At 55.7% G+C, this 69,851-nt stretch overlaps 2 protein-coding genes and 1 long non-coding RNA gene across 9 annotated transcripts in view; 1 reads left to right on the forward strand and 2 right to left on the reverse strand.

The window, feature by feature from the left end:
• TMED3 (transmembrane p24 trafficking protein 3) overlaps positions 1–130 on the reverse strand; it is a 7,940-nt gene extending 7,810 nt beyond the window's left edge. The window contains exon 1 of the mRNA XM_047846819.1: positions 1–130. This exon is cut by the window's left edge and continues 127 nt beyond it. Within this exon, the coding sequence (XP_047702775.1) occupies positions 1–59 (59 nt within the window). The 5' untranslated portion in view covers positions 60–130.
• A 4,638-nt stretch (positions 131–4,768) lies between these two features.
• Positions 4,769–34,793, reverse strand: ANKRD34C (ankyrin repeat domain 34C). Of its 7 annotated transcripts, none has more exons than XM_047846726.1 (6): positions 34,720–34,793; positions 33,784–33,994; positions 32,620–32,805; positions 17,923–18,078; positions 10,005–10,211; positions 4,769–9,693 (listed from the first exon to the last, which is right to left on the reverse strand). In XM_047846726.1, exon 6 carries the CDS (start codon positions 9,649–9,651, stop codon positions 8,071–8,073), a length of 1,581 nt encoding a protein of 526 aa, XP_047702682.1. In that variant the 5' UTR covers positions 9,652–9,693; positions 10,005–10,211; positions 17,923–18,078; positions 32,620–32,805; positions 33,784–33,994; positions 34,720–34,793; the 3' UTR covers positions 4,769–8,070. The 7 variants fall into 7 exon arrangements, with proteins under 7 accessions (XP_047702682.1, XP_047702678.1, XP_047702681.1 ...); XM_047846722.1 differs by having other exon boundaries at positions 17,816–18,078; XM_047846725.1 differs by lacking the exon at positions 32,620–32,805 and having other exon boundaries at positions 17,816–18,078.
• On the forward strand, positions 18,625–23,113 carry LOC125159001 (uncharacterized). Its single transcript, XR_007149637.1, has 3 exons — positions 18,625–18,770; positions 19,084–19,417; positions 22,566–23,113. It is a non-coding gene; the product is annotated as an uncharacterized LOC125159001 (long non-coding RNA).
• Positions 34,794–69,851: the final 35,058 nt, after the last annotated feature.

The following is a 69,851-nucleotide window of genomic DNA, read 5'->3' on the forward strand; positions in this document are numbered from 1 at the left end:
AGCAGCAGCAGCAGCGGTGGCGACGGCGGGGAGCCGGGACGCGCGCCCGCGGGGCCCATGGCGCTCCGGTCCGGTCCCGGCCGGGGCGGCGGCTGCCGGGCGCTGGGCGCGGACGTGGCGCCCAGGCGGCGCTTCCGGGGAAGGCGCCCCGCCCCTTCCCTGCTGCGCGTGCGCGCTGGCTCCGCCGGGAAGGCCACGCCCCCTCCCCCGGCGGCGCCCCGCTTGGCTGGAGGGCTGGGGGCGGGGCAGGCGGGCGCGCTCCGCGGGAGCCCCGCACCCTGGGGCCACTGAGGCTGCGCTCAGCCACTCAGATGTCTGGGCTATCAGGACAAGGCGAAGGTTCTCCTGGGATAAAACGCTCTTTCTTTCTTTCCTTTGCCTTCTCAAAACCACGAAAGCGGGGAAATTGACTTACTGCCTTATCCATTACCATTGGCCTAAGAAGATATCTTGCATAATCGCTACTACAGGGTTTTGATATTCTAAGAGCAGGTAAAACAGAAAAGACACCGACTGTGGTCTGGCTACTCAGTAAAGAATTTTTCGGGACAGCGTTATCACATGTGTATCCTGATTTCCGCAAAGAATCGTACAGCCCATATAGACCCCCACGTGGACGACAGGGAAGTGTACCGCCGCGGGGCACATCTGGCCGTGAATTAACGTGCGAAGCTCCGTCAAAGCAATAAGAACGGGTAATGTCATATTTGATGACTCTGTACCAGGCTCAGAGAAGGTATGTTGTGGTGTGCCTTGAGGCTCTTTCCCTGGTTCTGTCCTGTGGCACTTTAATTTTTAGTAACTGATATGTGTGTGTGTGTGTGTGTGTGTGTGTGTGTGTGTATACATACATATACATATATATACACACATATATATGTATATATATATCGATATCAATATATGCATATATATCGATACATATGTATATGGAAAAAACATGTAAGAAATAATCATTTCATCTAGATGCACCGAGGGAAGAAGCAAATGACAGATGTAAGAAGACTAAGATGACCTTGGCCAGCTGCGGTGCTAAGATTCACAAGAAATTTTGCCAGGTTAAATGTTAAGTCCTGTGTTTAAGTTCCAAGAAAACACCTGCATAAGCTCAGAGGCGGGAAGCCTGACACGGCCATAGCTCAGGCCACGGCATTCGAAGCCTGAGCCTCAACAACACTTAGCTGAGGGTAAGAGTGGAAATGCACCAACTGAGCAAGGAGGCCTGACTCGCCCCCTGGGGGTTAATGAAGGAACAGAACTGTCACAGCACCTACGGGGTGGAAGGCAGTAACTGTCACACTGTCTCAGGCACTGATCAGAGCACATCTGTGTTACTACCTTGGGAGGGACATGAATAAAACAGGGGAATACGTCACAGCGAGGTAGTTAGGAGGGGACCAGTCTAGCAAGCTGCCAGGAAGGCTGCTCAAACAAAGTGAAGTCAAAGGAAACAGGATATAACCTTGAAGAATAAAATCTAAGGATGAAGAAAGTGTTAACTTTAAAAAGTTTGCATAACAGCAATCTTTACAGCTACCATTCAGCACCTACAAGGTGCCGGCCTGCAGTGTTAGCTGCTCACACACTTCATGTATTTTGCATTAATTAATCTGCACGAGCGGCCATGCAAAAACAAACAAAAAAAAGTGTTATTATTCCCCCTTTGACAAAGAAGAAACAGAAGCTCAGGAGGTTTAATTAAACAGCATTGGTTTCGGTCGGCCTTGGCCGTGTGAGTCAGTGACTTAAACCAACAAAGACGCACAATTTCTCGTGATTTCGTGGTTGGCTGGGTGGTGCTTCAGCCGCTTTTGCTTGGGCTTATTCACACAGCCGCCTTCGGCCAAGGGTCCTCGGGGCTGGAGGTCCAAGATGGTCCCACTGAAGAGGCGGCCGGCTGACGTAGGCTGCTGGCTAGAGCAGCTCAGTTTTGCATGCATCGTCTCCCTCTTGTGGTCTACATGATTTCTTCATATGGCAGGCTCAGGGCAGCATCCCACGAGGGCCAGGACAGAAACAGCAAGGCCCCCCCACAAAGAACTACACTCCAATATCACTTTTGTCACTTTCTGTTTGCCGAAGCAAGTCCAAGGCCAGACCAGGTTCGAGGTGAAAAAATGGACTCCATCTCTGGAGGGAGGAGGCCTAAGTCACGTTCAGAGGAGAAGTATGTTGGGTGGCAGGAATCTGTGGCCACTAAACAAGCTGCCAGGGTCCCCAAACTCAGCTTGTTAATAGCTAAGCTAGGGGCGCCTGGGGGGCTCAGTTGGTTAAGCGTCCAATTCTTGGTTTTGGCTCAGGTCATGATCTCTCGGTTCGTGGGTTTGAGCCACGCATCTGACAGCACAGAGCCTGCGTGGGATTCTCTCTCTCCCTCTCTCTCTCTTTCAACATAAATAAATAAACTTTAAAGAAAAAATCATCAAGCAGAAACTGGGTAAACAAACAATTCACATGTTGTCCCCAGTGAATGAAAACACAACTCTAACTAGATTAAATGATACAAGAATATCTTAGTTCATGTAACAGGAAGTTCAGAGGTAATGCAGCCTGCAGGCGGAGCATGATCAAGGCTCCAGTCTGTCTCTCTACCAGCTCTGCCCTCCTCTGCACGTTGGTTTATCCTCTGACTCCATTCTCTCATTGTCAAAAGAGGGCTGTCAAACCAAACAAACAAACAAATAAGCTTCGGAACAACATGTTTATTTGGTCATATCTAGTAGGAGGTAGAGAAAATCTGTCAACCAGGGGATGTATGTCCTTGGTTCAGCCCAGGTGGTCCAGTCAGGCCATGTCTCCTCTGGATCTAAGGCACTGAGAAGGGAAGGCCGTGTGGTGATTGGCTTAGGCTGGATCCTTCAGCCAATCACTGATGAGGAGAATGGACTTGTCCTGATTAACTCAGACCAATCAGGACTTCCCTTGGAGGGAGCTGGGGAGGGAGCAGTGTGGCTTTAGTCAAAAGAGAGGCCAGGATATGGGGTGACCACGTGAACAAAAGCAGGCCCGAACGGAAAGGAGAAAGGAGGAATCAGACCAGCTAGGCAAGCAACAGTGCCCACCGTGGCAAGGAAAGGATTAATACTTCTTAAATTCTAATGGGATCGTTACAAAATTAACGTAGACCCTTACCTCTCACCGTATGAGAAATTCTTTTTGCTCTGGATCAGGGATGTCTATGATTCTGGGTCCGTCATCCCGGATGAGGCAGAGGATCCAGAACGGAGGTCCGGGGCGGGGGAGGGGGGGTGTCGTGTTCCGCGGGCTGTTTCTTTGGGCTGGTCCACACCTGCAGGGCCTGTGTGCCACCTTCTGTCCCCCCATCACCTCTCCCCCCTCCCATCCTCCTCCTCCCCAGTCCTGACACACCACGCTCACCCTGTTCTGTGAACCGCATTACGTTTTTTACTCTGTGATGTCAAAACCCCCTGTCCACGATCAGTCCACGGAAATTGGATCACAGAACCACCTTCAGCTGAGGATGCCCGGTGAGAAGCGTCCGACACTTTTCCCTGCGTTGACCTGCTCTGGTATCATCATAGCTGTAAAGCATTACCCCCTTTCATTCCTTGTGGTCTGTTGCTTACCCCTGACGACCTCCCCGGGGGCAAATGCCATGGGTGACGCTTCTGTCCTTTGCACAGTGCATGCCGTGGGCTCTAGAACACCCTTGGGTGTGAGAAACGTCTCACTCCTTTACTCTTCTAAATCTAGTTAAGAGTGATCTGCTCCCCTCCCCCCCACTTAACAAAGACGGTAAGAGTGCCCATGTCGTCCCGGGGGAGCTCCCCGCACCCGTCTCCTGTAGGTCTTCATTGTTGCACGGAGTTCTGGTCCCCGGGCTCTGTCATCCACAGGCTCACTGGCCACGTGGATACATGTGCTGTCTGAGCTGCAGGGTTCCTGCAGGGCCAGTGGCTCAGATGCCCCCTGCCCAGCCTGACCCCCACCCGGCCCCCGCCCGGCCTCGCAGGACGCACCATGGACCACTCCCCTCTACCATTTTGTTCTGGAAGGGGGCGAGGTCCGCTCAAGGGACCCCAAACTTCCAAGCCTTTTATCAATCCTGGGACTGCGCCTCCCCCGCTCCAGGTGGGCCCCTGTGGCCTTATCCCCCATCACTTCTCCTCCCCCCACAGGGCCCCTCGTAATCTCTCCTCAAAGGATTCGGAAACTCGTGGGCCTGCTTCTCCTGAAGATAGAAGTGGGGAAGGGACATCCTGAAGCCAGTCCGTTTTTGTATTTTTGTTGGCACAATTTCTTTCAACCGTCTAGGGGAGGCCCCAGAGGTAAGGTTGGAGCTGTCCGGAGAGTCAGGGAGTGTGGATGAAATTTGAATCACAGAACCCTGGACTCTAAGAGACAAGGGCTAGTCCATTGGATTCTTACGCTCCGCCCCGGAGCGGGACCTTGTGTAACACTCGCCGACAGGCCAGCCCAGCGACTGCTAAGTCCCCACAGGTGGCGTGTGTCAGACAGCCCCGGGGGAGGCCCGAGCAGTGAGGCCAGAGGAAGGAAGCCCAGCTCTCCCAGGGGAAATGCCCCTCTCATCCATTGCCCCTTTCTAACTGAGAGCGAAACTCCCACACTTCACTTACACTTTTGTGTAAGCAAAAATTAATTTTCAAAATGATGAGTGTGTAAAATATTGGGTGTCTGCTAAGGTAGACGTTATGGGGCAGTCACGTCAACCCCGTCGTCAGGAAGAGGTAATATTTATCGCTGAGATTTCACTACAGAAAAACGGAGAATGCTATCGAAAGGATTGCAGAGTATCTTTTATTGACATGTTAGAAATGCCTAACAGTTCCGATACATGGATTTTGATACATCTTCGAGCACGTCGTCGGCTTGAGGCTAGAGTAGAATGCCGTAGAGAACGAGCTCAAGCAACAGGGAGACGTCCAAAGCACCAACACAGAGGCAGACGTTCAGACACAGCCTGCGTTTTGCAGGATACCGTTCACGGGATGAAATTCTAAGAGAATTGACAATGATTCAAACAAACAAGTGAAACAAAAACCGGCTTTGGAGTGTCTAGAAATTAAACCGAAGTCCCAGACTTTAAACTTTAGACTCGTGTCCCATATTTTGATGAACGTTCCGGAAGGTCTCAAGTGGATGGGTTGTTAAAACCACAGATGGCAGCGAAATTCTGTAGTGACGCCAGGATCCCGAAAAGAAAAGCTAATCTCCGACCTACGAAGCACATTTGAATCTAAAATACGCTTTTAAGAAGCATCGTTGTGAGGTTTGTTAACCTGGACAAAATCGCCTGCTTACGCACAAACCAGGATAAAGCGTTGTGGTGGGCACACTAGGTTGGAACGGCCTAATTCAGCTACTGAATCGTCAAACAGGGATGAGACAGGGACGATCCGGTGACTGTCTGGAGGAAGGCCAAGGGGAGGGGCACAAGTGACCGATGCAGGCGGGGAGTGCCGTGACAGCGCCTGCCACAGGCATCCGGGGACGGACAGGTCACTCCGGCTGAGTAGCTACCCCGTTTCGCGTTTCACCTGAGCTCATCGCTATGGATGTGCCGTGCTCGCTACCGGGATGAATCAGGCTTTCCGGTCTTGGCTGAAGGTTCAGACAAATGCTCGTGTGCAGCGCTGCTCCCCCACAGTTAGATGCAGGGCTTTCACCAGCACGAACGATGCTTGGAGAGCACTGGCCACACGTGCGTGTGCACACACGTGTGTGCGTGCGTGATGTGCTGACAACAGCGGTTGTCTGTACGGTTCTCTCTGTAATGCTTCGGAGGGTGTTTCTCTGCCGCTCATCGTGTGCCTTTGGTAGGAACCATTCGAGACTAAAGGGCCCTGGAAAGAACACGGATTGTCCACACTAAACCAAGTCCGCGAGCCCTCGGTTTGCGCGAGTTTACGAGCTTTTCTTCCCTCCCTGCAAGGAACACAGGGCCACCGGCACTTCCGTTTGTGTTTGCCGGGAATCCTGAGAGCCCGACCACAGTCGTCCTACAGAAGCACAGTTCGAACGGCTTCAAGTGAGGGGCAGGGCCGAGCCAGCCAGACCGCGTGCGGCTTCGTGGGTCTTGACTTGTTCTGGCACCGCCTTCTCCTGGAGCGGCGGTGATCAGCCGAGGTGATGGCGCCCCCCAGCGGCCTGACCTTGTCTGGAGCCGTTTTTGGTTGTCGCAATTCGGGGGAGGATGCTGCCGGCACCTAGCGGGTGGACCAGGACAGCCCCCACGGCACAGAACGACCCAGCGTAAAGTGTCAGTGGTGCCCCCGCCCGGGAGGAAGCATCAAAAAATGAACATTTGGCTTATCTGTGAGCATCGTTGGCCGTCAGCACTTTTGTTCGGGATGCCCCGATAAGGGTCTAGCAAGTGTCGTCACAGAGACGCTATCGTTATGAGAAGCGGATGTGGCAGAATTTACTTTATGAATGTACTTGGGGCTCAGGACTACGGAACCACGGAGGAGCTCAAGGAGACACGTGAACTTTTCAGCTGGACTTGACTGCGTTCTGTGTGGGATATTATGTATAACTTGTAGATTCTGAAGCCTCAGAGGCCTGGAGATGTGCGGGAGACTGGGCGACCCCTCCTCACCCCGGGTGCGGAACAGGCCCGTTCTGGCACCGGCCCCCACGCCCTTTCCAGGTGAAGCACTGCCAGCCCATTTTGCAGACAACCGAGTGGAGGCTCAGAAAAGCCGAAGGCCCCAAGCTGGGAAACGACGGAACAGAGTTGCAAACCCAGACCTCAGAGCCTCTCCTCCTTCCTCCACGGGAGGCGACCCCCAGGGACCACATTCTTCCAACCACAGAGCACACGAATCTGAGCAGCAGGAGGGAAAAATGAACGGGAAAACGACCAGGCCCGTCACCTGAAATGTGGCCCCGTCACACCAAGCGTGCTAAGTCTCTGCTTCCCTTCCTGGGTTTGTGCAACGGCTGGAAAGCGTCACCCGGGTTATCTCTACAAACCTCCCACTGCGTAGACACTTCAGATAATTCACAGAAACCGGATTTCTCTGGAGTTACCTGGACAAGAGCAGGGGAGACGCCAGTCTGCACCCCCGGAAGTTTTCGGGCTACAACACCCGATCCACTCCCCGCCACTCCCTCCAGCCTGAGAACCTCCCACTTGTGCTTTCCACGTGTGCGCGGCCCAGCGCTACGTATTGTTCTGGCTTTGCGGGGGGTGGGGGGTGTCACCGACTTTTCAGAAGAACAGGCAAGAAACAGGTCTATTCTGGAAACCGTATCACATTTACCTCCAAATTAATTACCAGACCCTGGCTGTGTTTTCCCAAGATTTTGGCACGGCTCATGTCAGGGCAGGCGGATGAGGCCGATTTCACATCTGACGCACCGATGACAACGGCACATCGGAATTTGGGGGACATGTAGTTGTATCTGGGGACTCATAGCACATCCAGATGAGCACGTGAACACAGTGTGATACGGGGGTTTGGGAAGACCGTGACCGTGCCGAGCAGGACACTGCCCCATGACCCGGTGACAGGCAGCCAGAGCCCCTGTGATGGGGGGGCCCTCCCTGCCTTCCCCGCCTTCTGATGCTTCTGATGGGGGCTCTGTCCCCCCCTTCTCCACCTTGGGCTGACACATAACATGCAGCTTGCCAGATCTCAGGGGCCAGTTTCGAGCTTTTGCACACATGACAAATTCTAAAGCCTCATTTCCTTTGTAGGCACTTTATAGATTTAGTACTAAGGGCATGCTTTCACTGCCGTCCTGGGATCTAAATTCTAGTTTGTCTAGTGGAAAGGAACTGATGTCAGGGGCCTAGATCACCGTACCAGCTGCATTACTCTCAAACCCCAAATGTTTTCTTCCTTCGGAGAAATTTATTCTCGGTAACCTCATCCCCAGAACCCAGTCACCCTGAGCCCTTTTCAAGCAAACCCGTAACAACCCACGATCATTTCAGAAGGGAAGCGGGGCCCTGTTCCGTACCCTGTGAGGCGGCCCGCACAGCAGCACGGGGGGACGGGCGGGAGGAAGAGGGCCCACACGGCTGTGTTGGTCCGGATTATGATGCCTGTCGTCGGGTACGTGGAGACCCTCTGGAAGTGTCTAGGCCATGATCTCCTCAAAGCCAGACAGCTGTTTCACATGCTCGACCTGCATGGAGTGCCTCCGGAGTAGTTTCTTTTGACTCCTCGAGTCAGCTCTCTTCGGTGAGCTGGGAGCCACGGGCAGCATGGATTTTAGGCCGCTGGCAAGTGGAGAAGAAGGTTTGCCGCCGGGCCTAATATCTGGGATGGGTGGGTTCAGATTTACGTTTAAAGGCGGAAGGAAGCCGGGCCTGGTGTGCGAGATGCGGTCCAGCAGCAGAGTCCCAGAACCTCGCCTTTCCAGAAGAGGCGGTGGCCTGGGGCGCGCCGAGCTGGGGGAGGTGCTGGGCGCTGCGTCCAGGGACTCGCGGGAACCATGGAAGAGAGCCACGTGGGAGCCGTTCAGCCTCTTCCTCTCGAGGGGCCCTTTGCCCGACTCCAGGGGGACGGGATTGAGCTGGTCAGCCCCTGGCTGCAGATCGAAATCGTATGGGTCATTTTCCAGCCACTTGCGGGACACTGATGGACTGACTCCAGCCTTCTCCTGCTCCACAGGGAGAGTCCCTCTTCTGGCCACACGAGGGTGGGACGCCTGGCCCTTGTCATAGGCGGCCTTCCAGGATGCGGGTGCCGGCGAGGCTGGGATCTTCAGAATCTGCTCTGTGAATGTGGGGAACAGGGCGGGGTCTTTGCCGTCGATACTGCTGGCTCTGGAGAGCGGCCCCCTTTTGGGGAAGGACACGTCGCTAATGCTCTTGATGACCTCACTGTCTGTGCCCGCGCCGTGGGCGTCGTCCTGACGCACGTTAGCAGCCAGCACGGACGGCGCAATCAGGCCCCAGGGTTCGGACTGGAGCCTCTTCAGCTGGGGCAAGCGGGCTCTCTTGAGGTTCCCAACTTTCCTGGTGGGTGACCCAGGCTCGTTGAGAGCCTTGGCGGTGTGGCAACCACTCGGATGCCCCGTTTGGACGCTGAAGAAGTCGTCCTCCCGCTCGCTGGGCAGAGCGCCCAGGCCCGGAGCCTTCAGTTCGACGTCCGAGGGAGACGCGCACAGTGGAGGTGACTGTCTGTCTTCCACTTTGGGTGACGGAGGGACGTTAAGGTACTGTTTGGCGGTTTGGGCGCCCGCTGATGATTTATCTGTTGTGATGATAATCACCTCCTTCCCTTTGGCTTTGCAGGCGTCGAGGAGATGTCTCAGGGCGTCTTTGTCATCCGCGTGTATCGCGTAAACCAGAGCCGAAGCCCCCGTGCGGTCCTCGAGGCTGGGGTCCGCGCCGTTCTCCAGGAGCAGGGAGACCACCTCTCCTCCGGCCCTCCTGATGCAGGCGTGGATGAGGGCCGTCTTGCCAGACTTGTCCTGGATATTGGGGTCCGCCCTGTTGTCCAGCAGGTACTTGACCATCTTGGACTTGCTGATGCTCTGCTGGTCCACGTGCTTGGTGATGCAGGCCACCATGAGAGCCGTCTCGCCTTTGTCATTGCTCTCGTTGATGTAAGCGCCCCCTTCCAGGAGGAGTCTGGTCAGCCTGAGCCTCCCCAGCCACACAGCCTTTAAGAGTGAGTTTCCGTCGGTTCTCAGTTCAGTGTCCTCCTCCATCGCGCTGGCCTCCGCGCCTCCGAGCCACCGCGGCGACCAGACCTAGCGAGGGAAGAAGAGAGAAGCATGGCGTGCGTTCTGGAGGCGCCCGGGTGCTGATGGTGCGGCTGTCACAGGGCTGGATGCGGTCCTGTCCCCGCCTGATCCCAGGTGAGGCCACCTCGGCCGCATCGTCCAGCTCATCTGGGTCCGTCTCTTCATCTGTGATGTGGTGGGAGGGACGGGGAAGGCCGCCTGGTGAAGCCACAGTGGGGGTTTACGGGAGAGCGGACAGAAAACATCCACACAGGACAGCAGCTGACATAAACCTGGCAAGCGATCACACACGCGGGGGCCGCCCGCCCCACACTCACCTCAAATGCCGCTTAGGAAACTCCACTCCATGCCCATGGGCACCTGCGTCCCACGAGGGAAGGTGTGTGTCCCCCCGGGTCACTGCTGCAGCGCCGACATCGGGCAGCGATTCACACCCCATGGGTCACCTCGTAGATAGCGGATGCGCTGTTCTTCCAGGCGGGCATCCGAAAGGCCGGGAGGGAATCCACCAGAAACACGGGTTACTATCGCGATCGGGGAGGAAGCAGAGAGAGAATCATCGCAAAGCAAACCCAACCTCACGGCAGCCCTGATGTCACAACCCTCCCCTCCTCCCCCTAGTCTTCCAGAATAACGCCAAAGAACGGCCTTCCCGTGGGCAGGTACGAGGCGGAGGGCGGACGGGACCGCACGTTGCTCGCAGGCGTCACAGGGCACAAACCTCAGGCTGCAGCTTCCTCCGCCGGGGTGAGTCTGCGGCCGCCGAAGGTTTTTCCGCTTTCGTCCTCCCCGCGGCCGCCGCCCGGTTCCCGCACCCGGAGCCTCCCGGCCAGGTGTTGCCGGAGAGCCTTCCCCGAATTCAGACAGGCGGGCCCCCTCCCTGGCCCAGGCGTCTGCCGGCACAGCCCCTCCACGCGGACTCCCGTCCCTCCTGCCGAGGAGGGGCCGCGGTTCCCAGGGTTCCTCGTCGCCCGGTGGGCACCACGGCTTCCCGACGCCACTGCCGCGAGCGGCGGCCAGCGGTTCACAACGTCCACCGGCCTGGAAGTCAGAGCCTGGCTTGGCCGAACGCGAGAGAGGGATTCACACCCCTCACAAGCGTTTCATACGCTCACAGACACTTGCTGTTTGCTTAGAAGGCCCAAACCGCACTCTCCCGTGCACGCACACGCGTACGCACGCCTCGACGTCGCTCTCTTCCGACGCCACGACGGCGGACAGCCCAGCTCGTCTCTGTGCCTCCAACAGCCGTGTCTCGGTGTGATCTCGTTGCTGTTGTGGGTGTTCCCGCGAGATCTTCTGCAGCAACGTGACCACCGTGCGGTCGCCAGTCTCTGTCCCCCCGTGCTTCCGTCTTCAGCCTCCTACGGGTGTGTGTGTGTGCGGGTGTGCACACGGGTGTGCGCATGCACGTGTGGGGTGTGCGTGCAGGTATGCCCATAAGTGTGAGCATGTACATGTGTATGCGTGGGGGGGGGGGGGGCGTGTGCATGTGGTGTGTGCGCGTGCGCGCGCACGCATGCGTGCACACACACGGGCGCTGGCCTTTCCCTTAGGCCCCACCATCCCTGCTCGGCACTGGCGCTGCGCACACAGGGTCAGGGTGTCGAGGTCTGTGTGCGGCTCTGGACGTTTGCAGCAGGATTTCCGGGCGCTACATAACGGAGCGGGAACGTGCAGTGAGGGTGCGAGGTCTCCGCTCAGCGAGGGCCCTTCGTGTGCTGGCGCATCGCCCCCAGGGCCACCAGGACTCCTGCACACACCATCCGTCCGTCTGTCCACCCAGGGCTCCCACGCCTGCACGCGCTGTCTGTCCATCTGTCCACCCAGGGCTCCCGCGCCCACACACGGTCTGTCCATCTGTCCACCCAGGGCTTCCCTGCTCCCTGCACGCGCCATCCATCTGTCCGTCCACCCAGAGCTGTGCGCCCGACACGCACTGTCCGTCTGGCTCTCAAACGCCCCGCTCGCTGTCCCCCTGAGCCGCTTTCTAACTGTGAGGTCTAACAGAGACCCCGCTCTGTTTAATTATTCACCACCCTGCAAACCTGGGCTCAAATGTTCCTTCCTTTCTAATCGAGAGGAAAACCACTCAAGGTGGAAGAGAGCCGAGTAGAGTTACAACCAGCTCAGCTCCAGGCTGTATGAACACCTCCCACAGATCACGTCCTTCCCCAACCACGAATGGCCAGTAAGCACACAAACAGGTGTCCGGCCTCGTGGGTAGTCAAACGAAACCAAATCAAAGCCCAGTGAGATACCAGGAGGCACAGTGTCCAAATTAGCATGGCTAAAATTAGCCAGCCTGGCAATGCCCGGGGAGGGACGGGAAGCAACGGGACCCAGTGGGTGGGAGGACGAGACCAGCGCTCCAGCGGGTAATTCCGCATCTGGGTTCTGTCTGTGGGAGCCCGGAAAACACGGCCACAAAGTCCTGCCGTCCCAGCGTGCACACGGCGCGCCAGGGGCCAGTGCCCAACCCCCGCCCATCAAGAGGAGGGGTCAGCGTGTGACCCACAAGATGCGGCAGGAGTGACTGTGACTTTCGAGGCAGGGCCTCCGTGGGCCTCCCAGCTTCCAGTTTGCTCTCCTGGAGCCCCGCTGCCTCATAAAGACACATGGGTTGTCCTGCCGGGGAGGACACAGGGAGCCCCAGCTGACCGCGATCGTTCGGGCGAGGTTGCCCCGGACCCCCGGTAGTTACAAGTGCAGGCAGGACCCCGGGCGAGGCAGCAGATGTGCCCAGAGCCTGGTCCAAACTGCAGAAACACGCACAAACAAGTGGTTCTGGTTCTAAGCCACTTGTTTGGGGAAGGTTCGTTCATATCAATAATTACCGATAAATCTGTGCATCGAACCAGGTACAAAAGCGTTCCCGACAGCACTATTCACAAAAAGCAAAAGTGAGACATCCCGCGATGAAGAAAATAAAGAAATTGTGCCGTATTCATACACTGGGACGCTATACAACACTAGGTACTCTTTCTCACAGACTCACACTCACAGACCCCCCCACACACTGACATACACACACTCACACACACACTCACTCACACACACACGGTTGATAACCGCATCTCCTGGATTCCTTGATACTTTGCCACCTTCTGTGCTGAGCCCTGGTGTGTTAATCTCCTGGGCCAGCCCCCTCCCAGAGCCTAGCCCCCCCCCCCCCCGGAGCCCCCGAGGCAGGAACACGATCTTCTCTCCCTCGTCGGCTTCAGGGTAGTTGGAAGGAGGATGAGGAAGAGAAAAGGGGAAGGTCATGTGGGTGGACAATAGGGTCCTCTCTCCGTGTCGCGTGGGGGGCCGGCCACGTCCCTCAAGGTCGGGGGTGGGGAGGGAGGGGACAGCACGGGACATCTAGCTGGTGCCGGTCTCCCTTCGTTTGCGGTCAGGGGTCACCTCCTGCCCGGAGCTCGGCCTTGTCTCTAACCCCCGCTGCTGAGGAGAGAACAGGGTGGAGGCCAGGCATTCTGGTTGCTCCCAGCCCATCTACAGGAATGACCTTCTCTGTGCGCGGGGAGCTGCTCCTCGTATAGCCTCCGGCCAGCCTTCACCGTGGCCTCCCAACGGAAGTTCCTTATGTGACACACACGCCAGGAAACAAACACTTGTGTGAGGACAGGACCAGACCCTTCGCTCTCCTGCCGCGCGCCGCCTGGCGAGGCCTCGAGACCCACTCTCTGCCCGGGGCCCACTCCCTGCCTCAGGGCTTCGGCCACCACCTCGCCTCCTGGCCCCGGTGGCCTCCTCTAGGCGTGCCCCCTCCCCACTGCGTCAGGCCGGGGGGCCCAGGCCCACACCTGCGCTCGGCTGACCGGGGACTCGGTCTCCCCGGAGGCCTCCAGGTGGCGAAGCCACTCAGCACAGAGGCGTGGGCGCATTCACCCTCTCCAGAGTGTATGTGGACCGAGAGCGTGTGGAGGCGGGAGGTAGGTACCAGGCAAACTCTTTTCCTTGTCTTCCACCAGAGCCTGCTCTTGGCGGGTTCCAGGCTGCGGGTGGGATGCGGTAGATTATCCGCTCCCACAACCCAGCAAGCCACGCTCGCTGGCAGGCCGTGGCTGGCTCAGTGCCGTGCCCCTCGTGTTTGCTCCGCTCGCCATTCCCTCACCCCTCCCCCCGCCCCCCGGGTCTCCTAACCCCATAAAGCGTTGATGAACTAGCTCGTGTCTGCTTATAACATGTGCACTAATTTCTATTACTTATACCAGAGTGAGCCTTGACTGACACGCTGGGATTACCTGCCCACCCATCCATCCATCCACTCATTCATTCGCCACCATATAAATGTTGAGGGTCAATACACGTGCAAGGCATTAAGAACAAATAAGTGTGTGAAATTCAGGCTTGGAAGGTCCGGCGGGAGGCTGGAGGTCACCTGGGAGCCCCTGAGAGATGAGGACGGTCAGAAGCGGCAGTGCGAGGACGCTAAGGAAGCATGAAGCCGGAGATGTATTCAACAGTGACCGATCGGATGAGGGCATCAGCCAAGAGCTAAGTCACTTGCATTTGGGCATTTACCTCCTCCTGTGTGTGCATCACAGACAAACGTCAGGAACACCTAATGCACGAAAGACCACGTGCCTTTCACGGCTTCCCAGCCTGTCGGAGAGAAGGAAGCAATTCTGACCCAAAGGGGCTGACGTGTGCCCAGAATTTTGAAACCCCGTGCACTTTGACTGCCCTGGGCACCATGTTTTAAAATTAGCAGCCCCCAAGTGGGTGTTTTTCTTCCCTGTGTTTCAGAAGAAGAGTTAACGGAGAAATGAGCAGAATGTGCCTGGTTCCTCTCCACTTGTCCCCCACCCAGCCCGCCCCTTCTCCCAGTCACTCCTCATGGCTGTTTTCTGTCTCAACCCCACCGTCATGGGGCGGGCACACCTCCCAAAGGCACAGGGACTGGAAGAGACACACCGAAGACTAAAATATCTCCAACGCCAGAAAAAAATAAAACGATGCTTTCTCTGATGGAAGGGGCGGGTGGGTGGAAGTGATTACCATGTTCGTCCAGAAGCCCTGGGGCTATTTTACCGTCCACAGAATTATGAAAGTCTAAGGTTTCCGAGGCTGCGAGGGGCCGTGTTGTCCAGTCGTTCCCAGTTTAGAAATGGGGAATTTCAGGACAGATCGAGTCCTTTATCTTGCTGAACCCAAGCTCTCTCACTCCCATGCTGCCCCACATCTTTTGCCTGAGCAGTGTAGACCAAGGCTGCCCAGTAATGGGCTGGGGGCCAAGTGCAGCCCACAGGGGCAGGTACGTCTGGCTTGACCGGCATAGTGTTTTAGTTTTGTTTCAGTTTGAATATTTTAAAATGGATCACTCATTGTTCAGTTTGGCAAAGGCCCTGCCACTCTCTGTAGCCTTACAACTGACCCAATTCATACATTCAGGCTACTTTCCTGGTCTTTGTAGGTATGTGGGTCTATGACACTGGGTGTAAAAGTAAACTGCTTGCGACACAAGTCATGATGCTGTGTCTGTGTTGTCCCCATCACCTCCTAGCTTCTTACCTCTACAGGTTTGTTAGGACTCTCTGCTGAGCTACCAGATGGAGAAGCCCTTTGTGTAAGCTTTAAAGCAGGGTGTGCTTCTGCAAGCCATTATAAAAAGGTAACCAACGGGGCCGCCGGAGGGGGGTGGTGCTCGGTGGCTTCAGCGTCCGACGTCGGCTCAGGTCACGATCTCACGGTTCGTGGGTTCAAGCCCGGCGTGGGGCTCTGTGCTGACAGCTCGGACCCTGGAACCTGCTTCGGATTCTGTCTCCCTCTCTGCCCCTTCTCCACTGGTGCTCGCTCTCTCTCTCTCTCTCTCTCTCTCTCTCTCAAAAATAAATAAATGTTGAAAAAAATTTTTAAGTTCATATCTAAAAAAAAAGTGACTCACAATTATTTCAGTGCAGATAAACTACCATGTTTTGTCTCCTCCTCCTCGAGTCACCTTGGCATCGGATTTCCAGCTAACCTTGCCGTGTTTGGCACCGTGGTAAATCGGAGGATTGAGGCACTGCATTTGGTTCCAAGTCTACTTGTATTTGACCCCCGTGGGAAAGGGAGGCAAAAGAGGAGGGTCCACCGGCACCTGCAAACGTCTGCAGAGCACCTCCTGTTCCCAAGGAAAGAACTGGGGACACACATGACCGTACTTAGAGGCCCAGGGTTTCTAGGACTTTACAATATTCATGCTTTGTGTTCATCTTGTTTCTGGCTGTGGCCTTAATCTTGTCTCTCCCCTACTTTCTCAATTTGTGTTTGTTTTTTTTTTTCCAGTTGAAGGATGTGCTGTATTCACTGCAGTTTCAGTGAGATCAGCATCCCGCTGTGACCACATTTGCACACGTAAGTTTGCACACAATTATATCCTAATGAATCTCAGCTATTTCTGATACGTGTCCACCTGACCTCTTGTGTATCTTTATAAAACACCACTTGAAATTCTTTGTGGAACAAAATAAAAGATAATGGTTGAACATGTTTTCGGTTGATCACCTGGCTCCAGCTGGCACGGACAGCGTTTCTCTAGATGCACTTCAGGTCCACGATTGCCCCGTAATCCAAGCTTCTGAGGGTGCACGGTCGTGGTGGGGCCATGGCAGAGAAGCAGGCCACCCGGGTTCTAAGTTCAGCCCTGCTACAAGGTGGCTGTGAAATTAACTGCTGGCCAGCAGCATTTTGCCCAATGCACAGAACTCCGTCTCTGCCTTCCAAGATTGTTATAAGGGTCAAATATAGGCAATAGGGAAACACTCTTCAAAGTCCTATAAATATTTAAAGGATTATCATGTTGCATTAAACTCGTCCAGGATCCTACCTCTGAGCCCTGATCTGGGGTACTCAGCCCGCACCCCAGGGCCTCTGCCATTCATCACCCAACCTCTCCCTCTTCCAACCACCTGCTCCCCATTTCTGTCCTCCGCCCCCCAACTGCGATGGGCCGTTTGCTGAGTTTTCCCATATACAGTTCTCTTTGACCACCCTCCCCCACACGTTTGCAAAGGAAGCATTATGATCTCAACCTTACAGATACAGAGCCTGCCGCGCAGACAGGTTGTGCGATCTTGCCCAAGCGCCTATGTTTGTAAGCTGTAGCTTGGATTCGAACTCTTGGTTCCTCTGAACCCAAGTTAGGCGCTTTCGCGGAGGACATTCTGCCGGCTCAGGCACACCTCCCCACTACCGCCACCTGGCGTGCGGTTTACAGGTGCAGCCACACCACCAAGTGGTCGTATAGACTCGGACGGGTTTACTTGGCCTCCTCTGCTCCCATTTTCTGATCCGCAGCACACGGATAATGGCACACAAGCTCGCGGCGCGCGTAACAACCGCAGAACGCAGGTGGGGCGCTTAGCACAGGGCCTTGGCCCAGGTGAGCGCTCCATAATGTTAGATCTTGAAGGAGTTTGGGTGCGCCTTTCAAAATCCAGGAGGCCACCGCGCTCGGCCATAGCATTCGCGGCAGCTTGGGGATATTTTATACCCCGCCTCTTCCTTCTGCAGCCACGGGAAGCAGTTAGAGGCGGATCCGACGCAGAGCTCCGCGTTAGCGTTTCTCCCCACACACCCCCCGCCCCCCCGCCCCGCCAAGGGTGGGGGCGACCGCCCGGGCTCTGCGCGCTGCCCGGCGCTGTCCGAGGTGCTGGACGCCGGCGGGGCGCGCTCCACGCCGCCGGCTCTGTGCGCAGCTTCCAGAAGGCCCTGCGCGGTAAGTGCGTCTCCATCCCTGCTCTGAAATGCTCACCTTCAAACTCTTTACAATTTCTGGAGCATTCTCGGGATCACAACCTCTCACCACCCTGTCGATCCTCAGAGGTTTTGCAAACATGTAAGCTTTGCTCCCCCTTCAGTGTCTGCAGAAATCCAGACGCCTATCACCCAGCCCCGCTCCGCAACCATCTCCTACAAAAATCCAGGCCCCTGCGCACCTCACCCCCACGCGTCAATGCAAAAATGAAAAATGTAAACCCGTGTTCCACACCCTTCTCCCACAGTTTCCTGTGATAAAACCAGACTTCCCCCCTCCAGCCTCCCACTCCTGCCTGCGGCTCAACAGCGTGGGCTGACTTTTGGGGAGCGCAAGATCCCTCTCACACAGTGAGCCACCGGAGACCCCTGCGGGTGCGCTTACCTGCTGGGGGTGCTCACCAAACGAGGCCACCTGAGTGCAGGCCACCGGTAGTGTCATTGCTCCAGAAGCAAAGTCAGGGGCCCTCGGCTTGGCTTCGGGCCGCTTACCGAAGGGCGCTGCCGGGCTGACCCGCGCGGGCGCTGGGTTCACGCCGGGCCTCGCGGGTCCCGTAGAATGACTTGCCCGGAACTTCAAGGTTCGTCAGTAAAGCCTCTGCGTCACCCCTCGCTTCTCCCAGTTCAAGCGGGAACACACGGCAGTTTCTTTAAAGAGAAAGAAGGAGGCGTGGAAGACGACGGTCTCGCCCAGCTCTGGTTTGCAGGTCTCCTGCGCAGCCCGGCCCTGCGCGCCGTCCCGGGGCCCCGCCGGCTGGCTGGCGAGCGCTGCCGCCCGCCCGCGCCCCGAGCGCGGCCGTGTGGGCGTGTGCGCCGGGGAGGAGCGAGCACCGCGGGGGCGGCGGGGGCGGGCAGAGGCGCCCTACGCCCCGCCCGCACCCCGACCGCGGCGGCCAGGCGCGCCTGACGGCTCCGCCCCAGCCGGGTGGGGGCCCCCGGGCGTGGGCGCGGCGACCCCGGGGCCGGTGGAGGGGCGCGCGCGCCGCAAGCCTGACGCCGCACGTGCCGGACCCCGGGAGGGACGTGAGCCCGGGTCTCCTCTGCTGTCCACGCTCTTCTGCCTTCCTCGGGCTTCCTTCGTCAAACGCCCTGGGATCCAGGACTTCCGCCCACAGCGTGGGCGGGAGAAGAAGGGAAGAGGGGGGCTGTGGCGGTAAGACTCAGGGGAGGGGGGGTGGGCTCGAGGATCTGTTTCCATCCCAGCCCCGCCCTTCAGCGCACCTGCTCCAGGCGCCCAGGACTCAAAGCACGCGGCATCGTATCTGCAAGGTGAGCGCGCCCGCGCCCCGGCTTCGCGGAGGCCTGCCCCCCACGTCTAGGTGAAAACAAGCACGCGTGGGGTGAGTGTTTCCTACAGGAAAGGCCCCCCTCCTCCTTGGGTCAATCCTGGTCATTTCCATTTTCCTACAAAATTGCCCACCTCGTTCACAACGGCAGACTCTCACGGCTACACCTGTCACCACCTTGTAATTTTTCATCTCTTCCAAACGTGTCCTTACACGCCCTTCCCATTCCGACATGGTTGCCTTTCCCCCTAGTAGTTTCGGCGTTTACTTTGTTGTGGTTGAATTACGGGATCTGCCTAAGTTCCACTTTGCGGCCTGTTACAGGGCCGATAAACCCAGAAAGCATTTTTCCTCCTACTCCCTGCAGGAAACAATGAACGGCCGTTCAGCTGAAGGAAACAATGCGTGCTTTTGGATACATGCATGCGAATACACCCGTGAAGTTCATGACCTATCCCCACGCGAAGTTCATGACCTATCACCACGCGAACTTCATGACCTATCCCCACGTGAAGTTCATGACCTATCCCCACGTGAAGTTCATGACCTATCACCACGTGAAGTTCATGACCTATCACTACCCTCTACACCTGTACTTTGTACCGCGAGGCAGGACGGGATTGGGGAAGCTGAGCCAACGCTGGGGTCGGACTGCATGGACTGAAATCCCAACCCAACCACTTGCCAGCCGTGGATCTCTGGTGAGTCACTAACCTGTCTGTACCTCAGTTTCCACCTCCATAAAACTGAATTAATAATAGTATCTACTGTAGATGGAAGCCGCGTTTGTGGTGACCATGGCGGCACCTATCAAGTGGCCGAATCACTGTGCTGCACTTGAAACGAATACATTTAACATGTGTCAACTGTACTCGACAAGAAAAAGGAAAAAAAGAAAAGAAAGGGTCTGCTTCATCAGGCCAGGGAGGAGGGGCAGCTAACACACGTAAAATGTCCCGTGCTCTGCCTGGTAGACAGTCGGCGCTCTCTATGTCTTCGCTGTGTTTGTCTACCTGATCCAGTAATATTCAAAGTAAACTGTTAAAATTTTTTTTTCAACGTTTATTTATTTTTGGGACAGAGAGAGACAGAGCATGAACGGGGGAGGGGCAGAGAGAGAGGGAGACACAGAATCGGAAACAGGCTCCAGGCTCTGAGCCATCAGCCCAGAGCCCGACGCAGGGCTCGAACTCCCGGACTGCGAGATCGTGACCTGGCTGAAGTCGGATGCTTAACCGACTGCGCCACCCAGGCGCCCCTCAAAGTAAACTGTTAGAAAGACTTTCGGGGTGCTTGAATTCACTTATTATTCAAGAAAAACGTATCGAGTTTGGGCCGTGTGACCAAATCTGCATTTTATTTTTTTATTTTTATTATTTCATTACTTTATTTTATTATTTTTTATTTTATTTCATTTTATTTTATTTTTTATTTTATTTTATTTCATTTTATTTTATTTTTTATTTTATTTTACTTCATTTTAGTTTATTTTATTTTTGGTACATGCTGGAGACTGAGCTGTGAACAAGAAAGACACGTTCTCTGCCTTCGTGGAGGGCCCTTCTAAAAATCTGGATTTGTCAGCATGTCTCTGGGCGTGTGTGTGCGTGCGTGTGTGTGAGAATCAGTGGTCTGCTGTTCCATGACCCCCAGTTCACACAAAAGGACACGAGGCAAACGTTTTGCATGCTCTTCCAAATCCGCCTTCTGGTGGAGTCTCCGCCCCTTTGCCAGAGATGCACCCTACGTGCTAGACCCACTTGATTAACAACAACAACAATTTTCAAAAAATAATCCTTACTAGTAGTAGCAGAAAAGAATCCCCACTGTTGGCAATGCCTCCTAGCCGGAGACCTCCAGGAACACGCTTGCAGGTGTATAGCTGGACGGGACGCATTGGGCATCTTAGCAAGAAGGTGCTAGAACGTGCTGCAGAATTAGGGCTTTGGTTGGGAGGCTTAGGGGAGGGTTTGCTCCACTCTTAACAGAGGAGAATCATGTCAGATGGTATTCTGACGCCACAAAGAACATTAGAAAGTGATCCTTGGTGCCATGCTTCCCACGCACTGTTTTTGTTTTTCTGTTTGTTTTTAGCGATAATTGACATATAACGTATTAGTTTCAGATTCACAACGTCATGATTCAGTATTTGTATGTACATCTTGCAAAATGATCACCATGGTAATCTGATTAACGTCCATCACATTACACAGTTACAGTTTTTTTCTGGTGATGAAAACGTCTAAGATCTACTCTCTTAGCAACTTTCAAATATATGGGGGTGCCTGGGTGGCTCAGTTGGCTGAGCGTCTGACTTTGGCTCAGGTCACGATCTCATGGTTCATGAGTTCAAGCCCCACACCGGGCTTGCTGCTATCAGCCTGTCAGCACAGAGCCCACTGAAGATCCTCTGTCACCCCCTCTCTTCCCCTCCTCTGCTTGCGCTCCCTCAAAAACAAACAGTAAAAAAATAGCTTCAAGTAATAATATAGGACCTATTACTAACCATAGTCCCCATGCGATACATCACATCCCCAGGACTTATTTTGTAGCTGGGAGTTTGTACTTTTTAGCCTTCTCCCGTTTTTGCTCCCCACCCCATCCTGTGTCTGGTAATCACCAGCGTCTTCTCTGTGCCCATGAGTATACCCTCCGTTCCAAGCCAGGGCAGGGACAGTGTTTATTTCCCAGCCTGAACGGGTTCCCTGCACAGAGTACACTTTTGGTCAGTCATCGTCCGTAGGGAAGACAGGCTCAGAGGTCAATACTGAGCTGCTTGGCCGGAGCTGTAAGCAAGGAGCCTTAAGTCCTCTGATTCATTGTCTGTACCCAGATTCGGAGGCTATGTTCTAGAGCCATGAGGCATTTTCCCAAGATCACGCAGCAAATCCATTCCAGGTCTACTAGGTCTCTTGAGGTCAGTGTCGTGGGACTGGATGTGTTCCAGGCTATGACACATTTTTAAATAACTTTGACTAGATTGTTATTGTAAGTGTGTTATCGGTATTGCCTAGAAAATACAGATAAGATATGGACATGTTCTTCCAGTCCTCTTAGCCCACCTTTAATGTTAAAAAAAAATAGTTTCTTTCAAATGCGTCTATTGCACATGTAAATCGGATATGCTTTTTGCAGCAAGTATCAGAAAGCCCGTCTCAAACAAAGAGGGACTGACCTTCTTACACAACCGCATGTCTGAAGGTGGGCCACTGCTGATGAGGGTTCAGAGGTTCAAAACTCCCAGGGCCAGCAGTTGATGCCAGTGGCATCCCCCTGGAGTTTTCCAGAAGGCTGCCGTCAGCTCAAGCCATAACATCCACATCCCAGACAGACCACTGGGAAGGAGCGGAGGCAATCACATCTTTCCTCTTATCCGAAGGGCAAACCTTGCCCAGAAGTACATCGCACAGCCAGGTTCTCCTTGAATCTATTAGAAATGGGACATATCTGAGGACGCTGGGAAAACGGGAAGCCAGACTGCTATGATTGGCTTAGATCAAGAGACGCTTCCTTTCCTTGGTCTGGTCTAATGCCAGATCGGAAATGAATAATACGACTGTCACAGTGCTTGTTATTAAACACTCGGGAGGTGCAGATGAGCAAGAAAAAGAGGCTGATATAACATTTATAATGCACAAGTGTAATTTATAAAACTAGAATTAAACAACAGAGTACGCTGTATTAGTCTTGTTTCCTTCAAAATCAGCTACGAAGCCATCCATCTAGAGGTCTATTCCTCTGTGACTTATTTCCACACGACTGCGAGTTCTTCTACTGCCTTGTCAGTGGCTGCGTGAGACACGAGTGTGCGCGTGAACCGCAATACCTTTAACCAATTCTCTGTTACAGATGTGACGCTCTCCTGTGGCTTCTCTCTGTCGTAAGCCACACTCCGGTGAAGGCCCTTTCGTCGGTCTTTTTCAAGTTTCAGAATTATTTCCTAAGAGCAAAATACTTGAGGTTCCCGAGGGAAAGGTAGGCAAAACTTTACCACTTGCATACAGAGTGCGAAGGGCTGCTCCGTGAAGGCCGTACCACTTTTCATTACCCCTTGCTCATGGCTTAGTGCATCCTCCACCTCATGAGATCTCACTGTTGAAGAAACTTGCTAACGTGATAATTAAAGATGTATTAGGTCACTGTTCTCGTTTGTGTTTCTTTTATTACTAGTCATGGCTGAATTTTAAAGAAGTGTTTATTGCCTATTTTTCTGTCAATTGCTCATTTATACCTTCTAAATTTTCTCTTGGTGTGTTGGTGATTCACAGTTGGTTAGAAAGTGGACATAAAGTAAATAAAATTGTTCATAATTTCCTTATCCAGAAATGAGCACTATTATTCATCAGTTATTCATGGGAGTTCATAATGGGTTATATATTCCTCTCCCTCTCCCTCTTTTCCTGTCTCTCTCTCTCTGTCTCTTGTCTCTGTCTGCCTCTCTTTCTGTCTGCCTCTCTGTCTCTGTCTCTATCTGTGTCTCTGTCTGTCTTTGTCTCCTTGCCTCTCTGTCTCTCTCTCTCATGTCTCTATCTCTTTGCCTTCTCTCTGTCTGTCTTTCTCTTTGCCTCTCTGTCTCTGTCTCTCTCTCTGTCTCTGATGTCTCCCTTCCATCTATATATATCGATCAATCTCTCTATGTACCTATCTTGTGACTATTTCCTTTGGATAAATACCCCAAAGTCAGATTTCGGAGTCCTACACTAATACTATTTTTTAAAAATATTTGCCAGTTTGAGAGGCGTGCTTGTAAGCTTTTCTCTTTGTCCATGATCATACCCTCTGGCATTCCCAGTGTTGGCTCTGTGGGGCTTCCTTTCTCTTTTTTCTTGGTGAGACCCCACCAGGGCTTACCTATTTCATTGTTTTTCTTCCAAAGACAGATCTTTGACATTTGTTAGTTGTAGTATTTTTCTAGTTTCAATTCACTATGTTTTACTTTCATTCCTATTAATTCCCTACCCTTGTTTTCCTGTTTCTCTTGCTGTTTGTTTTCTTAGCTTTTTGAGTTGAATTCATAGTTCTGTCTTACTCTTCTTTGCATACAATTGACTTTATTCAAGGATACAAAGTATCTTCCAGGTACAACTTTGTCAATCCCCCTCTTTTTTGTCTTCAAAACGAAAATCACTTTTTGAAAAATACGACACTTTAATACAATTAGAAATTTTAAAGAAGATAGAAAGTACAAAGAAAATAGAAAATCACTTGAAATTCTTCTATGCAGAGTTAACCATTGTTAACATTTTGGGGAACGTCTTTCCAGAAATTCTGTTTAATAAATGTATATAAAAATCTCATGCAAATGGTGTCCTGCCATACTTTTAATAGTATACTCTATAATGAAACTGTTTTTCTGTTAATGACTGTAACACACATAATAGGTTTCAATGAGTCCATTGTATAAATATATTATAATTTATTTAACCCATCTACAGGAGATGCACACTCTAAGTTATGTCTAAGTTTTCATCATGATAAACAACTATAATACGTTTGCCCAGCTATCCTCTAGGAGTAAATATCTACAAAAGAAATTGCTGAGTGAATGTGGGGAAAAGAATGAACACATTAATAAGTATTTCTAGACAATCCTCCAGAAAGATTATAAAAATTTATACTCTCACCAACAGAGCACGATACTAACCATGTCTTACCCCCTCATGGGGTCTAGATAGCATCAAGCTTTTTAATCCCTAACAATCTGATTAGCAAAATATAGATATAGATATAGATATAGATATAGATATAGATATATAGATATATATACATCTTATTTTTGTGTGTGTATATATATATATATATCTTATTTTTGTATTTCTTGAGTTACTAATGATGTTGATGAACTGTGTTCACCAGTTGTCTGTATTATGTTTATATGTGCACATGTGTGTGAGATCGACTGCTTATATCCTTTCCCATTTTTCTGACTTCTTAATTTTTTAAGCTTTCTCCATATTTTGTGTTTATGTTCTGAATCTGTCATACATATTACAAATATTTTCCAGTGTTTTGTGTTTTAGTTTTATGTGTTGGTTTTGTCGTGAGTTTTTAATTTTTAAATTGTCTAAATCTTTCTTTGTTTTCCTTTAAAACTCTCGCCTTCCAGACGCCCCACTTACAGTGCCCTGGCCTCAAGACTATGAAAGATCCAGGTTCCTCCCGAGGCTCTGGGGTTTGGGGTTTGGGGTTTAGAGTCAGATGTTTGCTCCTTCTAGTCTGTCGTTCGTTCAGTGCATTGAGATGAACCATGCTCCCAGTCACAGACTCACTACCCCAGTGAAGAAGTCTCTCTTCTCCCCACCGCTTTTGAATGTCACGAAAACTCGACTTTATTCGTGAGCGTCCCTTTCTGTTCTATTCTGTCGACCCACCTGCCCCTCCTTGTACCACCTCGTTCTCGCTGTCAGCAGTTGGCAGTTTCGGATGTAACGGCGTGGATTTCTCCTTAAACGTCCTTTCCAAACTTCCTGAATTTTACCGCAGATTTGCTCTTTCCGATCAACCTTAAAATCACCTTAGATACTAACGGTTACATTTTTCGTCAAATAGTGGTTTGTTTCCAAACGTAACGACACTACCGAAATATCTTCTTTTTGCTGAAAATAAATTGGGAGGTCTGTACTTCCAGCGAAAAGTCTCATGTTCTTTTTTAAGACCGCAGCCTGGCGTGGAACCACACTGCAGACCTCCAGAGAGGCCTGTGAGCCTCCGGCCTCACTCTATGCAATGGGCTGACGGGCTGAGTTGCGTGTCCACCCCACCCCACCCCCCGGCCTCCCAGTATTCCTGTGTTGAGGCCTGACATCCATGTGATGGATGGTACTTGGAGGTGGGCCTTTGGGAGGCAGTTAGGGATAGATGAGGTCATGGGGGTGGGGCCCTCATGATGGGTTAGTGCACCGATAAGAAGAGACCGAGGGAGCTTGCTTCCTCTCTCTCCACCATATCCCGACACTGAGGGAAGGTAAGGAGCCCTCACCAGGCACCCGATCAGTTGGCACCTTGGTCTTAGACTTCCCAGACTCCTGATCTGTGAGACATAAACGTTTGTTGTTTGAGACACACGATCTACAGCGTCTTGTTATGGTGGCCCAAGAACAAGCCCGTCTACACAAACTCAACGTAAGCTTTCTGAGTTCAGTCACCTGAGTCTGTTCAGTGATGACTCTCTCCCCGCAACACTCACAGCTTTTCCCCTGGGATGAGGTTCCTAGGAGAACAAGAGGTGTTTTCTGGAAACAACTCCTGGTTGGTTGGTTGGTTGGTTTTTATTTCTTCAAGTCTGTGCTATCAGCATGGAAACACTTAGCAATTGGCTGGATTACCCATTCTGGTGAGGGAAATAGGCCGCTTAGAAGGGACATTATATTTCAAAGCAACCATCATGGGAAACCATCATGGCACTTGGCTTCCTAAGCAGTAAGACTCCCCTGAAACCCCTCAAAACCCTGAGCACCAGCCTATGGAAAGCAGTCATATTGATGTAAGTCAGTACCCAGTGAGGACTTGTGGATTCGTGTATGAGTAACGATATATACATGTGTATTTGTGTACGTATGTGCGCACACACACACACACACACACAGACACCTACAAAAGTTTATTCTAAACTTGATATAAATGACATGTAATACACTACTTACATATAAGAATAAAATACACAATATTTTCTGTAAATTGTGTACAATCGATTTTCATAGAATGGTTTCATTGATTTAAAAAAAATTTTTTTTAACATTTATTCATTTTTGACAATGGGAGATTCAGAACATAAGCGGGGGAGGGGCAGAGAGAGAGGGAGACACAGAATCCGAAGCAGGCTCCAGGCTCTGAGCCGTCAGCACAGGGCCTGACGTGGGATCAAACTCACAGACTGTGAGATCATGACCTGAGCTGAAGTCGGATGCCCAACCGACTGAGCCACCCAGGCACCCCGGTTTCATTGATTTTTAACAAACTCTTATATCCCCAGTCAGTCTACAAATGCAGTTCAAGCACGATCTCACAAATGGACTTTTGTCCCCTTCCACCAACTCCTTCCTTCCAAAACTGTCGTACCATCAGATATGTGATCTACTGTTAAACTATCTCTCACCCCATACAAATTACATTCGTGACACTCAAAACCTGTTTCCGGGGCGCCTGGGTGGCGCAGTCGGTTAGGCGTCCGACTTCAGCCAGGTCACGATCTCGCGGTCCGGGAGTTCGAGCCCCGCGTCGGGCTCTGGGCTGATGGCTCAGAGCCTGGAGCCTGTTTCCGATTCTGTGTCTCCCTCTCTCTCTGCCCCTCCCCCATTCATGCTCTGTCTCTCTCTGTCCCAAAAATAAATAAAAAAACGTTGGAAAAAAAAATTTAAAAAAAAAAAACCTGTTTCCGTTTCCACACTAACTTTAAGTCTGATCTGCGTTATTATAACTCTTCTCATTGATATACAGAGAAACCTTGGACTGTGAGGAATTGTTCTGTGAGGGTTCCGCAAGACGAGCAAACATTTCTAATACATCTTAACTTGATCAACGAGCGATGTCTTGCAATACGAGTAGGACGTGATGCCGAATGTCACATGATCACAACTGAGCGAATGGTTCTTCTCTCTCTCTCTCTCTCTCTCTCTCTCACTGTGGGATTGTGGGTGATTGTGTCCCATGCTCGGATGCTCGGTCTCAGGCCGTGGCGTTTGGCAGAAATCCGTGATTTTTCAGCAGATTGGAAGGTGTCCATAACTGGCACTTGTGTATTTTTTGTCACTTCCAAGCACCTGTGGGCAGTCCTTTGCTTTTGCATCCAAGAGTGAGCTTAGGAACGCTTTGTTCATTCCAGGTCAGGCTGCCTGCTGATAGAGACCCTTTCCTCTGCTGCCTTATTGCCAGTTATATTCGATAGAGTCTATGACAAGAGTTTAGTAATACTGTACTGTAGTCAACAGCCGTTAGTGACGGTGAAAGTCGCCCTCCACAGTGACCCTCCTCTCTCTCGTCTCCCTCACACCAGCCACGAAGGTTTTCGAAGGTAAGTGCTGGTTAATTTGTTTTTCTTTATATTTTGTATTTTCTTTATTATTTTGTATTAGATGACAGTATTGTAATCGTTTTTAGATGGTTATTTTTGGGTTGTGGAACCATTCACCCTAGTTTCCATTATTTCTTATGGGGAAATTCTCTTTGATATACGAGTGCTTTGGATTACAAGCATGTTTCCGGAACGAAACACTGATAGTGTGGATAATCAGTAAAGCAGTAAGTCAAGCCCCGGGTTGTTACACCTGCCAATTCGGTTGTGCAGATGCTTCCAGAATGTCCGATTCCAAGCTGCCAACAGGCTGTCATGATGCAGAACTGGGGACAGAGGCACACCATGCCGTTCCCACCGTGCAGACCCAGCAGATCCAGGGAGCCACGGGAGCACAGATGGCAGTGGAATGCGTCAAATAATTAGGAAGGGAGGAATTCTGAGTATCTATTACCTTTGCTTTTAATAGAATGTAATTGTAAGTGTATATATTAATTTTTGTCATGGTTACGTCCAACAAAGGCTCTCAAAGTTCTGGGAAACGACCTGCCCCTGTGAGCAGGCAGGGGACTCTAGCGCCTGCCGTCCGCACCCCCGGAGCCGTGGCCCGGCTGGGCTGGAAGAGGCAGACACCTTGCCCAACTGACATTCTGCGTGGATGGAGAAACCGGCCTCGCGTCACCCAGGCCCAGAGGTCGTGGCCACCAAAGCCACCCTCCAGCTCCCCGCGACAGGCCCAACGCGTTCTCTCTACGACGTCCTGCTCTCTGTGGTTCCAGCAGCCGCAGCATCGCCTGGGATTGTTAGCAACGCAGAATCCCAGGCCGCTTCCAGGCCTGCTGACTCAGGAGAGGAGCGTCTCCAGGGCGGGCGGCCCGAAGCACAGGAAGGTGGGACGCCCGCTGAGTTACCTGGGTCCCCGTGTCGGAAGATGCTGAGTCGAACGGAGCGGGGCCCGAGCACGGAGATGCTTTCAAAGCCTCTCCAGCTGGCGGAACGTGGAGGCCGGGTGAGAGTCTCAGGCACACCATGTCTCCTCCAGGACTCCCCAGCCAGAATGTCACCGTCACCGTGGACGTCCCTGCGCCCTCGTTGGTGTTCCCTCCTCTAGAGGCAGGGCGAGGCTGGCTGCAGGGGGCGCGTGCAGGGTGGGGGCTCTGGTGGGGAGGCTGCTAGTGAGCGGGTCTGCGGTCCCTGCTGCCGTGCTCGCCCAGCAGGAGCGAGGACCCATCCTGCCCTTCGGGGAAAGTGGACTATGGGAAGCAGCAGGGGCAGCGAGCCCACAGCGCTGGGTCTGTGCCCAGCCCGGCCCCTCCCCCCACCCCCCCCATCGCCTGCGTCTGTGCAGACCGCGCGGAAGGCGTCCTCGCAGAGACAGGGTCACCATCGGCTTCCTCCCCACCCTGTTCCGAAGGCTCCTGCGGAAACTGTTTTCACCTTCTCAGATTTGAGGCGCTTGATACAAACACTCAGCAAATATTTCAGCAAAAATGAATGTCCCCAAACAGCCGCTCTACCCGGGATAAGTCATGATCGCCAGTGTTCCTCTGAAATGCCCAAAATAGAGCGGTGCTGGCGGTTCCCAGCGAGGCGCGGCCTTGTTTCGCTAACCTAGTTAGGAGCTGTCAGCTCGTGCTTCGGGTCCTGTGAGCGTCTTGCGGTTCTTTGTCTGGAAACCCTCCCCAGCCCCCCCGAGGACCTTCACACGTGCCAAGTTCCAGGACGCGGCCCGGCCCGCATGTTATGGAGACGCAGCTCTGGCTCGAGGACCCCAGGAGCGCCGTGTGCACTGGCCAGGGGGGGAGGCGCCCCCGAGCAGAGGACCCTCTGGAGCCCGTCCTTTCTCACTCCCTCCACACTGACAGACGTGGAGGGACGTCCCTGCGTTCTAATCCGGTTCCCGCCCTGCTCCAGGAGAGGAAGGGGCATGCCCCCCCTCCCCATTGTGGAGACAGCACCCTTGTCCTCACGGCTACGTGCCAGGAGCGGACTGAGACAACGGCGGTCAAGTCCACCGCTGCCCGGGGGGCAGCAGGGACCAGCTCATCCCAATTTGTCAGGGACTCTCGGTTTCGGCACTGAAAAGGCTCGGGTCCCACGCAAGAACCCTCTCAGTCCCGGTCGAAGCAGGGCCACTGGTCACCGTGGGCGGGCCGCCAGAAGCCATATCTCCTACAACCTGGAAAAACAGCCTGAGCTCAGCAGCACGATGGAATTCCGTAAGGCGAGTCCCATGGGTATAGCCAGTAACCAAACCCCCATCCGGGGGACACCAGGGGTGATCCAGTCCGAAGGCCCCGGAGCTAAGACTGGGGACGCGACCCAAAGCAGCCGGCTGCCGAGGCGAGCACAGAGCAGAGCGGCCCGAGGGGGCGTCGCGTGGGGGTCAGAAGAGGGGCCGAGCAAGGTCACTGAAGCCAGGCCGCGCTCCGTCCCCGGCCCCGGGGCTGCGGCCAGACAGGCGAGCACAGTGGCCCCCCGCAGCTACTGCCTGCCACACAGAGACTCTTCAAAGGACAAAGGGACAGAAAACCGTCAGAACCTGTGTGTCTTTATTATAAAAGGGACACATTTATAGTCGAGAAATGTGAAAAAGTACAGAAACACCATAAATTTCAAACCTCACACGAGCTGCCACCTTCAACAAACCACCTGTCACATCACCATGTATTTCTTTCCCGCAAAAGCCAGGGGCCCACGCGGTGCAGTCCCAGCCCAGTTATGTGTCGTGAAAAATCACTTTCCGCGAGTCATCAAAAGCACCTGAGGTCTCCACTGGAGATGCTCAAAGAGAATCAAAAGACAACCAATTTCTAATCCATAGAAGCACTTCCTAAACGTTCCCTTCCCGTCCATGGCCTCTGGACCCCAGCACCTGCAGCTGCCCCAAAGCCTTCTCGGTCGCCCTCCCAGCCACCGCCAGCGCTCTGCCCACCCCACAAGCCGTCTCCAAGTCTGTCTTCCTCCTCGGAGGCCTCCGTCCCCTTCCCGCCAGCACATTTGGGCTCGAGCCCCACCTGGTAGCTCACCCTTCACTTTCTGCCCCTTTGCCCAGTGTCCCCAGGGAGAGTCCGGGCTGGGGGAGGGGAAGGAGCCAGCAAACGGTGACAGCACGTTCTTTACCCCCACCCCCCACTGTCAACACAGAGCCCCACATGGAGCTCGAACCCACAAAACGTGAGATCATGACCTGGGCCGAAATCGAGTCAGACGCTTGGAGCTCCTGGGGCCGGGAGGGGATGCTCAGTTGGTTAAGCGTCCGACTTTGGCTCAGGACATGGTCTCACAGTGCTGGAGCTCAAGCCGCGCGTCAGACTCTGTGCTGACAGTGTAGAGCCTGCTTGGGACCCTCTCTGCCTTGCTCCCGCTCGCTCTCTCAAAATAAATAAACGTTAAAAAAAAAAGAGTCGGACGCTCAACCGACTGAGCCACCCAGGCGCCCCCAGAATATTCTTTCAGGGACAAGGGGAGGAAAAGGAAAGTATCGCAAAATATGCAAATGCCTGTCATGTCACAGTTTTTAGAAAATAAAACGGTAAATATTTCATACTCTTTTTTTTTTAATCAAACTGCAATTACACTGTGGGTGCAAGTTTATTTTTATTTATTTATTTGTAAAGATTTTAGTTCTAGGTCATGTCTACACCCAACTTGGGGCCTGAACTCACAACCAGGAGATGAAGAGTCGCTCCACCAATTAGCCCCTGCAGGTGCAATTCTATATTGCAGAATTCTATATTCGTTCATTCATTCATTCATTCATTCATTCAGCAAGTACTTACTGTGGGCTTATTACATGCCAGACATTGTCACTAGGGAAACAATGAAGAAACAAAACTCGATGCCCTCGTGAAGCCTAGCGAAGTGGTCAGAGGTGACACAGATATAAAACAAAGTGGGGACGCCTGGGGGCTCGGTCGGTTCAGCGTCGACTTCAGCTCAAGTCACGATCTCACAGTTCGTAGGTTCGAGCCCCGCGTGGGGCTCTGTGCTGACAGCTCAGAGCCCAGAGCCTGTTTTGGATTCTGCGTCTCCCTCTCTCTCTCTCTCTGCCCCTCCCCTGCTCGAGCTCTGGCTCTCTCTCAAAAATAATAAACATTAAAAAAAAATTTTAATAAAATAAAAACAAAACAAAACAAAGTATGTGTTATGCTAAAAGGTCACGGATACTCTGTAATTTTTTTAGCAAAGTGAAAGAGGTCGGGAGTGCTGGTTAGAGGGCTGTTTACTTCCCAGTGAGGTGACGTTTGAGCAAAGGCTTGGCGGACGAGGGGGCAGCCATGCAGGGTGGGGGGAGGAGGGTGTGGCAGGGGGCCATCGATTACACTGTAGGACACCCAGCAGCATCTCTGGCCTCCCCCCACCGGATGCCAGCGGCACCCCTCCCCAGCGTGACAACCAGGAATGTCTCCGGGCTCCACCAAGTGTCCCACGGATGCAAAAGGGCCCCCAGTTAACCACCATCGAGGGCTACGCGTTCAGATCACCTGAGTTGCTCACGGTGGCCCGGACTCCTCCTCAGACCAACTAAACCAGGGGCTCCGGGAGCACTGGGAACACTGTAAGCTCCCCGGGATTTTTCTAACGTGCAGCTGAGGTCGAGGACCCTTGCCTTGACCTCGTGGTCCCGACCCTTGAGCGCACATCCGAATCCCCTGCAAGCTGGTCAAGACCCAGCGTGGGGCCCGCCCCCAGAGTTCCAGATTCAGGAGGTGGACACGAGGCCTGAGGCCCGCGTTTCTACCAAGTTGATGGGCGATCCTGGTGCGGGGACCGCCCTTGGAGCGATGCTCAAATTCTGATGTGCGTGGGAACGACGCGGCCAGCTTACTGAGAACGTCAGTTTGCGCAAACATCCTGACTCTGCGTACCCCTTGCGGGGCCCAGACCTACCCTTTTAACAAGCAGTGTCCCAGGCTATTCTGATGCAGGGGCTGTGGAAAACCCGAGTCCTGACACGGCGGATGCTGTCTGTCCCGCACCGGGCTGGTGAGGCCCCTCCTCCAGAAGCAGGCTCAGCAGGCTTGGGGGCAGGAGGCTGAGGCCCGAGGCACAGAGACAGCCCCATCGCTCACTCACCTGGGAAAGGGAGGGAAGGGCTCAGGGTTCATCAAGCTTGGCCACACGAGGCCCAACTTCTAAAACGGAGGCTCCGAGGACCCTAACTGAGACCCCCACGGCCGGGACCCGTGCCTGCCGCTTCCCTCCCCAGACGCCAGCTCACCGGGGGAGGCCTGACCCTCATGTCTCCAGGCCTCCACCCACCCTCCCTTGTCTCCTGCAGCGTCCGGCCCCGGGTGTGCTCAGACCTCCCGCCCACACACGGACAGCTGTCGCTCTTTCCTTGCTCGTGCCTGGTTCTCCCTGCCTCCCCTCTACCCGTCCACCCCATTGTCACCCCACCCCCACTCTCGCCCCTCCCAAATTAATAAACTTTAAAAAATTGAAAAATAAAATCAACATAATGACGGAAACAAAGGCAAGAGGAACGTAGCTTGAATTAAATCTCCCGACCGCTCGCTCCCAGCCATCGATAGACACCCCCCCCAGACACGCAGAGCGGGACCTTGCTCCAGGAACTCGTGACTGCCCTACTCCCTTCGCGTTGTCCTTTCCTTAGAGACTGCAAGTAACCTGATCTCAACAGCAGCTCGCCCCTCAAGGGCCCGAAAGCCTTGCTTCCAAATTCCTTAGAGACTCCCTGACGCCCACTAACTTAAAAGTATAGAAGCAGTCACGCGTCACAACCCCGGAGCGGCTCTCCCTGCCCCAGGGCCCTGTCCTGTGCTTTCGTAAAACCACCTTTTTTGCACCAAAGACGCCTCGAGAATTCTTTCTTGACCGTTTGCTCCAGGACCCCATCAAATGTGTTAATTGGTCACACTGATTGCGGCAAGGAGCCAATGCATGGACAGAAGTTGAAGACACAGCACAGGTGATGGGCTATCAGGGGCGGGGTGGGGTCCGAGCCCCAGACCAGGGGACGGCCCAGATGGTGCAGGAGCCTCACACACAGGACGCCAACCCTCAGAGGGCTGGGCGCAAGCCAGGACTTACCAGAAACACGAATGACCAGCCAGACTGCAGTCCCAGGCATGATGAAATTCTGTTTTTCATCAGCCAGAATTTGGCTGTCGACAGATGAGGAAACGGAGGTTCCGAAGGGTTAAGATCAGGGCCACGCTGCCAGCACACGACAGAGCCGGCTCAGAATCCAGGCAACGCGGCCACAGTTGGCGCTCACAGGTGTGCTATGACGGCTTTCTTTCTAAAGAACAATCACACTTTGCATAAGTATGCATTTCCGCAAACTGATGCATGTAAGTAAACACACACACATATGTGCATGTATAATTCATATGAACATTCACGCAGAAGAGGAGACATCAAAATGTGGAGAAGGGTTACTCTGGGTGATTGGACTACAGCTGGCCCTTTTTCCTTTTGCCTTTCTGTATTTCTAAATTTCCCACAAAGGGTAAGTCACTTGTGCATAGGAGTGATTCTCCGAAAACAAGCCAGCCCGGGGGAGACCTGGCGGAGGCATGAATCAGACCCCCGACGTTCAAGTCCAGCCCTCTCGGGAAGCCTCCGGACGGGGGTGGGGCAAAGGATGCATGCGTGAGTGGGTCTCAAGGTTCAACCACCACTTGGTACCTCCAAAAGCCCGCAGCACCTTCCCTGGGGACGGCGGTCTCTAGCAGAACCACCCTGGCACAGGGTCGTAGCCTCTCGGGTTAGATGTCTCCCTCCACTTTTCCCCACGTCCTCCCGCAGCGGAAATCACCCAAGATGCGTTCCCCCCACATGTGCTCCAGCCCCCGGCTGCGGCCATGCGGCCAGGCCCTCTGCAGAACCAAGAGGAGGTCGACGCCTCCCGGGGCCCCTCCTCAGAGCTTGGCCCCTGTGGCCCCGGCTCCCAGGTCGGACGGTTCTCCGTGACCCCGTGCAGGCGGCCACCCCATCCCAGGCTCCCCGCTCCCGGGACCTCACCTTCCCTCCACAGCCGCTGTTCTCCAGAAAGACGTCACTTCCTTCCAGAGCAGGTGCCTGCCCTCCTCGCGGCCCCGCCCCCGGCCCCGCCCCCGGCGGCAGTCACGTGGGAGAGGCCACGGGGGCCTCCACCTCCCACGTCTAAGGCCCTTGTCTGTAGCTGGAAATTTTGGAGTGAGCTACTTAGTGACCGGATTCTGTGAGCCTCTCCTGCTCCAATATTATTTTTTAATAAAGTGTCTTAAAGGATAATTCCGCAGACAAAAGAAATTTTGAAAAGCAGGAACTTCTGGTTGTCCTCTGGGAGCTCTAGAAAATCCAGACAGACGTAGGGGTGTGAAGAGAGCCCCCGGGAGACAGCTCAGCCGCAGAAGTCCGGGGGGGGAGAGGTGGCAGGAGAGGCGTGCGCGCTGGCGGTTGGGGGCGCGGGGGCAGGTGTCCCGACACAGGTGTGCAGTGGCGGCTGGGGGCGCAAGACCCGGAGCGCGTTCCGACGGCGGCTTTCTGCTCCTTGTTCCGAGCCGGGCTCTGTGGTTTCCCAGGAAGCTCTGCCCACAGAGGGAGGCCCTTCTCCAGGCTCGGGGAGCCTCAGGGAACCCGGCGAGGCTGCACGCCTCTCCCCTGCCAGACGCACCTGCCCACACGCTCGCCCATGGCGCGAGCCCAGTGCCAGGCGCTCGCGGGCGGACTCGAGGTGGCGCTCACGACGGCCAAGCTGGACGCCTGTCCTCCTTCTGCTGGAAACGTCCCCTTCCCCCCGACTCCCGTCCCCCCACCCCCCACCCGGGCCACGGGGAGAGGAAAGAGCCGGAGCTCCGGAGCCTAACCATGAGGCCTGTGCATCTCTCTCAGCCACTCGCTAACCGGCGGGTCCTGGGCCTTTCTTCCTACCTCTGGCCTCAGCTTCCTTTTCCGTAAAGTGCAGACCACATGAGGATTACATCGGAGGCCTTCAGGGGGGCTTCCCCCTCCTCCCCCCACCCTCCAGGCCCCAGGCGAGTCCTTTCTCCCTGGGGAAGGCTCTCTCAGAGGCTGCCCCCCTGGCTTGCTGTATTTCTGCACCCGGTTCCAGCAGGTGGGGGGCGCTGTCCCTGCCGGTCAGGCCCCCCACACGGGCTGGGAGGGCTGCAGCTCAACTCCGTTCTGACACCATCTACCCCGAGGCAGCGTCACCTCCCGCAGGCTAAGGGCTCAGTCCTGCCAGACTGCCCCCACCTCAGACGCTAGTCACAAGTCCAGGGTGCCAGTCCCAGCTGTCACCTGCACCTCTACCCACCGACTGGAGATCGGAGGTCCCCACCGCCCCTCCTCCTCCGGTTTGGCTAATTCTCCAGAGCCGCTGCAGAACTCAGACATTTCACCTACGAGATTCCTGGTTCTAGAAGGTTATGATTGTGGAGACCAGGTGTGGGGAAGGGGGCGGGGGCCCCATGGGTCCCCGCACCCACCGGGAAGTTCTCCGAAACCTGTCCCTCTGCGATTGTGCTGTTGTTCTGGAGGCTTCGCTGCACAAGCACGATTGATTACATCACTGGCCGCTCGTGACCGAACGCGATCTCCGACCCCTTCCCGTCACCGGAGTGGGGGAGGGAAGACCCTTGAGAGTTCCAAGCCCCAGTCACACTTCTGTTCCCGTCTTTAGGTGACCCACAGCGGTGGGTCCAGAGGCCAGCTCGTTGACACAACGACAGACACTTTATTAGTCTCACCGCTCGGGAAATTCCATGGGTTTTAGGAGCTCTGTGCTGGGAGCAGGACACAGACCAAACGTGTTTCTTATTATAAATCACAGTAGTTCACTTGCGCTCCCAACTGACCCTGTGTTCCTTCCTTCCTTCAGTCATCAAATATGAGTCAAGTGTCTCTGTCTGTCCTCAGGCCGGGCACAGCGAGGGGAAGACAGCAGTCCCTGCCCTCGGGATGTAAAGACCAGGCAGGACGCAAGTGTGCAGCGACCCTCCAGGGGGGCCGTAGGGTCTGGAAACGGGGGCAAACGAGTGGTCAAGGGGCAAGGACGAGACCCTGTATCAACAAGCACATGATACCGTCTGTTTTCGGACCTCGCGGACCCCGTAGACCGCTAGCAGGCTCGGGGGGCAGAAGTGGGAGTGAGACCTCGGCGACAGAACCTAACAGGGGCACGCAGGGACTCTCATGCGTGGGTGATGTGACCTGACCCCCCCGGGGGGGGGGTCGACTCAGGAAGGGAGGTGTTTGTGTTTGGCTTGGGCTCTTTTTAATTAAAATCCCTCCTTTGCAGATGAGGAGCCACAGAGAGGAGAGCCAGCTTGTCTGCAGGAGGAGGCAGGGTTGACGCGGGTTATTCTGGTGCTGGCACGCAGGGGCTTAAGTGAGAGGAGAGGCCAGCGGCGTCTTGAGCCCTGTCGGGAAGTCTACATCTCTCCCAGCGGCTCTCACACTGCCATGGCGACAGGCAGTTAAAAATAGTTCAGGCACAATTGAGCCAGCCCTCCGCCACCTGCAAAGCTCCCGGTGAGGCTGGAGCAATGAGCAAGGGCCGTGCCCCCCCAGGACGGGGCGCTCCGTGTGCAGGGCGGGGTGCCCCGAACCCTCTGGGTGTTTTGGCGGCTTTTCTCACGGAGGTGGACGTGGGCCCGGCACATCCTGAAGGAACCCCGTAAGCTGGGGGCCCCGGGACGGTGGGGACAGCCTCCTCCCCGGCCTCCCTGCCTCCCTTGTCCTCTGCCCACACCCCCCGCTTTGCAGCTCCTGCCGGCATGTGTCTCCCTTGGAGTCCTAAGAGGGGCCGTCCTGTGTCCCCTCCCCACTGCCCCACCCGCACGGGCCCCATCCCCGACCTCCAGCGGGCATCCCATACCTATTTATGGGATGAATAAGCAAGATGATGAAAATTAGCGTCTTTAACTCCTTGTGTCGAAACACACTTTAGTATTTCTGACCCAGGCCCTGATGGACCGTGAGACGTTTGGTCTAGCACCAGACAGCCAGCACATCGGGGCTGGGTCTCCACAGTTCATCCGGCTCACGTGACATTCCCGTCGTGCAGGAATTGAGAGAGGGAGAGGCGTCCTCGGTCACACAGCACCCACCTGCTCAGTCCCCGGGGCCGCGCTTTCTCATCTAGAAATAGCAGTGGACTCTAAGTGAGCATTCTCGTAGGCCGAACTGTTTGAAGACGGGGCTGCCAATGAAGATAGTTGTTTCCAAGAGATGCTCAGGCACAGGCTTCCGGACACCTGGGGGAAGACCAGGGCTGTGCGGGCAGCTGTAGACAGTTCCAGAATCCTGGGAGAGGAGAGGAAGGACAAGTGCACCGTGCCTCAGGACGGGCTATTTCATAACGAGCCCAGTGCAAACATTAGCTGCCGACTCCTCACAGTCCAGAGAGGCGACTGGGTGTTATTAGTGTCATCTTATCTGGAACTGGGTCACACGAGAAAGGACAGTACTCCCGGATGGGTCCCAGGGACCTGCCTGTGTGCATGGACACTGAGGACAGCGGTCAGAGCCAGCACTCTGGCGGACCCAGCTCAGCCCCAGCCCCTCCCCCTCCCATGCCTGCCTGGGGCTGGGGCCACCTCTCCGCTCACACCCGCCCGCTTCAGGCACCTTGGACCTGGAAGGCCGATGATAGCCAAATATCTCCCTCCTTTCAGGCATTCTCTGCCTGCAGGGTGTCTCCACTCGGAGGGCCCAGGGCCCAAGCAGCATTTCCCCCTGAAGTCACCTTCCTCTTTAAGCCCCGATCTTCTGATCGTCCGTAACCCAGAGCTGAACGGCCCACCTCCTGCCACCGCTCATCACCCTCGACAGCAGAGTCCCGTCCATCCCTCCTAAATGGTCCCAGCAGCACTGGGACGGTCTCCACCTCCGACCTGGGCTTCTGCGACCCCCACCCTAGCCAGCTCTCCAAAACACACCCGTGTGGACCTTCTGATCCAGCCGTGACACTCGTGACACTCGTCTGTGGGACAGGGTGTGTGGCTCCCCGAGGCGATGACAGAGTCCCCCGCCTGGCCCGCAGAGCCCTGTGGCCATGCCAGCCCTAACTTCAGCCCCACAAGGGTTCACGTCCTGTACCTCCGATGGGCGCTGTCACTGCCCCAACCCCGAACTCTGCTGTCTCTCTCTCTCTCACTTCTGCATTTTCCTGGTCCTCCTGCCTGAAGCTTGAGCTGCTCTGTATGTTAAAAATATAAAGAAATCCCCCTGCGGCTAGCAGCATATTTCCAGCGTTTGCAGCTAACTCACCAACGTCTTTATCACAAAAACATTGTGTGCGGTGTAATTTGTGTTGCTCAGACCACAACGAACGGGCTGATAATCCGGGCCATCCTTGCAGCCGGCGGGTCAAGTAGAGAGGCCTGTCTGTCTGGGTTTCCCCTTGGTCTCGGGACTGTCGGTCTAAAATCGGGAAAGTCCTGGGCGAGCCAGGACAAGCTCGGCACCCTAAGTGTCCAAGGGCCATTCGCTGGCACACGAGGACCGGCCTCTTTCAAACCTTTCTCCTGCCTCTGTGGCTGTCCGTGTCTGTCCCACGCCTGCAGATAAAAGGGCACGTTTGAGGCATGTGGTGGGCTCAGCGCCCCAGGCCCTCTCCTGCTGGTGCTTCCTGCCCCGCCCCTCCTGACCCAGTGCTGGTCTGCTGGCGGCCACCTCGCTGCCCCTCGGCATGTCTGGACTCCTCCTTTCCAATGGGGTCACCACCCTGCGCTCCGAGTGCGTGCACATCGGTTTCCTGCTTCAAGCGGTCAGCAGCCCAGAGGCTGGGCACGGATGCACTGTGAAGGAGCACTCGAGCCACACGAACCACTCACGACTCACAGGAGAGGGGAGGGCAGGGCCCCAGACACGGAACAAGGCAGCTGGCAGCGGGGCCTCCCGCCTGCCCTGCGAATGGCCGAATACCGTCTGGCTTCTCGGGCCCAGGCGCTCAGAGAGGGTTGGGCAGGGATGCCCGGAACGCGCGTCGTGGCGCGGACGACACACAGCGCTTGTCCCAAGACACTGCTCAGAAAAAGCAGAAATGCCAAGTCCCGGAGACGCTGCTCCAGGAGCAAAACAAGAAAACCAAGTTCAGACGCCCCTTCTCCAGATGAGGGCTGAGCAAGGTGACCTCACGTCCTGCCACATTCTGTCACCGAACCCTGGCATTGCCAGCGGGGAGGGTGACACGGGCGCAGGAGCCAGACAGGGGTTTCTGGGTGGGCGAGTCGGTGCCCATCAGACGGTGCAGCCCTTGGGGGAGGAGCCTGGAGGGGTGGGGCCTGGAGGGGTGGGGCTGGGAGGGGGTAGAGCCTGGAGGGGGAGGAGCCTGTGGGGAGGAGCCTGGAGGGGGGAGGGGTAGGGCTGGGAGGGGTAGAGACTGGGGGAGGAGTCTGGAGGAGGAGGAGCCTGGAGGGGGAGGAGCCTGGAGGGGAAGGAGCCCATGGGGGAGGAGCCTGAAGGGGAGGAGCCCGTGGGGTAGAGCCTGGAGGGGGAGGAGCTTGGTAGGGAGGAGACTGGAGGGTGAGGGACCTGTTGGTGGGACCTGGACGGGGTGGAGGGAGAGGAGTCCATGGGGGAGGAGTCTGGAGGGGAGAAGAGCCTGGAAGGTAAGGAGCCTGGAGAGGTGAAGCCTGGAGGGAGTAGGGGGAGGAGCCTGCAGGGGGAGGATTGTGGAGGGGGAGGAGCCTGGTGGGTGGGTGGGGCCTGGAGGGGTGGGTGGATCCCAAGTCTGGACCTCAGGCTCCCGCAGACGTACCGGGCGAAGGGTGAGTGTTCCGGAGCAGGGGGCAGGCAGCCCAGCATCTTGGGAGGTTGGAACAACCTCATTGCACTAGTGTGTGCACGAGTGTGTGCACCAGTGTTTGACTGTACCACCTCTGCCTCTTCTCTCCTCTCCCCCGTTTCCCATGTTGGAATTTCTACTAACCACGGAGGGCCTCTACTAACCACGGAGATGGACGTGAGTCCAGCACCCTCTCTGGCCCCGGCAATGCAGCACAGGGATGTGGGAGGGTCCACTTTATGGCCGGTAAGGCTCGCTGGGAAAGCACCTTGACTCCGAGGCCCCAGTCTGGTTTCCCTATTGTCTCTCTTTTTTTTTTTTTAAGTTTATTTACTTATTTTGAGAGAGAGAGAGAGGTGTGAGCAGGGGAAGGGCAGAGAGAGAGGGAGAGAGAGGCCCAAACAGGCTCCAGGCTGTCAGCACAGAAAGAGCCCGATGCCGAGCTCCAACCCACCAACTGTGAGATCGTGACCTGAGCCCAAATCAAGAGTCCCATGCCTAACGGAGGGAGCCGTCCAGGCGTCCCTGGTTTCCCTCTTCTTTTCTTTCCTCTGAACTGGGCCTCCCGTCCCGTCCTCAAACTACAGACAGGCATGTCCCGCCCAGGGCAGAGCCAGCCTCGGCCAGCAACAGGGCTGAGGGCACCGGGAAGAAAGCGTGTGCCCACGTGTGGGTGGGGACAAGGGAGGACCCTTGGAAGGGCTGGCCGGCACGATCTCACCAGTGGAGCAGCCTTTCCCCTCCTCCAGGAGACGCAGGAGTGAGAGGCAGGCTGGGAAGGGACGGCCACCTTCGGGCAGCAGAGAGCCCGTGGCTCCCTGTCCCTGCAGGCGGCAGGTGCCAGGTCCCAGGAGGGGTCCCCGCGCGGTCTCTCCCGTTGCCTGTGCTGCAGGCTCCAGGCTGGCTCTCCCTGACGGTCCTCCCCTCCTACGTGTGCAGGACGCAGGCGGGTCCTGTCCCTCCACACGGGCTCTCTGAGGGAGAGCTTCACCCGTGCCTTCCCAGAACAGTCCTGACCAAAGGCCGTGACTCGTCTCTGTGGAGGAAGCAGGGAGGATATTAGAGTTCGGCCTGTCATGGAGCCTTGCTGAGGAGGGCCTGGGGTCACAGTGAACAGAACGGGATTTCAGTCCCAGACCGCCACCAGCTCGGAGCCACGTCTCTCCCCAAGCCTCTGTCCCACCGGCGGTGTAAGGGGAATAATAGTGACAGTATTGCTGAACGTGTGGGCGCCGTGGGTCATGCGTGCACATGGCACACAGTAGGCAACCAGTAAGCAGCAGGTTCTTCCTCACCTGTGCGTCATCCTGTCTCTCCAGGTAAGCGCCATCGCCCTTCACCCTGGGCTGGGCCGGGTCACAGCCAGATCTGCACAGCTCCAGAGTAAGATACAGCGTCCTGGCTGTGCGGCCAGGTCGCGGATGCGATGGTCTTAAGGACGCAGCTCCCACGGCCTCGTGAGTCTGCGGGATCGAGGCCGCTGCGCTCCTGTCTGCTTCCAGTCTGGCTCTGGAGGGAGAATGGGGTGCAGTCTACAGATGGGAGCCTCAGAACCTCTCCCGAGGGCCTCAGGGGGGACAGGCAGGTGGAACCAGTAGGACAACCCAGGGCTTCGTCCTTGAAATCTGTGACAAGGTCAACAAGCACGTCAGCAGCTCCTGGAGCCTCAGTTTCCTCATCCACAAAATGGGATGACGTGCCCTTCCTCGAAGGCAGGATACACAGTCACGGGCCTGAGCGGTTCTTTGTGAGCCGCCCGGGTCCATGCAGCTGGAAGGTTACGGGGGGTTATGGCGCTGTCATCTGAGGCACGTCTGTGGCTGCGGGTGCTGGACGGTTCCCTCAGCTTTTCACAGCTTTGCTGGAATCACAGCTTGTAATTAACGCACAGTGATGTGACTTGACCCAGTTTCCCAAATTGGAAGGTTTCAACCGCAGACGATGAAAAAGGGAGATTCTTGTCGTCCAAGCAGAACCAGCTAGATAAACCTCCCTTCTCTGGGCTTTCAGCTTTCCGCGGGGCCGATGAGGAAATATACACGTGGAGCAAATGAACATATTCACTCCCTCAACAGGTTTTGGTCGAGTCCCTGCCCTGCCTTACCGGACCGGCTGTGTCATCCTGTCTGCACACGGGTTCTAGGAGGGGGCACTGACTGCTATCCTGATGCACAAATGAGGAAGCAGAGGGCCCAGAGGGGCCAGGACCTTCACCTGGAGGGGGCGGAGGCATGGTTAACCCAGGTGTCCGTCCCCCGAGGTACCTGCCCTTTTGTGACACCAAGTGGCCTCTCCAGGCTTCTTGCAAAAGGGAGCTGGGGCTTCAGGAGCAGGTGGGGCTGGGCAACAAATCACGGCTTGTGAATTCCCCCAGGGTCCCCAACGGCCATCCCGACCTTTCCTGGGACCCAGCTACTCGTCCCTGTCTCCGTTCCCGGCAGGTGGCCGTTGGGACGCATCTCCTGCCCCTCTTTTCCCGGCCAGACTCATCAAGGGACAGCTGGACCAGCGCTCGACCGTGGTTCTGACTTGTTCCTCGCCCACCATCCCAGGACCGGACCGGCACTAGGCTTCATCTTCTGAACCAGGCGTCTCCCCCACACCCCGGCCTGGAGGGCTGGAGGGCAGTGGCCGGAAGCACAGGCCGCAGAGTCCGACAGAGTGGGGTGCTGTGGCTTGCTCCCCATCTGACTTCGAGGAGGTACCCGGATTTCTCTATGCCTCAGTTTCCTTATCTGAAGGCTGGGGTAACACCTGTCCCCCAGGATTGTTGTAAGCAATAACCAGACAAGGGCATGCCCTTGTGGTGCACGGGACGCTCGGCGGGTGCTGTCCCCTTCCCCCCCCCCCCCCCCCCCCCGCGTTCTTGCTTCCAAGGAAGCACGGCAAATTCTGACCGTACTGGTTTCCTCTATAATTTCTTATTTTTAAAGGTTTAACTTTAATTTTGGTGAGCAGAGCAAGAGTCACGTGCGTGCACACACGCTCACACACACGCACACACAAGGCCAACCCTACATCTATTCATCCCTCCCACGCCTCCCGACCGATAAAGTGTAGGAAGAAGGCAGGAAAGAGTGACGGCTGTTGGTCGCCCACATACGGTCCCCTGCCAGGCCTGCCCCCCGTTGAAAGTCACGGGGATGAAGGTGTAAATCAGTCTCGTGATGAGCAGGTTCAAGGGAGACCCCAAGGGGCTAGGTCTGCTTTGCCCCGAAGACATCTGACGAATCCGGTGAGTCTCGGAGTGGCGTCGGACCAGCAGCCTCAGCAGCACCTGGGAACTCGCTAGAAAAAGCGAATCCTTGGGCGTGGCCCCGGGTCTGCTGACTCGGAAACTTCCAGTGATCTCTCATATGCTCTTGAGAGCCGCTGGACTAAAGACGTGCAGATTTGCTCAAAGGTGACCTCTTCTGGCTTCTGAGATTGCAGCTGTGCTGGTAGCCTGGTCAGCGGCATAGAAGCAACCGGAAGGTGCCCCCGGTGTTACAGCCGGACCCCACGCGGCCCCGGGCATCCATGTGTCATCACACCAGTGCCGCTGGCCCGACTCTGGCCCGCGCTGTAGTAGCCAAGCCCGGGGGCTTCTCTGCCCGGCCCGGGCCTCCCCAGGCGGGTCTGTGCCGGACCAGTGGCCACATTCTGTTGCCACGCACAGGTCTCGCTAGCACACCGTGGCCTGTGTGCCTCCAGTGTCCTGAGCGTTCATCGGTGACCTCTTCTCCAACCGCTTCGTTTCTAGCCGTTGACGGAAGATTCGTTTGTCTGCTTTAAGGTATCATTCGAATACGCATAGTGCCAGGTTTGGGGACCTGGTATTCATTATTTGCATCTCTGCCTCAGGTGGCCTTGACAAAGGATGATGGAGGGAGGACTTTTGGGGGGCCAGCCTTGTCCTGGGGCACACGTCCCACCTGCCCTCTCCCTGACCTCAAGGGGATCCAGGACTCACTTGGTAGGAGGCCTTCCAGCCTGGGGTCCCTGGGGAGACCCGGCTCCTAGTGCTTTTCACCGCACACCCTGAAAGGGGTCCCCCTTTTAACATGGGCCTGTACCTTCATTTTAAAATCCGTGTTTAGACCTGTTCCCACAGCGCCGTGCAGAGTCGTCTGTCGTTATTCTCTGAATGTATCTTCTATGGTTCCAGTTTTTATATTTAAGTCTTGGATCCACATAACGTTTATATGCACGTGAAGAATAAGTAAGAAATCCAAATTTTTTCTTTCAGATAACTGACCAGTTTTCCCAAAGGTTTGTTCAATTCTTACAGATACATTTAATGATGCCATTTTAATCACATGCTCAATTCCGTATGTACTCGACTCGGGTCTGGACTCCCTATCCTCCTATGTGACCTCTCGCTCTCTCCTGCTCTAAAAGTTTGTTTTAAAGGTCTGTGGCCTTGGCCAGAGTTTTAATACCCGATATTCTTTATCCTTCGCCAGAACTTCATCCGATCCCAATCCTGCGTTTATTCTGTCAGACACAATCTAGTTTTAACTTATCACGTTCCCAACAAAATTTTGTCGGAGCTGGATCGGGAAGGCCCTGAATTTAGAGATTCAGGGATTGAAAGTGTCCCACCAAAGCGTCTTCCAAAGGAAAGCAAGGGAGGCTTTGACTTATTAAAATCGTTTTTATGGCTTTTAATAGGAAGTTTCAATTTTCTGCACGGAGCCCCAGCATTTAGTACATTCGTCCTCATGCCTCTCTTTGTTTCTAGCGTGAAGGGCTTCTCTCCCACGAGACTTCTAACCGGTCATTCTTCGCAATAGTAAAGCTTTGATTGGGGCCCAAACTTCATAACCAGACGCCTCTTCCTGTGCAAGTGTTGCGCCTCCTACGTTGTTCTCACGTGTGAGACCGGGAGCACTTCCTTCGGGTTGTGCTGGCTTCCGGGGGAGGGGGGTTATAGTGTCCTCATTGAACAGAGTCTCCGTTAGCATCTATTCCGACACCTTAAAAAGACCACGTCAAAGCCCGATGGCTAGCAAATACGTTCGTAAGCGTAAGCTTTTCCCACACCCAACCACCCGTGCAGGCGGGGATTTATCTCTCTTTGTGCATCTTTCTTTTAATGCCGCCCGAGGCCTCCTTGCCGGTATCTTATTTAGGAATTTGCGAGGGTTATCACAGTCGAGATTGACCTAGATGCGTCTCGTTTTGCCTGTGGTTGGGTCAAGCGTTGGGTGGGACTCTCCCCGTCTGGGAACGGAAAGTAGCACGGAAGTCATCTGTATCGTAAACATTTGCAAGAAGTCACCTGGGAGGCCTGTGGCCTTAGCACTCGCAAGGACAGTGGCTGAATTCTCACGTCCTCAGGTGATTTCTACACCTTACCACCTTTGGAAGGTCCTCACAGCTCTGCATCATCCATGCATGTGGGACTCACCTGCGAGGCTGGCCGGCCCCGTGCCTGCAGGTTGGGGACGGGCGGAGGGACGGCTCTCAGACACCTTTCCTCAATTTCTCCCACAGTCTGACTCTCCTTTGGTACATTTTGGTGACTCGTATTTTTTTTTTTTTAGAAAAGTATGCATTTTATCCACATTGTCTAATATTTAACCACAGAGGCCGTGCAAAGTATTCTGCAATCCTTCTCGAAATCTTAAGTCCTCCCTCTGCTCTCGGTTCCAATGTCGCTTGAGTCTTCTCCTTTGAAAAAACAATAGACAAGTCACAGGGATGAAAAGCACAGGGAACGTAATCAATGACACGTGCCAGCATCTGGTGGTGACAGACGGTGACACCCCCCCCTTGTCGAGCTGAGTGCCGAGTGCCGTATAGATGTGCCACGCACCTTAAACAAGCACAGCATTGTGTGCCTATAATATTTCTACAAAAAGTAGGCTGCGCTCCGGTTTATCATGTTTTAATAATTTTTTTCAGCCGATGTTGAGGGTCGGTTCTTGAATCCTTGTATCAATTTTTTCTGTTTTCGTTTTTCTACTTAATTGCTTTCTGCTCTTCTCTCCATCAGTGTTTTCCCCCTGCCTTCCTTGGGTTTGTTTCATTATATTTCTTCTAAATTCTTGAATTAATTGTTTAATTTCCCTTCATAGCCTCCTTATTGAGTAAATATTTCAGCTAGTAAATTTTCTTCCAAATACTGCATTAGCCCCGTTCTATAGGGTTTGATAGACAGTGTATATTATATCATCACACTTTATCTTTATTCATATCCTACAGCAGATCTACCAGTAAACGTACAACAGGAAAATATCTGTCATTTTTTTTAAGTAGGCTCTACGCCCAGGCGTGGAACCCAACACGGGGCTTGAACTCATGACCCTGAGACCAAGACCTGAGCTGAGATCAAGAGTCGGACACTTAACCGGCTGAGCCACCCGAGCGCCCCCGTATCTGTCATTTTTAAGTGTATCGTATCCACATGTAAAAGTAAAAAGAAATGCGTAGACTTAATTTTAACGATATACTTTCTTTAACCCCCGAATAACCCCAATATTATCATTTAAACATGTAATCAATAAAAAAACACGCATATTCATGAGATAGTTTACATTGTTTTTTCGTTTTAAGTCTCCTGGTGCCACGTGTGGCTAATTGCTACCATATTGGGAAGCACGGCATTAGAATTTCAGCTTGGTCTCCTTTTTGATACAGAGTTGTTGAAGAAGGAGATGAAAAGCTAAGCAGACCTAGGTTTTTTTATTGATGTTTTTGTCTTTATAGTTTGATTGCGTTGGATCGGGGAATATGCTCTGCACTATTTCTGTGTTTTACCGTCATATTGATATTAATTGTATTTTTAAATTAAAATTCCATAGCTTCCTGAAAAGATATGAATTGTCTGTTTTTAGGGCGCAGAGTTCACTTCATTATTCATAATATCCATCCCTGTTTTATGGAGGGAGGTCTGCCAGACCCACTGTGAACTGAGTTAACATCTCTTATAATGCGCACACCTTGGAGGTGCTGGAGGGTGGTTCCGGAACACCACGATAAAGCAAATTTCACAATAAAGCCAGTCTAATGAATTTTTGGTTTCCCAGCGCATATTAAGAGTTATGTCTACGGGGGCACCTGGGGGGTCAGTCGGTTGAGCATCCGACTTCAGCTCAGGTCACGATCTCGTGGTTCGTGAGTTCGAGCCCCGCGTCAGGCTCTGGGCTGACGGCTCAGAGCCTGGAGCCTGCTTCAGATTCTGTGTCTCCCTCTCTCTCTCTCTGCCCCTCCCCTGCTCTCTCTCTTTCTCTCTCCCTCTCTCTCAAAAATAAATAAATATCAAAAAATTAACAAAAAGAAAAGAAGGGCAGCTTCTGTGAAATGTGAGATGGGCCATACTCTCTAGTCAGCTCCCATCTTGTTTTGCAGCTTAAAAAGAATTACATTGATGTTATTTTGCTCATTACTTAAGGATTCAGAAGAGCCATATATTCATGGGAAATTACAAATTTTATCTTCATAAAGCTCCCCCTTTTGTCTTTCTCTTTTTGCCTTAGATTAAACTTTTCTCCTTATTGATATACAGCTGCTGGTTTTGTTCGCCTTTATTGACCTGAATTTACCAGCCATCTTTAGAGGAGCTGTTTTGTAAACAGCATAGAGCGGGGTTTTTGCTGATACATACTGTTCAAATAGGTGGTTAAACACAGAGAATATGGTTGGAGGAAAACTGAATGGTTCCTCTGCTCTCAGCCATACAGTTTATCTGTGGGAGGAAGACCGTGGGGGCCTATAAGTCTGTAGAAGATCCCAACCCCAGCACTAGGGGCCTTTCGGACTAGATCACCCTATTGGGGGCCGTCCTGTGCCCTGTGTTGGGGACCATCCTGTGCCCTGTGTTAGGGGCCGTCCTTTGCCCTGTGTTAGGGGCTGTCTTGTGCCCTGTATTAGGGGCCGTCCTGTGCCCTGTGTTGGGGACTGTTCTGTACCCTGTGTTGGGGACCATCCTGTGCCCTGTGTTGGGGGCCGTCCTTTGCCCTGTGTTAAGGGCTGTCTTGTGCCCTGTATTAGGGGCCGTCCTGTGCCCTGTGTTGGGGACTGTCCTGTACCCTGTGTTGGGGACCATCCTGTGCCCTGTGTTGGGGACCATCCTGTGCCCTGTATTAGGGGCCGTCCTGTGCCCTGTGTTGGGGACTGTCCTGTACCCTGTGTTGGGGACCATCCTGTGCCCTGTGTTGGGGGCCGTCCTTTGCCCTGTGTTAAGGGCTGTCTTGTGCCCTGTATTAGGGGCCGTCCTGTGCCCTGTGTTGGGGACTGTCTTGTACCCTGTATTGGGGGCCACCCTGTGCCCTGTGTGGGGGGCCATCCTGCTCCCTGTGCTGGGGGGCCGTCCTGTGTCCTGTGTTGGGACCATCCTGTGCCCTGAAGGATGTTTAGCAGCCTCCCTGGCCTCCACCTTCCAGACGCCAGTGACACCTACCCTCCCCCCCCAGGCTGTGACAACCAAGAATGTCCCCAGACTCTGCTGCACGTCTCCCCCGCTTAGATCCCTGATCTGGAAGGTACATTCCACACCTTTCTCCTGGGCCTCCCACCCACCGATCCCCAACTGTTCCCTCCAAATAGAGGTGTCACCGTGACTTGCGTGGCAGGCACACTGCCTCCCAGGGGTGGAGAAACGCCTGCTTTGAATTTGAGAAACTTCCATCTCTGGTGACACCTTTCAAACTTACGGTTGGAGGTTGCCATCCCGCATCTGTTTGAAGGTGGCCACTTTGCTCTTTGCCAATGTGCCTTCTGCTTCTGTGTCTCGTTACGTCTACGGGGAGGCAGCCTCAGCTCCGAGGCACCACCTCGCACACGGTCTCCCTCCATCCCGGCTCTGGCTCTTGTCACCGCGTGTCTGACGGAGACATGGCAGGCTTCAGTAAAAGCGTAATTAAGTCTACAGTCAGCTCCCGTCAGATGGCATTAAACAGAGGGGGCTGAAAAAAGAAACAGCGTTCTCCGAGGGGGAAATATTTTCACAGGAGTATTTTGGTGTTTGTTAACGTGCCGGAGTTAATCAAGGAGTGTGGGAGGCGCTGAACAGAAATCCAATTTGTAGTGATTATTTCCAAATTAAGACTAGCGCAGAAACCTGTCTGGAGCGGGAGGTGGGGTGTGCTGTTCCCGAGAAGAGGTTTCGAAGGTGTAGGTGGAGAAATGGAGAAAACCGAACGACAGTGCCCTCGTGCAGGAACGGGGACGCGCCAGCGGGTCTGGGGACAGCAGCGGGGTCGGCGTGGAAGGAGGCCCAGCGACCATCCAGAGAGGACCCGCAGGGCCCGCCCCCACCCGACCCTGCAGCATCCCCCAAGTGCATCTGCGAAGAGCTTTTGTACGTTTAGCACTTTAGGTAAAATGGATGTATGCACGTGACAGCGCATAAAGGCATTTATTATGAGGCTCCTAACTAGATGGGGACTCGAGTAAGCCGTGCAAGTTGCGGGGAACGGTCGCTTCCCTCCATAAACGCCTACCGGGCCCCATACGGTACGCGTGGCACGGAGGTGATCCTCCCACCCTCTGCCACCAAGAGGCTCACGATTCTGCGTGGAAGACGAGGTAAAGCCCCGACTTCAAAGCTGCGTCACCGGCCCCAGGATGGAGATCTGATGGCCGTCAGAGGGAGGAGCACAGAACACTGGCTGGGAGGTGGGGCAGGGACAGAGAAGTCAGGGAGGGCTCCCTGGAGAAGCTAGAACAGAGCAGAGCATGATGCGGAGTGGAAGTCGGCTGGTGGGGGTGGCACAGGCATTCCCGGCAGAGGCGCACACGAGCAAAGGCACCGAGGCCAGTGACGCGCGGCGGGCGCCGAGGGGTAAAAGCAGTTCAGGACCGCGGGATCATAAAGCCCGGGGCAGGCGTGGCCACGACGGGCCTTGGGCGCCCTCTCCCGAGTCCGTGGTGGGGACCCACGGCCCTCCCGTGGGCGCTCCTGGGTTGCATCCTCGACGGTGGCTCCGACGTGGTCTCCTCGTCTGGATCTGCTCCCCTCCCGCCCTGTAACTGTTGGCTGGTCAGTCTGTTCCCCTCCTCTGTGCACACCCCCCCCCCCAGTGGCTTCCAGTGTCGTCTCTGTGCTGCGGAATCCCAAGCGTGCGTGGGTAGCTTCACACCCCCACCTCCCTGCCTGCCCCTTGGGCGCCTGCGGCAGAATTAACGTTCGGTTGGAGGTAACAAAGACCCCAAGTAACAGTGACCTTGAAAGACCGAAGCTCAGACATAAGCCGTCTGCGGCCGCTGTGACCGGGGACCCTGGCTCTACTAGGTTCCTGCTCGAACAATCTGAGGGCGTGGCCCGTGTGCCCGCGGCCCCAGATGGAGCTCCGTCCAAGCAGCCGGATGAAGGAGGGGGGCTGGAGGAGCTGGTGCAGGTCAGGTGTCCCTCGAGAGGTTTCCCAAACTGAGCGAAGGGACCAGACCTTCTGGCCCCAGGTCACCCCGTCACAGACGCAGGCTGCGCCGGGAGGGGCCGTGACTGGGTGAACTGGCTCCCCAGCCGAGGACACGCCCTGAGAAGAGGGCCGAGCTGGAAAGCGCCCGTTCCCTGGGGCTGTTCAGCCCTGCAGGTGGGGACACGTGGCCGGCGTGGCCACCCCCCCGTGGCGCTCACACCCGGTGCCGTGGGCACGTTCCAAGAACACCCTCACGGGAAGAAGGTAGTGGGTGCACCCGCCTTTCTGCCATCCCAGCGGGTCTGGGGGTCACAGCCGGTCCTTGTCTGCTTCCCCCGCTGTGCGTCCGGGACCCCCCACCCTGAGTGAGCCTGTCCTCTGCTCTGGGGGAACTCTCTCGCGGGTGACCTGTGGTCTGAGCCCGTCTCAGGCTGTGGCTGTAACACCCTTCGGATGACGGGTTTCGACCTCACGTTAGCGGCGATGACCTCGCCCAGGACGGTGACTCCTCTCCCGGTCGGCACAAAGAACGCAACGGGGCCAGGCAGCAGCTTGAAATCCGGGAAGACCCTTGTCACGGCCCTCGGGGGCTCGTCCCCCGCCCGAGGGGCAGGACCTCTGACTCCCCAGAGTCCGAAGCTGGGGGCACGGGGTGCCCACAGTCCCCACGTGGGCGCCGGGAGCACGTCGGCCGGGCCCGCTACCTCCCGCATACCTGGGGAGCCACGGAGGCCAGCCCAGAGGAGCAACGGCGGTCCCAAAGCGGCGGGGCCGAGGACGGGCCGCGGAGGAGCGCGTCTGAGCCGGAAGGCCAGTGCTGAGGGTTAGAACTGTCCAGGCAGGAGCTGACGTGGCCTCATAACGGGATATTATTAGAAACTGACATTTCCTTCAGCAAGAGAAAGCACTTGCCACCCAATTAGCGTCTCCGGGAACATCAGCAGGCAGCCTGCCGGGTGGGAAAGACATTTGCGAAGCTTTCCCCGCGCTCGTGGAGGCAGAACGTTACAGACCCGTTCCAAAAATAGCCCAGACGACCTGCGGGCGGCAGCCCGGCCGTGTCAGCCGGAGCGGCAGGGACACGCGAGTACTGTCGCTCCAGGAAGACAGGGGCACGGCGGCCTCCGCCCACAGCCTCGGCCTCCGCTGGCTTCTCTGTCCCAGACCGCGTCCCGCTGTTCACCTGCGCGGCTGCCCCGCTCCGGAGGCAATCCGGCAGGACCAGAGGCGCTCCGGCGCTCCTGTCCCCCCAGCACCACCCCTGACCCTGCCATCAAGTTCAGTAACTGTTGAGTGGGACTGCAGAGCTCTGTGAGGGAGCCCACCCCGCCACTCAGTGGTCAGTAATAATTCAATGGGCTGTTGGGGAAGTCAGGGACCGGTGAGCCAGACCTAGACCGTCGAAGGCTCTTCACCCCTTCCCGTCCTCGGAGCGTGCTGCTGTCCCCACGATGGGAGCCACGCTCAAGGACGCCGACGTGACATGGTGACGTGGGGTTGAGGCCGTCTGCACGGCGGGCACGCCGAACCCAGTTAAGGCGTCTCTATGAAGCGTTAAGATCCCGGAGGGTAGCCTCAAAGACCCACTGGTCGTGAGGCTGTCGAGACGAGCCTCCAGTGTCGATCCCCTGACTTAGGAAATCTGCCACCTGCCGATCGATCGGAGCGGGCTGCCTCTTCCTTCAGTCCCCCCCCCGCCCACCCTCCGCCTGTGGGGCCAGTTTGCAAACCGACACAGGCCCCTCTGGTGGGCCAGACACGCTGCAGCGGGGGTTACGTGCATTATGTTACTCAATCCTCTCAAAACCACCATCAAGTAGATATTGTGCCCATTTCACACGGAAAGAGACCCTGGCACAGAGAGCCAAGTAATTTGCCCCAAGCCACCTGTTGCTGAGCGGAGGGCCCATCTCCAGAAAAACCAGTCCGTGGCGCGCCGATCCTCGGACAGACTCCGCAGCCAGCTGTGAGGTCGGCGGCCGCTGGGCCCTTTCGGGTGCTGACCAGGAACCGACGTATGCTCGTCAAGGACTCCTTCTTTTTCCGCTATACGTTCCGCTGCCACGCTAAGGCCTCTGTATGTGCCAAACAGTGCGCCGGACACGGCCGGCTGAACGCGGGGCCGCTTGGCCTAGGGGTTACGGCGTAGGGAGAGGGGGAAAGAAAGGCGCCACGACACGTCCGAGTAAGCCAGGGCTCCGCGGGGAGCGCACGGGCTCGCCGGTGGACGAGGGGGTGAGACTTGCCCGATGGACGTTGAGCTGCGGCTGGGATCCGACAGGGTGAGGGCTGGGCTTTGGGAAGAGTGTTTCCAACAGAGCAGAGGTCGCGTTCAGAAGCTGGGATGTGATGAAGGGTGTGATGTCTTCAAGGGACGGGACGTGGCCTGGGACAGGAATTGGGGAGGACGTGGCTGTAAGCGGGGAGCCACCAAGGAGGCTGTGGTCCCTCTGGGTGAAAGATAAAGAGATCCTAGCCCCGAGGGGGCGCCGGGAGAAGTGAACCGCTCAGGAGAGATTACGGAGACGGAGCGGGTAAGCATGGAAGTTGACTGGATGTCACGGTCAGGAAGAGACGGAAGGAGAGAATGACGGCGTGTTTCTGTTCTGATCCGCTGTGGTGACGGAGGTGCCGTCTGCTGAGAAGGGCACGTCTGAGATGCCGCCCGCTTGGGCGACAGGTGAGTGGGTGATGAGCTTAGCTGGACAAGTGCTGTAGCACTTGAAAGGTCCCTAAGACGCGAAGGCGAGGGGTCCAGGAGGCGGTACGGTGGAGGGGAGGGGGCGGAGGCTGCTGCAAGGCGGCCCAGGGAGGGCAGTGGGAAGGCAAGCCACGGGGTTTTTCCGCTGAAGCGGGTTGTAGAGAGTAGTCGTAGACTAGGAACACTGGCTTCCCAGCCAGTGTAAACCTGTGCTGTGATAACAAACAACCCGACGGGCTCAGGGCTCTAAGAACACAAAGGATGATTCGTTTTTGCTGATGTTCCGTGGCTACCCCGGTCAGCCGAGGACCCGGCTCATCACAGTCCCTCCCAGGTGACACAGAAGGTGCTGTCTGTACACTGCCTGTCATCCTTACAGAGGGGACGAAAACTAGACGGATTGGCACTGGCACCTTACAACTCCAGCCCGGAAATGACGCCCGTCACTTCCACTCACGACTCACTGGTCAGAACTAGGCGCTCGGCCCCACTTAAAGGCCAGGGAGCTGGGAAGTGTGTCCCACAAACAGGGGACCCAGCGACATCTGGAGACCAGCACTAAAGACGACCACACCGTGGAGACGGGATTTCCAGGGGCCCTGTGGCCAAGCTCTGGGAAGAAAGAGGACAGTGGTTGTTGGAACCGGACTCCGATGCGAGTTTATCTGATTCCAGAACCCATACAAACCAAAACTCTGAGATGCAATTTATAGGTTATTTATAGGTTACTTATAGGTTATCCAACATTTCTGCAACGGATCAATTGACTTTTACGACCAGCAAACATAAGTGTTATAGGGAAAATGATATCTGTATAATAATAACCTTCCCCTTGTCGGTTAAGCGTCCAACTTCGGCTCAGATTGTGATGTTGTGCTCTGTGAGTTTGAGCCTCGGGCTGGGCTCTGTGCTCACAGCTCGGAGCCTGGAGCCTGCTTTGGATTCTGTGTCTCCCTCTCTCTGCCCCTCCCACGCTCACACTCTGTCTCTGTCTCTCTCTCTCTCTCTCTCAAAAATAAATAAACATTTTAAAAAAACAATAACTACCGTCCCTAGACAAGGAATTTCTCTCCCTGCCAGCTCTCTTAGGTGCTACCTCTTCCTTGCTCCTTCTCCCAAAGCCTGATCAAACCCACGACATGAAAGAGGTCTTCACCGGTGCTCAAGTTTGCCCCTTTCTGAGATGTTAGTCCAGGAAGATGCTTACGAGATGGCAGCACTTCCGGTGGGAGGTGCCCCCAGGCTGGAGGGAGAGCTGCCGTTTCCAGTACGAAGAAGGTACCACCCGGTACCCCTGCAAACCCGCTGCATCCGTGGCTGTGTTCCAGTTCACGCCCCGCACCCTCGGCCTGCTGTCCAACCTCCAGCCACGTGCTCCTCTGAGGATCTCACACATCCCCCTGACGTAGGCACTTATTTTCAAAGAATCAGGGGCGTCATCGCAGTCCTGCCCTCCCTCCTCCACAGCTGCTGCCCGGGCCCCACGAAGCTTCCAGCGCGTCAGCACCAGGCAGAGCACCGCCCCCCCCGGAATTCAACCCCATGCCCGTGATCACAGGGTCAGCCGGAACCCCAGACCAGCACAGATGGCCTGTTTCACCCTGTGACTGGCCCCTGGGTCTCTCAACGTGCTCGCCAGAAGGACACGTTTGTTCCCACTGCCCTGAACTTCAAGGGGAAGGAGCCAGAGCCCGCCCCCCTTTACCGGCTGTGCGACTCAGCCGTCACCTCCCTCAGAGGCTCAAAGGATGCAGGGAGGCAGCAATAAAGTAGAAACCTGAGTGCAAGGAACCCCTGCAACTCAATAGCAAAATAATAATGACAACAACAATAACGATAATGACCCAAGGGAAAACGGGAAAGGACTTGAACAGGTGCTTCTCCACAGAAGACATCCAGACGGCCAACAGACACATGAAAAGATGCTCAACGCGCCTGATCATCAGGGAAATGCCAATCAAAACCACAACGAGGTACCACCTCACACCCATTAAGGTGACCATTGTCACAAAAAGCAGGAGGTAGAGGGTGAGGAGGAATTAGGACCCTCGTGCGCTGTGAGTGGACATGGAAAAAATGGCGCAGCGACCTTGTTAGAGACTATGGAGTTTTCTCAAAAACCCAAAAATAGAACTACTATACGATGCTTGCGTATTTTGTCCAAAGGAACTGAAAACCGGGATTTCAAAGAGGTGTGTGCACTCTCATTTCAGACCAGCATTAGTCACAACGGCCAAGAGGCAGAAACAGCCTGAGTGTCTGTCGGTGGATGAACAGATAAAGGAAGTGTGGTCTGTACACACCCGGGACTATTCCACATCGAAAAAGAAGGAAATCCTGTCACCTGCCGTGATATGAAGCTCGAGACATTGTGCTCTGTGAAATAGGAACTTGACAGAATACAGCATGATTCCACTTACATGAGGCATCTAAGGCAGTCAAACCCACAGAAGCAGAAAGTGGAACAGGGGTGCCAGGAGGTGAAGAGCGGGGGGAGATGGCAAGTGGCTGTACGGTGAGGACAGAGTTTCGGGCACACAAGATGGAAAGCTCTCGAGACCTTCCGTACAACAGCGTGCACGCGGTTAACAACATCACATGCGTGTATACCTCACGTTGCGTGGCTTTTAGCACAATTTTTTAAAAAGCACAAATGTGGAACGAATCCGGAAACGGCTGTGAGCGTTGCTTGTTCTTAACCACGTGGCTCTTGGACCTAATTAAAAAGCAAGAGAGTGTGGGGGGCGGGGGAGCGGGGAGGGTGGGGGCGGGGAGGAGCATATAACTCCAGAGCCCGCTTCATTCTGCTACACGGGCACACAGATACATAAGGATTTAGTTTCGTTAATCTGTACACTTAAGATTAGCGCACTTTAATACTTTAATGGCCGCATAAATGCTATACTTCAGTCAAAACCAGAGCTTAATTATTCCCACCGCAAAAAAGAACGGTCCTCGCGACAGGCTAGAGACATCCGCGAGTTTTACAACGGCAGTCTTATTGCAATACATAGACGTATCAAGTCGGTGTCGGGGAGGAAATATTTTCCTCTACTTTCAAGGTTCTTTTGTGTGGGCTAAGAATGAAATTGACATGAGACGGATTAACAGGAGAAAATAAAATTTAATTGTGTACCTATGGGGAATCCGCATCAAGATGAGAGGTTCCAAAGACATCTGGGCCAAAGGAGGTATACGGGTCGTCCCGAACCATGGCTGTGAGCTTCAAAGGCAAGGAAGGCAACTCACAGGAGAAATGGAAAGAGAGAATGTTTGGTGAACAAACCATACGACTGAGAGAAGACTTCGATCAAACGGGCCTTGCTGGGCTCGTCCCTGTCGGCCACACCTAGTTCATGTGCTCCCGTAGCTGGGTGGGGTGAGAGCTCCCTTCCTGGAGCAGGCCCTCTGCGTAAATTCTTTCAGGCATTTAGGCGGGAGACGAAAAAGAAAAACCTTCCTGAGTCTTCTCTTTCTCAAAAATAATTAGCCCCAAATAATCCACAAGCCAAAGAGATGCATTTTGGGATGGCCCATTTTGCTCCCGTAGCTCAACATCAACACCTGGAACTTGCACAATGTTACACGTCAAATATATTTCGATTAAACAAAAAAAAAGGACACCATTCAGCCCCTAAAGGGAAATGTGAGAATATCTTTGTAATCTCATAGCAGTGATATTTCTTAAACAGGACAAACAAAAACCACAGACCATTAAAAAATGATAAATTGAATACAAAATGATATCTAACTTGTTCGAAGTTCTGAGGATATTTCGATTTGGAGTCTCACCCGGAGACACACTTTGACATTAGAGGACTTGCTTCAATATGCAGCTTGCAGACTCCAGCCCAAGCTCTTTCCAAGACGAGCTTAATAAAGACACCACCTTAAGGGCTGAAACAAGCTCTCGTTGCCATGGCAATCCCGCAGGACATCCAGGGGCCCCCGCAGGTCCCAGAGCTGGCAGGAACGTGGGCCACGGGGAGGGCAGCAGACAGAAGACCAGGCGGGGAGGCAGAAGCTGCCAGAGGGCCCGTCCTGCCACCAAGGAACAGATTGGAAGTGACTCGAGTACACAGCACTCTGCAAATCACCAGGATCAGCAATGTTTGCAGAAGGGGCCGGAAAAATAGCCCTCACGCGGGGCTGGTTCGGGAGGCTCCCCGAGCGGGCGTCCACACCTGGACCCTGCAGAACCCCCGGGACCGGAGCCACGGCGCAGGGGACAGGAAGACACAAGAGGGCTCTCTAGGGCAGGCGCACCATCGCAGAGGGGGCTGAGGGAGAGGGGGAAGGCAGGGGAGACAGGGGGAAGTCAGCTCTGCCTGGAGTCCCCCTTTCCCGTCACCATAGCAACCCACGTCCTAGAATAATCACCAGGGTCCTTCGTCGTGACGGACGAGCGAAGTGAGCCCACAAAGGCGACTTGCCCTGGTTCGGAAAGATGTGCCCACTGGGGTGTCCTCCATGATCCAGGCAGCGGCCGGGACGCCCGGCCCTGGGCCGTCAGAACCACGGTTCCTGGGCTTGATGCGCGGATTCTGCTCGAGCAGTGATGTCTGTCCGGCAGATACACCGATAGATAAGACGGATGAGGGTGTGGCCCACCGGGGAGGCTGCGGAATTCCAAGCCCGCCTGCGCGAACGGGGGGCGACGGAGCGTTCTGCGATGAGACGCGCCCTCGGTTGCCATCGAGGATGCGGGCCAACGCAGGACAGTCCAAGTATGACTCTGAGACGCAGAAGGACAGAGAAATGCAGGCCAAACATCAGACAGGTTTGAAATAGCCTGGAGCTCATCCCAATCCTGTGCACGGCCCTGCCCCCATGCCTGCCACGGGGCCCGAGGCTGGGGCACCAGCCAGCCCCCTGAGCTTGCGTGGCCACACTGCTCCAGAGGGCGTCAGCTCCCGGTGTCACCACGAGTCAGGCTTGGACGTGGAGTGGAGGAGGAGGAGGGGCGGGCCCTGCGAGCCGGGCCCAGAGGGCATCTGTGTAGCCGCACGTACAGCGTCTGGGGCCAAGGGCACAGACAAGAGGGAAGCCAGGCCGCAGGTGCATGGGGCATAGCCAGTTCTGCAGGTGAACGGGCAGCGAAAGAGGGGCCCAGGAGAGGGGCCCAGGGTCTGGGGCAGGTCCGGGGCCCTGCTAAGGGGGCTGAAGTGAGGGCAGCGAAACCAGAGGAGAGACCCACGGTTTGGGAGCCTTGGGACTTTGGCTCCAATGGTCCGCCTACCCCCGGGGTGACCAGAGCCGGGAGGGGCTCTCCGGAGGGAGAGAGTATAATGGGGGGGGGTCGCAGGCAGGGGTACAGGAGGCCAGGGACATCCCGTCTGACCACCAGGAGGGTGGACAACGGATCCCACACGGTTGCCGGCGGTGGCTCGGCAGGGCCAGCCGGACAGAAGGACACCCGCAGTGGTGGGTGTGAAGAAAACCTCTGTTCTCCCTCCCTGCACCCGGCTCCGCTCTGAGGGCCGCGCCAGGGCGGGAGCAGGGCAGTCAGAGCCGATGGCACCTGCCCCTCACCCCGCCCAGCCTCCAGCCTCCATCTGAAACCCCAGCCCGGCCCAGTCTCACCTGCTCTGAGGGGAAAGGGAAGAAAAGCTTTAAATAGATGTGAGATCGACATTTTTACACGAACAGAGCCGAGTTCTTCCTAATTGCAAGCCACTGAACTTTCTGGAAGGAGGCTGAGCCATCGCTAGGGGAGCCGCTGCCCAGAGGGAGGGCCAGGGCAGGGCAGCTGCAGGGGAGACGAGTAATCCGTTTGGATTCCGTTTGGAATCCACACACCCTGGCCAGTTGCAGCTGCTCCACAACGAGCTGTGCTAAGGCAAACCGCTTGGCTCCGGGGCTTTCTAGCAGCTGGCGGCAGGATGGCGAGGCCCGCGCCCAGGGCCACGGCTGCGAGCAGAGACGAGGCTGCGTGGCAGGGCGGGTCCCCCCGCCACTGCTCAGGGCGGCTGCGATCACAAGGCAGCGGGGAGGGCAGCACAGCCCGCGGAGCCTGACCTGTGCCCGAGGCTGAGGAGGAGGGACGCGGGGGTGCTGGGGAGCGAGGGGGTGCTGTCCTCCAAGCCCGAGCCACACAGATGCTGACCACTCACACGCGCCCCCGCGACTGGCCCGTGTGTGTGTGTGTGTGTGTGTGTGCGTGAGTCCTGCAGGGAAAGGTCTGGAGCTAGACAGCGTCACGCATCACGTCGCCCTGGCCCAGCCACCAGGGCGTGGCCTCCTCTGAGCTCACACAGTCTCCACAGCAGTGTCACACGGTGTGGCCCCTGGCTGCTTGTGACGCCACCTCTCCCCAGATGGACAGAGTCCCAATGCTGGGGAGGGCCCCCCCCCATTGCTCTCCCCCCGGCACCCGGCAAGGACGCAGCCGTGGTGTCCAGGACCGTCTGTGTCTCTAGCGAATGGCTACGTGAGCAGTGGAATGACTGACTGACCACATGGATGGACGGATGAGTGCGTGAACGAATTCCCTGGAAAACAAGCACCATTTTCCAGAACGTGTTCTCCCTGTGCAGAGGGGCCAGGCTCCGGGCTGGGGCGGCAGACAATAGGAGAGGTCTCTGCTATGAAATGTCCGTGACCCTCACTCAGCGTGACAAACCTCATGACAGGCTTGACTAAAGCCAGCTGCCCTCCGGAATCATCCCCCAAACAAAGCCGCAAGTGTCCTCCGTCTGGCGTCCAGCTGCTAGACTGCCCGCTGCCCGCGTTCTGTTGCAGCCTCGGCCGTTTTCAAGAGCAGATTGGGGGGCGCCTGGGGGGCCCAGTCGGTTAAGCCTCCGACTTCAGCTCAGGTCATGATCTCACAGTTCGTGAGTTCGAGCCCCGCGTCGGGCTCTGTGCCGACGGCTCGGAGCCTGGAGCCCGCTTCGGATTCTTTGTCTCTCCCTCTCTCTCTGCTCCTCCCACGCTCGCACTATGTCTCTCTCTCTAAACAATAAATAAACATTTACATTTTTTCTAAAAAGGAACAGATTGGGCAGTGCTCTCCGCATTGGGGACATGAGGGGAGTGATTTGGAGTTATCCACGCTTCTGCCCCCGGAGGGAAAACCTTGACTTTGCACCTCCTATGTCCCCGGCAGGGAGCTTCTTGCCAGGGCCCAAGTCAGCTCCCAGCAGACGTGTGCTGAGTGTGCGCTGGGGAGGGGATCTGCGTCCTGGGTGGGGGGCAGCGTGCGGAGGCCTTCACGGGCCACAGGGTGCTGGCCAGCGGGGCGGGGGTGCCGCAGTGTCCCCGGGATGCAGGCCCCAGGTGCTGCCCAGAGCTGCCCTCGGCCCCGGGCGGCTGCCGTGAGCCAGCTGCTGAGCGTGCAGAATCGTGCTCGGATACATGACCGCTGAGATGCACAGGGGTGGGGGCAGGGGCGGGTTCCCTGAGTCCCTGCTCGTGAGCGGCCAGTGTGCCCCTTCACACTGTCCCTGACACCAGCAGGTGACTGCTCTCACAACACACGCTTTTGCAAAATAGCACTTCACTGATTATTTCCAAAAACTTGATGTAGAAAGGTTTGGCTGGATTCAAGATCGGTTCACACGAACCAAAACAAAATTCAACATCACAAGTGCCAGAGAAGGAGGGGAAAGCATGTTCCAGTCTTCAAACATAATTTCAAATGGTGAAATGGCTCTTAGTTTTGGTTTTTTTTTTTATCATTTCCTTGTGGGGAGGGGGGGGTGGATATTTCTAGTCAGTATGCTGGGTTTAAAAAGCCTGATCAGAAACTCCATGGAGCCGTTTCAGGCATAAAACCTGATTATTAAAAATATAGATGGACACAAACACAAGTAAGTTTCTCACTAAGAAACTTGAAAACATTTTATTTCTAAGTTTTATTTAAAGCCAATATTTTGTATTTTCTCTGATATTTTTGTTACTTTACTCACCCTAATTATATACTATAAAGAAAATATAATGAAAATTTTTTAACGTTTATTTATTTCGGAAGGAGAGAGAGACAGAGCACGAGCAGGGGAGGGGCAGAGAGAGGGAGACACAGAACCTGAAACAGGCTCCAGGCTCCGAGCTGTCGGCACAGAGCCCGACGTGGGGCTCGAACCCACGGACCGTGAGATCGTGACCTGAGCCGAAGTCGGACGCTCAACCGACTGAGCCCCCCCAGTACTCCCCTAATGAACTTTTTCAGTAGCCCACAGATGCCCCGCGTCCCCGGGGTAAAGCCCCGTGAGCCGGGTGCATGTTGCATGTTACCAGAACGCCGGGGGCCCCGGACAGAAGTGCTCACATTCTCAAAATCCTTTACTGAAAGTACGAAATTCTGGCAGAAGCTTAGATTTTAGAAACTCAAAGCTCTTTCAACCGGAGAAGGAATGTCGAGAAAAGTCATAAAACCGGGCTGCCGAGACGGATACGTGGTGGGTTGCGTTTTCCGAGGGCGATCCCAACGACCCCTTCCCTCCCACGGGACCGTCTTACTTGATCTCATTGAGGCTCCTTCCAAAAGGAAAGGGGATCTGAGCTCCCTCCTCTTTCAACCTGGTTTGTGGCTGTGGTGGGGCCACGTTGTATGACCCCCCCACCACCCCCCCGCAACCGATACTTGGTTTTTCTGCTTGGTTGGCTACGCCGGCTCTTGGAGCCCAGCCACCGTGCCGGGAGGAGCCCCACGCAGCCCCGTGAGGAGTCCCCCTTGAAGAGTGTTCCAGGTGACCCCCTCCCGGCTGCCATGGCATGAGGCAGAGAGGAGCTACCCCCCCCCCCCACACACACACACACCCCAGCCTCATGGCAGCTTCGGGAACAAAACAAATGGTTGTAATTTAAGCCACGACACTTTACAACGATTAGTTACGCGGAAATCGTTGGCGCGATGAAGAAACAAAATCATCGGATAAAATAGGTCAGACGGGGGCTAAATTAGCTACGCTTAGGAAAAGCCTCCCAAAATGTGCGTGCCCTTAAATCCAACCGTTCCAGTTTGGGGGATTTAATCCTGAGGAAGAAGTGAAAGATGTGCTCTAGGATTTCGCCGCAAAAAAAATATCCTTCAAAACAGCAAAAAAGCCGAAAGCCACCTAAACGTTCCGTAGAGAACTGGGTGCTGGCGCATCTCGTTGTGTGGGGCCCAGGCCTGTTCCTCAGAACCCCCTGGGGAACCTTGTACGGGAGAGAACTGGCCAGCCCTCCCCGTTCCCGTCCCGACGAACGCGACTTTGTTTCCAGCCCGGGGCTGGGCACACCTGTTCTGACCCCGGGTGGGGCTCTGCGTCAAAGGTGCACACGCTGTCAGCTGCGGTAGATAATTTCCCGCAAAACCCAGAGCGATTTACACTCCTACCGGTAACGGAGGCGCCCCTGGCAGCACTGGGGCTCCTGGCTCCCCGGGCGCCGTCGGGGAGACCCCAAACACGCGCACTTTGCTACGTAGCTGCTTACGGTTCCCCGGTGGCTGCTCTCTGCCCTCCACCTCCATTGCCGCTTCCAGGAATTTCTCCCGTGGGTCCTCTGTTTCCCTCCCTTCCTGTTTGTCCTCTCATTTTGTGGGAGTTTGTTTTTTCGAGTTGCTGCTTTTGTGGATCATATAAGTTTTAAGCATTTCCCGTCAGACCTGGGCTTCTTCGTGGCGGCCAGCCACCCCCTGTGGTCACGCGCTTACACTAATTTTCGTTCCGTTTAACTCGTGTCCTCGGTCACACCAGCCTCACGGGGGCCCGATGACTACCCCCGCCCGGCGGCTGCCTCCCCAGACAGCTCGGGACGGACGGAACGTGTCCATCTACCGCGAGTGCCGTCGGAGGCACTGACCCGGCCGCCCTCGTCCCCTCTTTGGTGATGCCTTTGGCCGCACCTAGTTTGAAGCTTTTACATCGTTAAATCTGACATTTTTTTTAATGGCTACTAGGTATATCTTTCTTGCTTCTAAAGGCCAGCCCTAAGTTTGTTTAAAAAAAACAACTTGCTTTTACCTCTGATATTTTTATACTTTTTCTCACTTAGATCTTCAACCCACAAAGAGGTCACCTTTGCATGCGGAGAGGTTCGACGTCTACTTTTATTTGGTTCCGTGCGTGCGGCAATATAACGTGTTCGATAGCCCGCCCCACGTTTCCCTTTGCGCACCTGTCGCCCCCTATCCTGCACTGCCGGGCACTATCCGCTGCATTGCACACTCTTCCCCAGCGAAAGACGGGGCCTGACCCCTGGGAATGGGAAGGAAGCAGCCGACGGCTGTGGGAGCGGAGACAAAGGGACAGGTCCGGGGCAGTGAGCTGGGATGGGACCGCGTGCCTCGCACCCGCAGCGTGGCCCTTGAGAACTGCGTTCCCCAAGCTCGGCTGCAGGGATGCCCAGGTGATTTGGACCAGAAGCCCCGGCCGGTGCCCGGGTGCTCTCAGTGAGCGGCCTCTGGGTTGGGCCTCCGCCCTATGCAGCAGCCGGGGTGCAGGCAGGCCCTCGGCCCCAGGAGCCACTCTTCTGATTCAGATGAGGGCCCGGCGAAGGGGCCTCCCTCAGAGGGAGGGCTGGCTATGCGGCGTGGGGAGCCCCGTGGAAAGTACAAACCCAGGGCCCCTTGTTAACAATTAAGAGTTCCAAGGTGGTGAGAGCAGAGAGTTGACCCAAGTACGGAGCTGTCCCTGCTCCTGGGGACGGAGGGGCCGGGGAACAGGGGCCTGACCCCAGCGGAGGTGACCCCGTCCTCCCGGCACCAGAGCCCCGGTCCCAACTGCAGGGGTTCCTGGTGTCCCCACCCCCAGCCACTCCCAAAGCCCCGGACTCTGTCCCCCAATTAGGGGCTCCGCTTAAACTGTAGTTAGAAACTCAGCTCCACAGAGAACCTGCCCCCAGCACAGCCAGGTCACCACTAAAGGGTGTGACCTGCGGGTGTGGACGCAGCCCCCGGGACCCCCACAAAGTGAGCAGGAGGTGGGCTCGGGGCTCCATGCCCTGGAGTCAGACCGACCAGGGCCCACGTTCAGCTCCTGTGCTCGGCGTCTGGGCCATCGGGGCCTCGGCCAGGACACCGCGTCCGCATCAGGGACAAACGCGCACGGCAGAGGTGAGCGCACTGGCCCCCGGAGAACCCCGGCTCGGCCGGCTGCCGGCTGCCTGGCCTACAGCTCCCGGCCCTGAAAATCCGTGTGCCTCAGTTTCCTCAGAGGGAACGGGGCACATCAGCAGCACATTCCTCACTGCGCTACTTTATGGACTAAGTGAGCGGCTCAGAGCCCTGCTCGCGCCCGGCAAGAGGCGTCCGGGCACCTGTTTGCGGATTAGGTACAACAGAGTCCGTGACCATGTGGGGTTGGAGCGGGAGGCTCTGGGTTCGAGGCTTTGCTCCACTCTTCCCGCCAAGGAGCCTTGGGAAGCCCTGTGGCTGCTGAGCTCCGGTGTCTCCGGCCTCTCGGTGGGGCCACTGGCGGGGCCTGGGTTGTTGCGGGAGCCACGGCACCTCCGGGCCCCAGTGCTGACACGCGGGACGCGAGGGCGGCTGTGGTCCTCACGACTGCGGTTCGGGTCGTCAGAGCCCCTGGCACTGCTAGTGACCCAGGAAAGGGCGGGGCCCGTCCAGCGTGCGGAGTGTCGACCCCGCGGCGTGTGGCCTGCGTCTTGTGGATGACTAAGCACCCGGAGCTGAGGCGGCACCTGCCCTCCAGAGGCCCACGCTCCCCCGCCCTCCTGTCTCCTGTGGCCTGTGGCAGACAGACTCCTGGTGCGGGGAGGGAGGTGGGTGGGGGACAGACAGAGGGCAGACAGAGGGTGGGGTCAGAGGTGGTGCGGGAGGGAGGAGGGGGACGGACAGAGGGAGGGCGAGGTCAGGGGTCATGCGGGGAAGGGAGGAGGGTGCAGGGCAAGAGGGAGGGCGAGGTCAGGGGTGGTGCAGGGAGGGAGGAGGGTGGCAGGACAGAGGGAGGGCAAGGTCAGAGGTGCTGTGGGAGGGAGGAGGGGGATGGACAGAGGGAGGGCGAGGTCAGGGGTCATGCAGGGAGGGAGGAGGGTGCAGGGCAGAGGGAGGGCAGAGGGAGGGCGAGGTCAGGGGTCATGCAGGGAGGGAAGAGGGTGCAGGGCAGAGGAAGGGCAGAGGGAGGGCGAGGTCAGGGGTGGTGCAGGGAGGGAGGAGGGTGCAGGGCAGAGGGAGGGCAGAGGGAGGGCGAGGTCAGGGATCCTGCGGGAGGGAGGAGGGGGACGGACAGAGGGAGGGCGAGGTCAGGGGTCATGCAGGGAGGGAGGAGGGTGCAGGGCAGAGGGAGGGCAGAGGGAGGGCGAGGTCAGGGGTCATGCAGGGAGGGAGGAGGGTGCAGGGCAAGAGGGAGGGCGAGGTCAGGGGTGGTGCAGGGAGGGAGGAGGGTGGCAGGACAGAGGGCGGGCGAGGTCAGAGGTGGCCCGGGGAAGGCCTCCCGGCACCGCGTGGCCAGCCGGGCTCCTGGCTGCGTCTCACCGGCTGGGCTCTGGGGACACAGAGACCTGGGGGGACCTCGGCTTCTTCACCTGGAAACCCGTTCAAGACCGAATTGGGCAGAGTGCGTGGACACTGTCGCTGAACGGCAGCGACAGCTGCTGCTTCTACGGTACCCTCCCCAGGCCGCGGTGAGCCGTCGTCACGGAGATGGCGGGGTCCTCCACACAAATCCGAACCCAGCAAGTTCGCCTGGAGGTCGCAGGGGTGAGGGCTGCAGAGGCGGGAGGGGCCTCCGGTCTCAGCTGCTTGGACCCCACGCCCGGGACGAAGGGAATCTCCTGAATCTGGCTTTGCTGCCCCATTCCGTTCACAAAACACCGGATTCCTCCTGCATCCATAAAGATGAAGACATTCCTCCACAGGGACTTAATCTGGGGGCTGCGTGCCTGGCCCCTGAGAAAACCCAGGCTTCCTCTCCCTCTTTGGTCTAACCCGGCAGCTTTGGGGGCCGCAGACAGGCCTGTATTCCCCTTAATGCCCTGGAATTGCTTACTCACTCCGAAATCCGCTGCCTCAGGGGTTTCCCGCCACAAGTAAGCCTTCCTTTCAGGGGCAATCAGGCAGTAGCCCAGAGCAGAAAGGGGGAGTGGGGGGCACCTGCTCGCCCAGCTGGGTCTCTGCAGACAGCTCACGCACGGGGCCCCTCCCGTCCCTGCCCCCAGGCACGGAGGCCGAGGGGAGGCACCCAGGCCCCGGGACGGCCGCGCGGGGACAGGAGGGACGCGCGTCTTCCCCTCGAGAGGGAGGACACGTGGGCTGGAACCAGATCTCTTGAATCGCCACCCGGGGTCCTCCCCACCTTTGGCCGAGGTCGCCTTCCAGACCTGCCGTGAGATGTTCATTGTGCCGTCTCTGGCACAGTCTGGGCGCGGAAGGTGGACACGGGCAGGGCCGTGTTCCAGAGCGTGGGACTTGTCCACGGAAGCCCTCTGCTCCTCCCCCTCCCTCCTCCCCCCCCCCCCCCCCCCGGGGAGGCGGTTCACCAGCTGGAATCTCTAAAGGCTGCTTTGGGTCGGAGGGGTTGGCCCTGTGAGCTTGTCAGGTCCGGGGGTTTTCGCTCAGCAAGCACGTGTCGTGAGCTGGAGGAGGAACCTGGGCCTCGGACCCGGCAAAGGACCTGGGCCTTCCGCTGCCCGGCCGTGGCAGGTCACTGGGCGGGTCCCTGCTCTGGATCAGTGTCCCCAAGTGCCCAATGTGACTGGCCCTAAAACCTGCCTCTCAGGAGGTTTGGGGGCATCGACTGGTGTCTCATAGGTGAACAGGTGCAACCCCCTGGGCCCGCCCCCGCCGCGCACCTGAGGTCAGGGGTGGGTGAGCAGGAGTCGGACAGGCCCAGGGTTCAAGTCCCGACCTGCCGCCCTATTGTGCGATCGGGGCCTGTCACCTAACCTCTTTGGACCCCAGTATCCCCGACCATAAGCTGGAGGCGATTGGTAGCGGTCCCTAGCTGACTGTTGGAATGATAATTAAGTGATTTAATACAAAAGCAAATTCGAAAGTTACTAACGTTTAAAGGTAAAGGTTTCTGCACAGAGATTTCCCGGTAAGACCTAAACAAAAGTGAGCTGTACTTTTAATCATTAGCGTTCCTCACTCCGAGGGACAATACAAGGTATTTTTCTATCTTTCCTTATGTCTGTCTTTGGGCCGATCCAAAAAGCAAAACCAAATTGGGAGCATGCCCACCGCCCACAGACAGAGCCAGACAGGGCTGTGAAAACAGACCAAACCTTTGGAGAACCGTCTGCTCTGTTTCGGCTGTCGTCCTGAGGCCATAAGCCAGGCGACCGCCGGCTACTTCCAGTGTCCCAGGACCCCGCGGGGGACGGGCAGCTCTCAGTCTCCTGGTGCTGGGCCATCAAACCGTCCAGCCCGCCCCTCACCGGCCTCTCTCCGTCCAGAGGAGGTGACGGAGGCCCCACTGACCCTCTGTGCCTCCCGGCACCCACGGCCTGTTCACCTCGAGGCCTCCTGAGCGGCTTTCCTCGAGCCGGGACCCAGGGAGGAGACCTTCAGGGGCCGGGTCACCTAGAGCCGGAGGGGCTGGAGGAGACGTTTGCCCCTGGCTGTGCCAGATTCTACGCTACTGAGGAGGAAAGGAGCATAAAAGGGTTAAAGGCGTATGTAGAGTCTGGGCGGGGGGTGAGGGCTCAGCCGGGCACAGCGTGCCCTCCCTGCAGGGACTAGGACAAATCTCTGAGCCCCGGGTATCACTATCGGGTGGCCAGGGCGGACAGCACCGGGTCGGAGCCGGGAGGCCCCCATGTGACCGCCACGCCACGGGCCTCGGTTCACGTCCTGCTGGTGCATTCCCAACCGACTCAGACCCAGGCCGACGGCCTGCCAGAGCCTCTGACGTAGCCGGGGCCCGTGAGGTGGTTCAAAACGCCCGGCTCTTTCCAGAGTGCAGCTAAGCCTGAGAGCCACTGTTAGGAGGTCACATGCTAATCCAACTTTCAAACTCTATTTCCTCTTTAAGGAAAATCATGATACTTAATCATAGCCAAAAAAAAAAAAAAAAGATAAAGGTGCTGGTTACCTGTTGGGCTGGGACACGAACCCTCGTGTGCTAATCTGGATACACGTCCCTCCGAGTAGAGGCGTTTGTGCTTCTCGGAACGTGAATCCGCGGTTTTGTCTTGCTTTCCACGTGTGTGTGTGTGTCCCTCGGTCCCCACCATTTGCCAGTTCAACGGAAATGTACGGAATTTGCTTTAATATAAGCCATCATGAATTTAAAGGGTCGCACTGAATCAGCAACATGATAGGCAACCGTTTTTAATGGGGCAGAAAGAAAAGAAGTTTGGTTATTGCCCTGAAACGTTCCGCATTCACATTCGGTCCCTAGGCACGGAGTCTGACATCTGCCAGCCGCTGGGAATGTCTGGGTGGGGGGGGGGGGGAACCTTCACTGGGATCACATGGAAATTCCTGCTCTCGCTTTGTTTTCTCCAAGATTGCCTAAACTCCCAAACCCGTTTGGTCTCTTCCCTCACCTCCCAGCAGATACTAGAGACAGGCACCCACAGGAGTTCTCATCACGCAGGGACCCCGGCCCCAGCGGCACAGGGCACGTCTGGAAGAAGCAAAGGGGGAGACTCACTGAGCACAAAACCCAAAAGCTGCCCTGGCATCCTCGGCGGGCAGCGCGCACCGGGTCCCCGGGCCGCCGGGGTCCGGGCGCCTCCAGAGCGGGTGACCCTCGAGGCTCCGCAGGCTGTGACAACCACCTACCCTTATCAGTTCTCCGTCCAACACTTAGAGTCACAAAGCTGGCTGGAAAAGTGATAAGGGAATGTGACTGGCGGGCAAAGAGGGTTTGATGAAGTCTGCAGGACGACTGAGAGCTGACGGCTGACTTCCCGGCGGCCCCTCCCGCACCCGGCCTGGGGGGAGGGGGGTGCTCCGCCTGCGTTTCTGCCTCCCCTCGGGACATCTGGCGGGACGTTCACGTTCCTGCACACAGAGACTGAGACATGCTATGCAAACTAGTAGATTCCTCGCATTTTTTAAAAAGCAGATTAAATTTTTAACCTAGTTTAAATATTGAAATTAATAAATAAACCAAAGTGAGCAAAGTCTTTACCCAAAAGCTCCTTACGGGTCTGGGGCAGGCCCCGCGCGCGCTCGACTCCTGGGGGACTCTGTCTGTCCGCCACACCCACATGCCATTCATAAAGCCCCTGGCGGAGTCCCCGCCCCCGGCCGCGATTGGTCCTCCAGAGGTGCGGGCCCCAGGCCAGGGCCCACCCGCCCAGATCTGCCGGGCTGGACTGGACCTGTGCACCGGGATGGGGCGACGGGGCCTTGACTGACCGGTCGGGGTGCGGTTCGGGTCTAGCGGGGAGCCGTCCCTGCCCCACCACGTCAGATTCCTCCCTCTTGACTGTTGAC

The sequence above is a fragment of the Prionailurus viverrinus genome, unplaced genomic scaffold, assembly GCF_022837055.1.
Source record: "Prionailurus viverrinus isolate Anna unplaced genomic scaffold, UM_Priviv_1.0 scaffold_40, whole genome shotgun sequence".
In the NCBI taxonomy this organism is placed as follows: Eukaryota; Metazoa; Chordata; class Mammalia; order Carnivora; family Felidae; genus Prionailurus; species Prionailurus viverrinus.

Excerpts from the sequence above, each read along its gene's own strand:
- ANKRD34C (XM_047846725.1), bottom strand. The coding sequence starts at position 9,651 with ATGGAGGAGGACACTGAACTGAGAACCGACGGAAACTCACTCTTAAAG.